At 39.0% G+C, this 72,089-nt stretch overlaps 1 protein-coding gene across 1 annotated transcript; it reads left to right on the top strand.

The window, feature by feature from the left end:
• Nucleotides 1-47,996: 47,996 nt before the first annotated feature.
• Nucleotides 47,997-55,914, top strand: SLITRK3 (SLIT and NTRK like family member 3). The gene is made up of 2 exons (XM_036447154.2): nt 47,997-48,059; nt 52,857-55,914. The coding sequence occupies exon 2, from the start codon at nt 52,878-52,880 to the stop codon at nt 55,908-55,910; it is 3,033 nt and encodes a 1,010-aa protein (XP_036303047.1). The 5' UTR covers nt 47,997-48,059; nt 52,857-52,877; the 3' UTR covers nt 55,911-55,914.
• Nucleotides 55,915-72,089: the final 16,175 nt, after the last annotated feature.

Here is a 72,089-nt window from a genome sequence, read left to right as displayed (position 1 = left end):
TAGTAACATCTCTGATTGCCTGAAATGCAATTCAAAATCCAAATCTGTATATTATCATGAAGTAATAAACCTCTCTCAGCAAGGGAGGCAAATCACAGGTCATATTTCTATTTTGTTATTAGCAAAACCTAATAGATTGTTCTGTGAAGGCTTCTGAACTTGATGTTTTTAAAGTCACAGGTAACCTAGATACCCATAATAAATCACAATCACAAGATTCACAGAGCTTAATATACTAGATTGAATTGAAAAGCAGTTTGCAAGGTTCTCTTGGTCTAAATTAGAATGGTGTAATAATATTTCAAAAGCATTACCAGAGTTTGGAAAAAGTGCTGTTAGTTTACTAAAATTGTGGTTAATATTTCTGTTTTCATCAATCAATTTATCATGACCACATTTAGAGCTTTCTTTCTAAAAAGTAAGATTTAATACTGTGCGATGCATAATATAAAATTCTTTGACATTATCCTATTTTGTACAATATAAACCTAGACAGACTTCATTGTTTGCCTTTAAAATTTTTAACTAAACCATAATTTTTTCTTGAATATCTTAATTTTCCCACCCTAGACTATAATAATTATAAAAGCATATTATGTAAATTAAGATGAAATAGTAATTTTAATAACTAAACAAAATTAACACTATATGAGTAAAATTATACTAATAATATTTTCAAATAACTAAGTAATCAAAAGTTATAAAGGTCAGAATTATAATACATGAGGAAAGGTGGGTAAGGCATAAGAGATTAACCAAAGGACTTGTATGCATGCATATGAGCATAACCAATGGACGCAGCCAGGGCCAGGGGTGGGTGGTGGGGAGGGCATGTGCTGGGGTTGGGGACAGCCTGGGAGAGGTCAATGGGGGGGAAAAGTAGACTTATATAATACATTAAACAATAAAGAATTTGAATTTCAAAAAAAGTTACAAGGTAGAATTTATGAATTTATTAACCATATAACTTTAAATTTAGAATATTTTTCAATATAAATCTGTTTTTGAAACAATGTTTTTCAGTTTAATTTGGTATACCAAACAGCTTAACTCTAAGCAAGGGTGGTTGGAGAAAATGTATATGGAAAATAAAAAGGCCTAGAAGTTGAAACTTATAATTTTAAATTAAAAAGTGAAGTCCAATGAGATTAAACAATTTAATACAAAAAAAAAACAACACCACACTGTACAAAATCACATAGTACAAAATCATACTTCTGGAAAGAAAGAAGCCAGCTCTAGGATCTAGGGTCTCCTGACTATAAGTCTGTTTTTTTCTCCATTCTTTTGTGCTATCATTTTCAATTAAATATTAACTATTAACTATTAAAAATGTACCTGGTTGGATAAATAGAAGCAAACAATTGAATATCTTATAAAGTAAGCTATGTTTATCATTGTTAATAATTTCATAAATATTCAGTAAAGAAAATTTTTATAAATTAAGGGTAGCAGATAATCTGAACTGTATCATAAATCATATCATATCACAGAAAAGCATTTTTTTAAATCTATCTTTATTATTTCCAGAGAGGAAGAGAGATAGAAATATCAAAGATGAGAGAGAACCATTGATTGGCTGTCTCCTGCTTGCCCCCACTGGGGATTAAGCCCACAACCTGGGCTTGTGCTCTGACTGGGAATCAGTCTGGTTCATAGGTTGATGTTCAACCAGTGAGCCATGCTGGCCAGACATAGAAAAGCATTGCAAGGTAAAATATAGCAAAACTTGAAACTTGAGCTTAAAGGTAAATTTCATATAATGCAAGTCTCACATTTTTAATTTTTATCAGCCATAATTAAATATTCATTTTTATTCACACACCTGATGGTCTTTGGGTTAGTAGCATTATTCATCGGTCCCAAAATACTACCTTTTGTTTAATCAACTTTAAATCTACTTAATCTGTTAAAATGAATGCTTACATGTGGCACTCCAAAGAAAAGGTGACCCTAAACTATAGATAAATATTCACAAAGACAGAAAGACTGTTTTTCACTTTTCTTTTTAAAGATAATTCATACCTTACACGAGTTAGGACTAAGCACCTCAAACTCACTCAATAAGGAACTATTACAGTCAGCACATAGCATTTCTCTATCCCATTTTACAGGTCATCTCTTTTCAAGCCCAGTTCCTACCAAACTTGTACTTCGTCACAAGGGCCTACTGCAGATACAGTCCTTTCAGACATTCGTATGAGGAGATTTTACTCTCCAAATTCAAGCAAGTGAGCAGTTCAGCTCAGTGAAAATGCTGACTCAGAGCAATAAACGTTTTAGCATGAGCTCTCCACTAGCAAAGAAAAGTGTGCTTATGTATGTTGTGTACTAAAAAGGTCAGTGATTCTCAAGTAAATAGCTCCCTCCACTGGCCCAACCATCATTTTATACTCTGAAGTCTAAAGTCACCTGAGTCCTCCTCCTACCAAGTCTGCCTACAGACCACAGAAAGCTCGAGTTGCTTGAGAATTCAGAAATACTCTATTCAAAGCTGAGTCAGCCAGCAGATAGGAGGTGGTAACCCTTTTAGAATACTAAGAATTCAATGGAACTTTAATGAGAGGCAGAAACACTTATTAATACCTACAAATGCCAGAACTTTCAGGAAGAGCAAGACTGGAGGTTGAAGAAAACACACTCTAAAAAGCATTTGATAGTTCTGTGAGGGCATGATGGTAACAAAGGGAGGAGCAATGATCATTAAAGTACGTGGATCTGGCTGGGGTTTTGTTTTACTGATTCAATATTAACGTTTAAAGATTGAATTGGATCAGAGTAGATATTGACTATTCTGCTTTACTTCTTTGACTTTTTCTCATAAAATTTGATTCTTTCCCCATCCCTCCCCCCCCAAAAAAATTCAATTTGAGCAGATGTTCATTATCAGCCTATATAGTTTGCCTATATTCCTTTGTCATAGATACCATGCAGTCCAAACTCTGCTTTACTATAATAAGAAGTAGGTTCAAAAAGACAAAACTGTTTACTCAGAATGTCCGTACCTGAGCACTGGGCAGATCGCTGAAGCTGGTATTCCTTCCAGGAGAACAGTGGTCTCACAAGGTGTGTGTAGTTCCTCTCCCACCACGGCCATCACATGGCACTTGTTAAAAATGCAAACATTGGGCTCCCCCTGTAAATTAGAAATAAGGATGAAGGACAGCCAACTGTGTCTTCACAAGCCCTCCAGTGGATTATGACATACACTAAAGTTTGAAAGCTTTGCTCTGATAAGTTTAATCGAAATGTTAAAGTTAATTTTAATCACCATTAATAAAAACAAGATATCTCAACAATTTTTATGAACTATATTTTAGTGTGTAAAATCAACTTTTTTTTTCAACTTCCAGCATCATTTATTTTTCCTATAATTTAGATACAATTTATTGGAGTAATTCCATGCTCAATACAATGAAGCCCCACTTTAGGTTCTAAAACTAACTCAGGATTTGTAAATGGGAACTCACTTTCCAGTAAAACTGAGAAACTAAAATTTGACATACCAATACATTTACTCAATATTGATGTCACTACAGCATTTTATATATAACACGAGGACTTTGCAGAATTTGGCCTTTGGAAACTAGCTTACAACACATGAACAAAGTTACTCTTTGCTTACCTGTCCTAACCGATTTAGTGTCACACCAACAGACCCCCTTCCTGTAGCTTTTACCATGAAGAAACAGGTGATTCCTCCCTTTAAGACAAAGTGGGGGGGAAAAAACAAACAAACAAAAAAAAAAACCAAAGTGTCCACCCAAAGAAAAATGTTAACAGAACAATCCAATTGTAAAGTGCCAACATATATAAAACTAGAAATAAGTCATGGGAAACTTTGAAGTCTTTTACTTAAGTAACATAACAGAAAGTTACAGTGTTGACCGGAAGAACACACAGGTTTCTCATTAAAAATCACACACACACATACACGAACCAAGTAGTCCACATCCACAAAGCATTCCCCCCCCCCTTTTTTTTTGAAGGATTTCCGATACTTTGTAATCATTAACCAGGTCTTTTACCATTAAACTTAAGTGGCCAATTGAGACACACATTTCTGACACATTCTTCCACCACCAATTCGGACTGGGTGTCAGGTGTTGGGAATAACATCCATTTAGCTTTCTGAGCTTCCTGGGCAGACTTGGTGACTGCCAGCTCCAGCTGCCTTCTTTTCCACTGCTTTGATGACACCTACAGCAACTGTCTTACGTCACAAGAGCGAAAAGGCCCAGAGGAGGGTAGTCAGAGAAGCTCTCTCTTGAGTTACGTTCAAGTTGATTGTTTTCAGTTGATCAAAGGTACACAAATTGTCCTCACCCATGGTGATTGTATCCCTCCCAATATCCCATTCCATTTTGGCCCCAAATACTAGTAACTACCGTATTCATTGTTCAGCTTCACTCAAGGGACAATTCCTGTGCAATTTTTTTCCTACTAGAAGTTAACTAAGTTCCAAATCAAACTGGCTTTTCCACATTACTATAGGTATTTTTCTTTTTAAAAATATTTATATTGATTTCAGAGAAGAAAGGAGGGAGGGAGGGAAGGATGGAGGGAGAGAGAGAGAGAGAGAGAGAGAGAGAGAGAGAGAGAGAGAGAGAGATCAATGATGAGAATCATTGATGGACTATCTCCTGCACGCCCCCTATTGGGGATAGAGTCCATAACCCAGGCATGAACCCTGGACTGGAATTGAACTTGAACCCGTCAGTCCACAGGCTGATGCTCTATCCACTGAGCAAAACTAGCTATAGGCATATTTCTAAGAAAGCAATTTCAAAACTTCTCTTACTCATTTATAACTGACTTTCATTAATAGATTGTATATGTTTTAGGGCCCAAAAATATTCATTAATCTTTGCATATTCACATAAACAAAGTATTATCTAGTATAGAGTTCGCATTTACTACAAGGCTCAACGATTCTCTCTTGTTATTGATGTTTCTATCTCTCCTTCCACTTTCCTCTCCAAAATCAATAAAAAACATATTTAAAAACATAAAAAATAAATAAGATGTAAATTCTGACTATTTTTAAAATGAAAACTGTAATGTTTGGCCAAACTGGGCAACGACCCTTCCTGACATGTGAGAAGAAAGCCAGAAGCTGTATCTCCAAAGCTTCCTCTTTACATGTCTCACACCCTCAGTTTCCCCATGAAGTCTTCCTGATTCATTTATTAATGGTCCGGCTCTGTTCACTCTATGCTTAGGTGAGTCTCAGGTTTCAATGATGAGGCTATAAATGCTAAGAGAAAAGGTGGGTAAAGTAGATTTAAAGTTAAATTCTATGGGGAGGTTGAGAAAGAAATATCTCCCTGTTGAGTGAATCTGATGACTTTACCTTTGTTAAAACCAGCTCTACAAAATGATCAGAGTTTACTTTTAGAAATTGTACCCAATCCAAGTATTTTAGAAAATAACTAAGGACAACGTGACTGGGAGGGGAGAAAAAAGAATAAAATTTCAAAAATAAATCTGTGGAGAAAGGAAATTTTAATTTAGAAAAAAAATTGCCTGGGTATAGAGGTGGTTTATGAATTTCAACTGTCAACATGTCTTATAAATTATAATTTAGAAGAAACAAAATAAATCAGTTTATACATATGCATGTACACACGAAGTAGAAACTATTTCCTCATAGTGTCATATTTTCTCTTCATTCTTGCTTAAATTTCACATTATTGATACCTACCACTGGCTCTATTTTGTTTTTGCCAATGCTCCGATGTGGGTGACTACAACTTTTTAAATATTTTTCTTGATACAATTAAAAATATATCAAATATAGGAATATAGCTATTATATTTTGTTTTGAACTGCCTCCAACTTCTTTGACTACATTTCCTTGACTGTCTTTCTTTGATCTCTTCCTGTGGTAATCATTTACTATGCCCCCCACTTCTAGTCCAGTTGAAATGTTCTCTTCATGTGATTACATGTCTATGCATATGAAATTAATTTGAAGAAAAAAACTCTCTCCCAAATATGCCAAGAGAAAAAAATTTCTGAGAAACATTTTAATGACATAACTTTCGAAAATCTTTATTTTTCATTGCTTCTCTCCATACTAACCCAAGTCAAAGGCTCAAACATAATAATGTTCTAGAACTTTAGCATTTAACTTTGTACTGTGTCATCTATAGTGTATCATCATTTTTTTGTGGTATTTTGGACTGGGGATCTATTATCAGAATGAAAGTTATTTTTTTGTCTATTCTATGTAGAACTAGAGAATATTCACTCCGTTCAAGAAAATTGCCAACCAATATTGTAGCATTCTCAGAGAAGGCAATAATAGATTGTCATAGCTTTATAGGGACAGAATTTCCAAATTTCCGGACAATCACTAATACACATACTGATATATATATTATCTAGATATGTACTCATATATTTGCTCTCTCCATATATAAACTTATTTAGTCTAGGGACCCATAACTTCAATTCTATTTACATTTGGGACAATTAATTCTATATTTTAAGGGACTGTTCTGTAGCCTGGAAAGTGTGGAGTATCCTCCACCCACTAGATGCCAGTAGCACCCCAAGTCTTGTAGTCAAAATCAAGAATGATTCCAGCTATTGACAAATGTCCCTTGTAGAGTAAAATTACCCCCTGTTGAGTACCATTGATTGAGTCCTTTCTAAATGGATATGGCTACTCATTTCAAAGAAATAGATTTACATATGAGCATTAAATAAAACTTAAATGACTATTAAGATCTAGGAATATTACTTGTGCTACATTGTAAATCATTATAGTCTTCATTAGTAAATAGTTATGGAGCACCATAACTATTAATATGACCCAATATGAGATACAGGATCAACCTTACAATCACTTAATCAGATATGGCATGATTTCAGGTAGATAGAAAATTAATTTTGAACTAAAAAACTGTTAGCTATACTAATTTCAAAAGACCAGACCACTCTTCACATGCATACCCTATATAATAAAAGCCTAATGTGCTAAGTGTCCATTATCTAGTCATTCATTCAACCAATCAAAGCATAATATGCTAATGATATGCTAAGGCCACTCAACCACTCACTATGATGTGCACTTACTACCTGGGGGCAGACACTCTGACCAGTAGGTTAGCTTGCTGCTAGGGTCTGGCTGATCAGGAATGAGCAAGATGGGCTGGACACACCCTGGAGCCTTCCCGCAATCCCTCCCAGTTGACCAACCTCCTGCGTACCTCCCTGGGCCTGATCATGCACCTTTGGGTCCCTCAGCCTAGCATGCGCCCTCTTGTAATCTGAGAGGATGTTTTTCCTGTACAGCCCTTCTAGTAATGTGTTAACTGTTGAATTTTCTTGTCTTTCTTACTTCTTTTTTTTAATACATTTTTTTATTAAATTATTATTTTTGTACATATACCAATGCCTCCCCCCTCCCATACATATCCTTCCTCCCCAGAGTTTTGTGTTCATTGGTTGTACTTATATGCATGTATACAAGTCCTTCGGTTGATCTCTTATCTCCCCCAGATCTCCCCAACCTCCCTGCTGTAATTTGACAGTCTGCTTGTTTCTTTACTGTCTCTATATCTATCTTTTGGTTCTTCAGTTTATAATGTTCTTTATCATCCATATATAAGTGAGGTGTCTTACTTCTTATATCCTGTGATTTTCTTCCATCATTAGAATAATTCAAAGTGGGTAAAATTATGCCTGAATTTCAATGAGTGTCACCATTTGTGTACCATATGAAGTTATTTCATAGCAGCCTTTTTATATGTTTCTTCACCTACAATGACCTCCTCTCCTATCAAAATCCTATGTGTACTAATACAGAACTAAACATGTCTTTCTCCTCTAGATGATGAATGTCCTGGGATCCGAGTCTGTATTGTATTCATTGTATCATGAACACTTTGGAAAACAACTGAAACACAGTTTGTGCTCAGTATATGTTTAGTTAAGTACCTGAACTGAAGAAAAATAACATAGCAGGAGAAGATTTACTCATTTCTTTATGTAACAAATAATCACGAAGGACTAGTTTCCATAGCAAACACTGTCTCAGGTTACAAGAGTCAGAGGTGAGCATGATATGCTCACAGTTTTTACCCACATTTCGTGATTTCACTTAATGATATGTACTTCGATGTAATATGAACTATGAAGTAATAAAGTAGATGTATAGAAAGTAAGTATCTGGTTTACATAAAAGACCAATCACAGAACATGGTAATTGAGCTGAGGCAGGATAAACAAAGGGCCAGTACATACACATAGAGAGGCAGGTGACAGTGTATTACATGCAGAGGTAAGAAGATAGAAAAAAATCTCAGAGATGAGAAAGAATTGGGTATTTTTCATCTGACAGAGAGGATGCCATAGTGGCTGGATGATGATAAACAATTAGAGGAGTAATATGAACTGAGAATGGAGAGATATTTCAGTTTTAAAACATCCCTGTTGTTATTCTATGGGAAAGGGTTGGTTGGGGATCAAATGAAAAAGCAGAAAAATCTATAATAATAAAAGGGTAATATGCTAATTAGGGAAAGTGGCCAGATGAAGCCAGGGCAGCGGGAAGCAGCCCGGATCCTGGGTGCCAGAGGGAACTGGTGCCGGCAGCTGGAAAAAGGAAGGCCTACTCTTGCGTGAATTGTGTGCATTGGGCCTCTAGCATGATAGGAAACAGATGCAAGCAATGGTAGACTTTATCTAATTTGAAACTTGCCTGAAACAGTAATGCTTAAAAGGATAAAACAACATTCCCCAAACAGAAGAAATTGACTGGACAGAGGTAGAAACAAGGAAAGTCATAAGAAAGTGCCTTATCTTAAATGTCCCCAGAGGAATCTTCTTTCTCAGAGACTAAGGATGAGGCCGTTAGATCAATGCTTCTCCCACTTTAATACACATGGGCATCAACTGGTGAACTTGTCCAAATGCAGATCCTAACTCAGGAAGGCTGACATAGAGCCACAAATTATCTATTTTAAACAAGCTAAACATGGTGGTCTGCAGACATATTTTGAATAGCAAGGTTTTAGATGGCCTACATAAAGATAAACCATGTCAAGAAAAGGAGCAAAGCAATTACAGTATTTTGAAAATAAAATATGACCACTACTGGTTTTAAGAATTCTCAGCTGCAGTTTCAAGTACGTAGGCACAAGGGCACAAATAAGCTTTATTCTGATTTACTTAGGCCACTGTTAGAGACTGGCCAATTTGTTTTTTCTATAATTGCTATGATTCCTTAAGTCTGAAAGCTTTAAAAGAGAGAGTTGCAAAACCATGTTGAATATCTACTGGAGGCTTGATAGCCTTGTTTGGTGAAATCACTTCATAAAATATTACTGTTGGGATTTCTTTTGACCTCTTGGATGGATCAAATACTCAGTGATTCTTTATGGAGCATGCAATGGTGGGGTTTGTGCATATGTGAGATCATTTCCTTTTTAAGAAAAACATTTTTTTTATTCCATGCTTCCATTTCTCTAGATCCACTCCATCCATCAGTTTATTTTGTTACTTAGATTCCAAATATGAGCGAGATCATATGATACTTGTTTTTCTCTGACTAACTTATTTCACTTAGCATGATATTCTCCAGGTCCCTCCATGCTGTCTCAAAGGGTAAGAGAGTCTCCTTTTTACTGCTGCATAGTATTCCCTGGCATAAATATAACACAGTTTTTTAACTAATTTTATTGTTGTTAGGACTTTGGCAGAATTAGGAAAATATGCTTCAATAAGTAAAGATAAACGCATTTACTACATTGTCCTTTTTAATATCATATATATATATATGTGTGTGTGTGTGTGTGTGTGTGTGTGTGTATGTATACTTTTATTTATTTCAGAGAAGAAAGGAGAGGGAAAGAGAAATAGAAACATAAATGATGAGAGAGAATCATTGATTGGCTGCCTCCTGCACTCCCCACACTAGGGGAACTCGCAACCCAGTCCTGATCAGGAATCTAACCATGACTTCCTGGTTCATAGGTCGACACTCAGCCACTGAGGTACACTGCCAGGCTATCCTTTTTAGAAAAAAAGTTTTACTTCACATATTTTTGGAATGAGTAAAATGACGAAATGAGCCTCAGAAAAAATAAAGATTGATATTCTGACTTTATCATTTAATTTGCTAATTTGGAACTAAATCAGGCATCTCAGTATTAAACTATGGACAGTCAGGTAAAGGAATTAGTCACATTTAATTTTTTTTTAGTCACATTTAATTTTAACATTTACTTTCTATTAATTGAAGATAATGGTTTATTAAATTATTATATTTTTAATTTTTTTATGGTGTTTGAGTTTTATAATATACATTTCAAAGGTCATTCTAAAATAGATGTAATTTGTATGATTAATATGTTCATGCTAAGAATATTATTTGGAAGTTTTAGACATTATACACTTGTGGGCTTCTCTGGATAAAAGTTTCAAAATAGTACATTCGAGACACACAGATTAATAGATTTTCTATGTCTTTCTAGCACATTTCAGAAAGAACTCATTTAAAAATAACAAACCTCTATTTTGAGTATCACCCAGGCATACTATTAGAGAGATTTAAATTCTGAACAAATTGCAATAAATACCATAATGATTTAGAGATTTGCAAGTCCAACAAAAGCAAAACATGATTTCTTTTGTCTTTAGAAAATTAATAGGCAATTTTAATATCTTGCATTTCACACACTTCATCTTCATCTAATTTTATAAAAACTCTCAAAATATTTGTTTGACAAAATTATAACTCATTGCCTTTGGAAGTTTTAATATTTCTATACTATTTATTGTTGTTTTATTTTTTTTAAAATACTTTCAAATGCTTCCCATTTTCATGTCTTTATATAAAATCCAGTTTTTTCACTTTCATTCATACTAATAATGTGCACAAAGCTTAGTAAGCTAAATTTCAACTCAGGAATTTCTTTCAATTTAATATGTAGGTCAACCAAAATGACCTCAGTGCATCTGGAAACTTTTCAGAGACGATGTAACATATAAACCCACACCTGAAACTTATCTGATCATATTAACCAATGTCACCCCAATAAATTTAATTAAAAATAAAAACAAACAAAAATATTATAAGGCAGCTGACATATCCATGTTTTAAGATAAAAGGAAGATACAAATTTTTAAAGAGGTTAAAATGCATAACTTTCATATCTGTTAACTATTACTGCTTTTCTTTTTTCTTTTTTTTTTAATATATTTTATTGATTTTCTTACAGAGAGGAAGGGAGAGAGATAGAGAGCTAGAAACATCGATGAGAGAGAAACATCGATGAGCTGCCTCCTGCACACCCCCTACTGGGGATGTGTCCACAACCAAGGTACATGCCTTTGACCAGAATCGAACCTGGGACTTTTCAGTCCGCAGACCGATGCTCTACCACTGAGCCAAACCAGTTTCGGCTATTACTACTTTTCTATCATTTTCATCAATTAAAGGTTTTTTATTGTTTCCTGTAGTCATTCTTTCCACAATTTTCTCACATTCTTTTATAATTTCTGAAAGCCCAAACAATACGCTATGAAGTTTGTTGCCAACCTAAGAAATTTAACTTACATCTGTTTTCCATGACATTTCTTTTGTTCCAATAGTACAACCAGAATATTTTTTATCAAAGTAAATACAACCCATGATCTCCTAGCTTTCTGTACTGCTCTGCACTTTAAACATAATGATATACTTTCCCATTTTAGCTGAACTAAAGATGCTGTAATTACTGAGGCATAAGCTGATAAAGGAAACTAGAGGATGAGTCAAAGGAGAAAGAATGGATGCTGAGAGACAAAGTAGTTTTAAGTGAGGAGAACAAATGTAAAATAAAAATAAAAATGTTAGATTGAAACAGAGTAATTTACTATTATAGGTTTGTCCAGAATGTCTAACAAAATAAGCACTTGATATATAGCAGGAGTCCTGCCCTACCAAACCATTAGGGGTGAGTTATTTAAATGTTTGGCCAAATATAGCAGGCTAAAACTTAAAATTAGCACCCTAAATTTTTTTAATTGATAATTTTGCATAACATGTGAATGTAAACATCCAAATGGCTCTTGGCAGAAAAAAAAGCCATCTTTGTACAGAGTAATACTTTAAGACAATTCAAAAGCAGCGTCTGAGTCGCTCAGGGAAAGTTGATTGGCAGCTGAGGGACAGCGGAAATCTAAAGGAAGGTAAGGAAAGGTCCTCTGGACAGGATTTCCTGACCAACCGGCCAGCACTGCGGCTGCCGTGGCGGCTCTCCCGGAGCTCCGGGCTTGGAGGGAAGGCTGCGCCATCTTACCAGGAAAGGAGGAGCTTCTCTGAGGCCTGGAAAAACCCACAGCGGGGAGGTCCATCGAGTAGCTGAGGCTGCCCAATCTGCACAAACACTTGGTTTCAAGGGAGTTCTTCAGTCACCCACGGAAAGTGTTGGTTTGTACCTTTAAATCAACGCAGGAGAAGAAACACCACATAACCAGACATCCTGAAAAGAGAGGCCATGGGGAGACAAAGAAATAGCCCGCACATGAAAGAAAAGCAGGCATCACCAGAAAAGGAAGTAAAGGAGTCAGAGGCAAGCAGCCTACCAGAGCAAGAATTCAGAATAATGATCATAGGATGGCTAAAATAATGGAAGAGAAATTTGACAATAACCAAGAAGAAATGAGGAAGAACCATGAGGAATTGAAGAAGAACCAAGAGTAATTGAAGAAGAACCAAGAGAAACTGAAGAAGAACCAAGAAGAAATGAAAAATTACATCACTACCATGAAGAACTCAATAGAAAGCATCAAGAGTAGACTAGATGAAGCAGAGAACCGCATCAGTGAGCTGGAAGACAAGATAAGACAATTCAAACACATTAGAAAAGAAGTATAAAGGGACATGTTTCAGTTATGTTAAAATATATTGTCCTTGCATATAGATGTTACAGATATTGTCTAGCACCATAGCATTGACAGTTACTGACATTTGTATCTAAGACTGAAGTTACTTTCATATATTATCATATATCAAGAGAGGCAGTCGATAGACAGATTAACGTGGACCTTACTAGGTGCCAGCCACTTCACTAATTGACATAAAGTACAATCATTTAGTCCCCACAAACTATCTACAAAGTAACATCATCTCCATTTATAGACAATGACAGTGAGACTCAGAAAAATCGAGCCACTTTCCCTAGGTGACATAATAAATGGAATCACAAGAGATTTAAACTCATACTTGTCACTACTGAAGAGATATTTAAGTTCAGGGCGCAAACAAAGGAAAAAAACATACTAGAGAATTGTTTAAAATTCCAATTCAGGACACTTAACAATGTGAGAAATAGAAATCATGAGCAATAATAGAAACCTGATGACAAAAGTTCAAATAACAGTAATTTAGAAGAAAAAAGATCCATTAAATAAAACAAGGCCTCCTTTGTTAATTTATGTCTGTTACCCACATCAGATTGCTACAATCTCCTGGTTCTCTAAGTTTAGCTATGTCACAATCACCAGGAGGGCTGATAAGAGTTGCTAGACGTCTCCCTTAGGGGTTCAGATACAGTGTCTCTGTGGAAGGAGCCTGAGAAATTTCAATTTCAAACAAGAGCTCCAGTGATGCTCATCTGCTGGTTCCTCATACTTTGAGGAACCAAGATGTAAGCTCTTTACTCTGCAATGTCCAGCTAACATAGGGTATTTGAAAGCTCCATGATATCACTTAAAGGAGTAATTACTTTATAAAATAATTCATTTAAAAAGCAAGTTAAAATAACCTGTACTAATAAAGGGGTAATATGCTAATTAGACAGGACATCTTCCAGACATCCTTCCGGACAAAGTCAAAGTGGTGGGGGCCAAGGCAGAGGCAGGTAGGGATGACCAGGTCAGCAGGGAAGAGCAGTTAGTTAGGGGTGACCAGGCCAGCAGGGGAGAGCAGTTAGGGGTGACCAGGTAGACAGGCAGAGTGGTTGGGGGCGAGCAGGCAGGCAGGCAGGGCAGCAGTTAAGTCCAGATTGTGAGAGGCAGTCAGATATCCCCCAAGAGGTCCCAGAATGGAAAGGGTGCAGGCCGGGCTGAGGGACTGCCCCCCTCTTGCCCCCCATGCATGAATTTCATGCACTGAGCCTCTAGTAAAAATTATAGAGGATTAAAAAAATAATGAAATGGTTTGAAACTTATATTTTATATCAATTCAGTATTCCTCAGAAAGCATTTCTATAACATATTTTAAGTTGAAATACCAAGCAGGAAAAAAAAGAATGTGGGATCATATTGTAGATTTTTTTTTACATTTAATTAACTTAAGTACAGTAGACTCAGGAAATAATGAAGAATGGTGTTCATTGATTATAGGAATTTGAGAAAAATAATTTACTGTCATTCATTGGAGCCCAGTGGGAGTATGCTTTTGTATACAAAGTTAGATTATACTGTTTGAAATACCTTCATATAATCATCTAAATTATAAAACTCCTGTTTTAATGCCTGACTACTCAAGGCCAACCTTAAAAGAAAGAGAGCCTCATCAAATTTAAAAGAAGAGAAAACATACAACATAGGGTCTCAAACCACAATGAAGTTAAACTAATAATATAAAAACACCTAGGAAATCCCAAAACTTATGCAGATTCAACATACTTCTAAATAACACATGGATCAAAAAAGAATCATCTCCTTTTTACCCTACTTATCCCTGCTCTGTGGCTCAGCCCATTCATCTGATATTTGTCAATGAAGGAGATAGTTAATAGTCTCCACTACAGAAGTCTGATCCTGTTCTGCCATTTGTCTCTCAATACTTCAGCTATATTAAAATAAAATAAAATTAATAAATGATAAATAAATGACCTCTGCTTTGGGTTAATTTAAATTTGTTGACTTTCACAAATGATCTTTGGGATAACAAATACAACTGAATCACTGAGGCTTCCCTTCAACCCTTATCCACACACAGAACACAGAGAAAGTCCTTGGGTGCCAACTTCATGTCAAGGTTACAAAAATTCTTATGTACTCTGACTAGAGTTTTCTGTTTGTTTCAAACCAGAGATTGATTCTTCCAAAGAAATGGTGTCAAGGAGAATGAGACTATTAGTTGGAGTGACTTTAAATCTACATAGTTTTTTTTAATATGCAAATTACTCCTTGAAGGGTTTACAGCTACCAGGCATCTTCAAACTACGGCCCGCGGGCCACATGCGGCCTGCAGAGGAGTCTGATCCGGCCCGCCAGGTTTTTTGGGCAGTGAGCCCAGCCGAGGTGTTACAGTAGGAATTAGTAGTTCATATAGTCCGGCCCTCCAGCTCTCTGAGGGACCGTGATCTGGCCCCCACTTTAAAAAGTTAGAGGGCCCCTGAAACCATTCTCAACTCACATCTTGATGGGGATTAGTTCTTGAAAAGCAGGAGAGTAGTATAAAGGATTGATGGGATAGTGTAAGAAATAGTAATTATTTTAAAACTAGAACTCTGTATCTCAGATACTGGTTGCACAACTTGAGAAAATTGAGACTAGGGCACTGGATGGCTAGAATATCATAGACCAAAATCGCTGATTCCTAGAATCTTATTTTTTCACTAATTATAGTAAAAGTCTAGAAAAGCCCCAAAGACAACTTCAAAATGGAATTCTTAAAATCGTCTTCCAAAGTAATATCTGCATTGGGTAAACATTATAAAACAACTTTTCATTTGCACTATAATTAGCACTATCTCTCTCATTTCCCAAATTATAAAGAAAATGTTTTGGTAATTTTCCACTTACTTTTTTTTAAAGAAGAAAATATACTTTTACATTTAATGTACAATTCACCCTACTTTTTTCTTTAAAATAATTAGAAATGCATAGGTAAATGATTTAATAGTGTTAGCACTTTGGATTTTAAATATAGTAATTTGGATCCAAATATTAATCTTTAAATTTATTTGAAGGTCTTCAGGCTTCTTTACAAAACAAAACAAACAAACAAACAAACAAAAAACAAAAGCAAAATGTCTTTTTTGTCTCTTTTGTCAACATTTTCTTTGGAGACAATAAAAAAAAAACTTTTAAATTAAGAAGCTACTTTTTCTCCTTTAAGTATGATTTGTGGCAAGTGACATGAAGTTAATGGCTTTGAATCAACTACAAAACCTGCTCACCTGCTGCTTTATAACCTTCTTTACAACTTGGCATTAAGTCTTCTCATTTCATTTAGACTAGCTAAGTCTTCTTCAATAATCAACATGCCCCTGACTCACCATTTCTGGCTATGGAGCTATCCAATACTGCTTTCTCTGAATGATATCACTCATTTATGGAATATAATGAACATAAACTGATGAACAAAAACAGATTCAGAGACAGAGAAACATCAATCAGACCATCAAACCTCAGAGGGAATATAGGGGAGGGTGGGGGTAAGGGCAGAGATCAACCAAGGGACTTGTGTGCATGCAGATAGGCCTAACCAATGGACACATACACCGGGGGGGGGGGGGGGGGTGGGGGCATGGGTGGGGGTTGGGGAGTAATGGGGGATAAGGACACATATGTAATCATTAAAGAATTTTTTAAAAATCTTTAAAAAAAGACTTCTTGATTTCATTAAATATTTCTTACTTTATATTTCATATTTCCTTTAAATGACAGTCAAGTAAGGGTAGTAAGAAGGTAAAATATATGTAAGGTAGACTCAATTGTCTTTCCTAATTACCATCCAGAACAGGACCACATAAAAAATCCAAGGTGTGCAGCCATCTGACACCATTAAAAAGAGAAGCTGCTATTACTTGAATGTTAATGATAAGTTACCTTTTCTTTCTACACTGGTGGGTGTGGGTCTTCCATTCTGTGCCCAAGGATTTGAAAGCCCTATCCAACTCCTCTCATCTGAATGCCTGCTTCATTATTTCAGTGGTTATAATACTCAAGGTGTATTATATGGAAAAGAAAGTCAAACGTCAATTTTGGGTAGAACCCCAGAGCTATGATATGAGACACACTACAAGGCTAAATAAAGCTTAGAAATCTTGGAGAACTAAGTTATTTCCCCCAAGTCTATTCTTCTCAAATTATATTAATGGGACATTAATTGTATAATTGAAATTCATAGGTAAAGGGGTAGTCACTAAAGGTTTTAAACTAAGAAGTAATGAAATTTGTTATTCTGATTTGACAGCTACCAGAGAGTATTGTGATGGTCAAATTATTGATCATGAAGGCCTGAACTTGGTTTTAGAACTAAATAAGAAAAAAAATGAAAAACATAATCTAAATATATCATCAGAGATTAAAACTTTAAGAATTAAAAACTTTTTGTTATGGTGGGGATAAAGGATAGAGAAAGAGGGCCAGGCAGAAAACAAAAACAACAAAGAAAACACACCTAAAAGAGTGGCTGTTTTATTTATATATTTGCATGCTGGGTGCTCAGTGCAGGGCTGTGGGAGTGGTTAGGCTTTATAAATGCTGAACTTGAGTATTGAAGATAGCCAGAAGAGATGGTTAGCAAAGAGTCAAGAAATCTAGTACTGAAAAAGTCAAGACTAATTTAAAAGTCATCAAAACAGAGAAGATACTTTAGACCACATGAATGGATAAAATAAAACAAAGAATGAGATCAAGTATAAAAATCTCAGTAAGTGCCTAAATTTAGGAAGCAGAAAGAGGAGAAAATCTAATACTGTTTACCACTCAGCAATAATATGAGAAGATCATCTGCTTCACCAAGATACAGAAGAGCAGTGTTAGTACTTGATAATTTATAATAATACTATTCAATATTCCATTTATCTGAATAAAAGTCATTACTACTTTGCAAACATAGACAGCAATGAGATTCATTCACTATCTGTGCATAATACATTTACTCATAAGTATAAGGTAATGTGTGAAGTGTTGGAAGATACATATTCTAATATGACATGCAACTTGTCCTGCAGAGTGGTCAAGCAGTCCTACTATCTATAACAATAAAAGTGTAATATGCTAATTAGACCTGACATCTTTCTGGACATCCTTTTGGATGACCGGATGAAGCCGGGGGTGTGAGGGCTGAGGCAGCTGCCATGGCAGGCAGGGGCCAAGTGCCTTGCATGAATTTTGTGGATCGGGCCTATAGTCCTATATAATAAAAGGCAACTATACAAATTAACCGAATGGAGGAATGACTGGTTGCTATGATGTGCACTGATCACTAGGGGGCAGATGCTCAATGCAGGAGCTACCCCTGGTGGTCAGTGCACACTCACAGGGGGAGCATCGCTCAGCCACAAGCTGGGCTCAGGGCTGGCAAGTGCAGTGGAGGTGATGACAGCCTTTCCTGCCCCTGTGGCAGCACGAAGGATGTTCTACTGTGGCTTAGGCGTCAGTGGGGACATCCCCCGAGGGTTCCCAGACTGCTAAAGTGCACAGGCCAGGCTAAGTAATTTCCCCTCACCCCAAATTCACAAATGTCATGCACCAGGACTCTAGAATAATTATAAAACACAATGCTTTTTCAAATTATAATAACTATAACTTAAACTCCTTCCTTCAACAATTTATCCTTGAATAGGACTTATGTACACATTTTCACATTTGTCATTTCATTTGATCTTTATAACAATCTTGTTAAAATAGGTAGGCCGGCCCTAACCAGTTTGGCTCAGTGGATAGAGCAACTGAAGGGTCTCAGGTTCAATTCCAGTCAAGGGCGTGTACCTTGGCTGTGGGCATATCCCCAGTAGGGGGTGTGCAAGAGGCAGGTAATTCATGTTTCTCTCTCATTGATGTTTCTAACTCTCTATGCCTCTCCTTTCTTTTCTGTAAAAATCAATAAAATATATTTTTAAAAAATAGATAGGCAGGAATCTTTTTACACCTGACTGATAGCTTGTTCTGGCCTATCTAACCACATATGTCTTCTCTTAAGATATCTGTAAGCAGAGGCAGAGTGTTGATGATGGGAAATCTGGTACAACTCCAGCTTCCCTCCTTAGGGAATACTAAAACCTGTGGCTTCCTTAGAAAGATTTATCCTATCATTAGAGGTCAGGCCTTTTGGTCATCAGGGACAGGAACATTCCCCCAGATTCTATTTTTAATTTTGTTGATTCAGACTTATATAATACAGAAGTATATTTTAATATCTATTTTTCATATAAAGGTGATGAATTCATTATGTAGTATTTAAGACTAGAAAACAGTAATAAAAACCTCAATCATAATGATCTCTTTAGAGGCAACTATCATTAAGATTCTAGTGTTCTCTATGGATATATCTAAAGGTATGTCTATATATATATATAGACTATATATATATAAGATTGCATCATGTGATCTTTCATATACAAATTTATATCCTGCTTTTATCACTTAATAAAATAATTTGTCCATGTAACAATATAGTAGAACATAATTTACCTTACCATTTGGCATATGAAAGTTTTGTTTGGGAGAGGTTGAACATAATGTTTATTCATATGATTCTCATGTCTGCAGTACTCCATAAAAGTAAAAAGCCCTTTTAAGTAAAATATAGCTGGAAGAGCACTGATAAGAAAATCCATAGCACAATGTAATCCCATTAACTCTGGGCTTATCCTACTCATTTTTTATTAATGACTTAAATGAATGTGTCTGATCAACTGTGTAGATGGCATAAAACTGGGATAAATAATAAACATGTTGGATGATAAAATCATAATCCAAATGGATCAGGAAGGTTGAAATCATGGGCTAAATGAAAGAAGAATGCACATTTTAGAGGATGAAAATAGATTTCCACACTTGAGTTAGAAACAAAGCATCTCTAGCAGATGATATGGAATGTGATTTAACAGCAAGTTCATGTAAAATAAAAATAACAAAAAGATGACGATGCAATGTGGTTTAAAAAAAAAAGCTCATAAAAACCCAGGAACCTGCAGGTTTTTCTTCTAAACTGAACAGGTCAAACATGGATATTTCAAATGGTTGCCATCTAACGGAGAGTGCCCATGTGACAAAAAGCCTCAGTGTATAACACATAAAGGAAAGTTAGAAATATTAAGGATATTATCCAGGAGACAATACTAGTAAATTTTATAAATAAATTCAATAACTGTATTAAAATATGTAGAAGGATTTAGGAAAAATAATTTGACTTATACTAATAGACATATTTTGTGTCCCATGAAAGCAAAATTAGTACCTACATAGGTTCTGGTATCAATTCCAATGTTGGGGAGGGGAAGTTACCACAAATAAGCAATTTTTGGGATACCATCTGGGTGTCCTACAATTCAACTGACTTCTGACACTACCAATCCAGAGACCATCAGGGTAAGGGCTAACTCCCACAAGACCATCATTCACTTCAGATGCCAATCACAAGCCCCGGGTACCTGTGCTTTTGACCTTATCACTGAGATTCCAATGATCCCCTCCAACTCAGGATCCAATACAAGTTCATATCATTGCCTGAACTTCTAACAGACTACCTATAAATCAGAGGTCCCTATAACCTCCACCTCCACCTTAGGTTTGATTAATGTACTAGAACAGCTCACAGAACTAAAAAAACAAACAAAACAAAAAACACACACACACACACACACAATTTGTTTACTCACAAATTACCAATTTAATACAAAGTATGTTAAAGGCTATAAATCAACAGCAAGGTAAAGAGATACACAGTTGGAGGACTCAAACAAAGGAGCTTCCCTTCCTCATGGAGCGTGGAGCCCAGCACCATGGCAAGTGGAAGCATTCTGGTTCCTCAATGGGATCTCTGCAAACTCTCCTTTTGTGTCTTTGTGGAGGTTTCATTCCATAGGCATGACTGATTAACTCATTGGTGATTGATTCAACCTCTAGCCTCTCTCCTCTTCTTTGAAAATCACTGGGTGGAACTGAAAGCTCCAACTCTCTATTCATGGTTGGTCCCCCTTAGGCACCTTGCAGAAGTTATTTTCATTAACATAAACTAAGTTTGGTGGTAAAGGCTTGTGACAAATAAGACATCCATTTCACCTTGAGGCTCTGAAGCACTTTCAGAAACTAAGGACAAGAAACCAAATCTATATTTAAAAACAAACAAACAAACAAACAAAAAAAAAAAATGACTAAGAGACCATCCAACCATCCAACTGTCCGGTAGGTATGACGTGCACTGACCACCAAGGGGCAGGCGCTCAACTCAGGAGCTGCTGAGCTGCAATGACTTGGCAGCATTGATAATCGGGTGATGCATCTGGATCCAGTGAGGAGGGAGCCCTATTCCGGGGTGCATCACCAGAGAATCGCCCTCTTGCAATCTGGGACCCTTCAGGCACCTTGGAGAGCGGGTTTCAGCCCCATCCCAGCCGAGGAACGCCACCTGCTGGAGAGACACCCCCTCACTCCTCAGACAACCTTCTGGCCACTGTGCCTCCCCAGGTGTGGCTAGCCAGGAAGGGACTTCAAAGAGTTGGCTCAAAAGATGTGTCTGCCCATCTCGCCCAGTCCTGCCCCCCGGCCACCTTTAAATTAATTTCCTTTCAATGTGCACAAATCCGTGCACCAGGGCACTAGTATTACATAAACGATGCTCCCATTGCTCTTACCACTCAGAAAATTCTAATATGTTGAGAATTGTGAGCCAGGAACTATGGGAGAAGAACAAATACACATGAGAAATATATTTTCATCCTGTGAGTGACCAGATATATATATATTCCTTTTAAATCACAATACCACAGGACCAAAGTAAAGAATTACAGAAAGGTTAATTTAACTCAATACAAGGAATTTGGCTAAGTGTAACAACATAGAACAATAACAATAAAACAATCAAAAGCATCCAAAAATAAAATAAGCTGCCTCAGTTTACCTCATGAGTTTAGGAATTTTTCAGTCCCTGGAGCTTTCAAGCAAAAGTTACTGTACAGTTGACCCTTGACACAGGAGTTAGGGATGCTGATCCCCATAAAGTCGAAACTGTGTATAAGTTTGACTCCCCAAAACTTAGTTGTTCCAGGGCACCTGTAAAAGATTTGTTCCAGAATCCTCCCTCCTGCCCCCCGCCATAGATGCCAAAATCATGGATGCTCAGGTTCCCCATATAAAATGGTCAGCCCTCCATATCTATGGGCTCAGGAATACAGGTATCAAACAGTGGAGGTACTGATTGGAAAAAAAAAAATCCATGCGTAAGTGCAAAAGTGTAGTTCAAACCCATGTTGTTCAAGGGTCAATTATATAATCATCTACATTCTTCCCAAGCACAATTTCACCTACTCACATTGTTTAAATTACCAATATTGATAAATATTGATTCCATGTCTCACCTGTATCCGAAATTCTTATCACGTTATTGCACCACTCTGCTTTTTATCTCTGTATCGGTGGTTCCCAAAGGAAGGTGATTTTGTCCCTGCCTCAGTGTATACTTGCAACAGTTGGGAGTGGATATACCTGAGAGGGCTGTTACTTGCATCTAGTGGTAGAGGCAGAAGATATTGCTTAACATTCTACAATGTAAAAGGCAGTTCCCCACAACAAAGAATTATCCAGCCCCAAATGCCAATAGTACTAAAGTTCAGAAACATATGCCCAACATGTAATGAACAAAGCATGGCCAACTACAAACTCAATATCTCCACTCCTCTATCCTGCTTTCCCCTTAAAATCCAGTTTCCTTTCAGTAAAGATTAGTGGTTACCCTGTATTATGATTAATGGCATCACTAGCTACCCAATCATGTGACCTAGAACTCTTGGAGTCATCCTTAACTCTGCACTTTCCATTGTCTATTGATCTGCATCTAAAATACCTTTCTGAAGCTTCCCCTTGGTTCTGTCACTATTGCTACTGACCTAGTTCAGTCTCACATTTTCTCCCAACAAGATTTTCTTTCCTAATACATCTTTCACATTGTTGCTAGATTTATCTTTCTGAAACACAAAAGCAATAGTCCTATTATCCTATTGGAAACCATAGGTAAGCCTCCTGCGAATAAAAGTTTAGTGAGTAAAAGTTCAATGAATAAAAGTTAAAACTTTGAAATTAGCATAGAAGATGCTCAAGTATATGGGCCCAAGTTCTCTCAGCAGTTTCATCCAATACCATTACCTCCTCCCCTTGGATGCTAGATTGTAAAACAGTACTTTTAACCTCTTTTTAAAGACTGAGAGTCCATAGCTCTAATATGTTTTCACTTATGGATCAAGGAGGCAAGTGTTCACATTACATATGTCCCATTAGAGATCTATCTTTATATAAACATCTATAATCTTGTTTAGGTTGAGGTTTCAATTTTGTCTAGACATTCCTAGAGAGAATATATAATCAAGAACAGAAAGTGTAAAAAGGTCTCTTCCCTACCATAGAGATTATAGCTATTTAATCTGTTTGTAGCCAAATGAAAGACACTAGTTATTTATGGTTGGCTTTATAATATTTTTAAATTTTAAAATATATTTTTATTGATTTTAGAGAGGACGGTAAAGGGAGGGAGGGAGAGAGAGAGAGAGAGAGAGAGAGAGAGAGAGAGAGAGAGAGAGAGAGAGAAGGAATTATTGATTGGCTGCCTCCTCCAGGACCCATACAGGGGATCAAGGTCACAACCTGGCATGTGCCCTGCCCAGGAGTTGAACTGTAACCTCCTGATTCACAAGTCGACAATCAACCACTGAACCAGATAGCTGGGCAACTTTGTGATATTTAAAAATATTTAAATTTGCCTTAGCTAGTTTGGCTTAGTGAATAGAGCGTCAACTTGGGGACTGAAGGGACCCAGGTTCGATTCCGCTCAAGGGCACATGCCCGGGTTGCACTGTGAGCTCGATAACCAGTAGGGGTGTGCAGGAGGCAGCCAATCAATGATTCTCTTTCATCATTGCTATATATATATATATCTTCCTCTCTGAAATCAATAAAAAATTGTATATTCAAAACAATACTTGGATTTTATAAATAAATACTTCTAAAGATCAGAATTCAAAATGCTGTCACATGCTGTATTCTCCCACTGGAGGAATGAGAGGATCATTTGTTATGTTACATTTTCTTTGTTTGAAGCATTAAAACTTCTCCAAGGAAGGTTACAAACCTAATAGTCCTCTGAGGGTAGCACTGAAAGGAAAGCAAATATTTGACTATCTAATGCATGTAACCAGGGTGAAATACTTGGACATACAGATGCTTAAATGTTAAGAATGAAACTAAGGGAGACCTCATGAAATACATTTGAGTGTGCCCTGCCCTGAAATATATTAATGGTACACAAATCTCAAAATCCCTTTTAAAAAGGTGGAAACAGAGGCATACTGTTGGGTGCACAAACAGGGCACCCACATCCTCTAGATTTGCCTCTGGAAATCGGACTCACTTAGACTGCCACGTATAGGCACTCACACACTGTCCCCTGCCATGCTGAAATGAATTCTTGCTAAGGAGACCACGCTGCTGGCAGCCAAGAACCAAGTTAGGTGTTCCAGGGAAGCCAGTCTGGGGCTACAGCCAAATCTCCATCAAGTGGAGAGTTCTCTAAATAATAAGGAGTTGACTGTGATGGGAAAAGCCTTCTTGCAGGTGCAGACGAATGCATTCGGGAATGCAAATACACCTTCCCAGCTGCCTGCCCTGTCTCACCACCACAACCTTGTTTTCAGGGTCATAATCCTAATGGAGTTCTTCACTCAGGGATCTCTTTACCCCACAGGGTTCCAGATGTGGGATGCGGCAGATGAGGAAGAACAGAAGAGAGTATGTTGTATAGAAATAAAAAATAAGTCAAAACCAGTTTGGCTCAGTGGGTATAGCATCAGCCTGCGGACTGAAGGGTCCCAGGTTCGATTCTGGTCAAGGGCATGTACCTTGGTTGTGGGCACATCCCCAGTAGGGGGTGTGCAGGAGGCAGCTGGTCAATGTTTCTAACTCTCTATCCATCTCTCTTCCTCTCTGTAAAATATATATATATATATTTTTTTAAAGAAATAAAATAAAATAAAATAAAAATGGGTCTGGAATAAAAGTATTTCTGCTATTTCCCAGGCCTTATTCTTGCCTTTGGCAATATAATTTGATGCATTCTATTCAGACTGAATACCTGGAAATGAGCCTTCCTACACACATTGCTGATATTCTGAGTAGTTATTAATAGACTACTCTATCAAAAATGAAGCCGCAGACATCAATTAAGATATCTGTGTCATCACTGCAGCTTTTGAAAGAAAGCATATTTCCTGGAGTTTTATTGGCTGGAATTCTTTTATTTCTATCAGTCTCCTGCATTTTACATTTATCTTTGTAACAAATTAGGTCTGGCATAATTTAATTTGCTATCAGATCCTAAGAAACCATTTCACAACAACGATTTTGGAGCATTTCATTCCCTACAGGAAATTTCCATGCAGAGAATTTCTCTCTCAACAATGCTTTTTATAATAAAATCCAAATCAGTAATCGATCTGCTTAAGTAGAGTTTTAGGCAAAATTAAACAGAGCAATTTCTTAAGCTCTGCGGTTTGTTTATCAGCAGTAAATTAAAGTTAAAAATATAACAGAGCAATTTGCAAAGCATCATTTTCTGATACCTAGCCCAGTAATTATAAAAAGCTAGATTTTTTTTCATATACTTCTCAATGCAGTATTATGTGGATCATCAAATCAGACAGAATTTTTTTTCCTTATTGATGAAGTTTTTCATGTTTCACTAAAATATTCAATACATTATTTCTCTGGCTTTTTGTAATTTGCCTACTTTCACAGTCCTTCCAGGGGTAGGGTGACTCTCCACTTTTCTTTTCTGGAATAGTGAAGAAACAAGTGAAAAACAGACCTGTGGAATTGTATTTTCAGAATACCTGTAAAAAATGTATTCTTCACAAATATAATGGTGGACCTGAATAGGGTCTGTGAAATTGACTTATGAAATCATAAGCATATAGCAGAATAATTTAGTACATGGATTAAAACCAACTTTAATAAATGGGTACAAATTTGACAAAGCCAGCCTGCAGTAAATCTAATTTCCTGTATGTGAGATATCCATTTGACATTGGCCAGAAGATTCTGTGTAAAAAGTGACAATCAATGAAACCCAAGCAACATTACCTAATTGAAAAGGCCATAAATATATCAGAATAGAAGGTACCTTATAAAAAGAAAATAAGGAAAAAAAACATGAATATATTGGTAACTAGAACTGCAGAGTAGGAAACCATGATGAAATTGCTATAGATAACCTATTAAAGGAACAGCAATATTAAGGTTATATTTTTAAGCTAAAGGGTAGAAGAGGTCTTTATCTTGAGAAACAATAATTACTCAGGAGCTAGTTGAAATGATCAGCCATGGTCATTTAGTTAGATGATACCCTGTTTTTTTTTTTGTTTCTCACACTCTATTCATAATATTATCGGTCATCAGGATTGTTATTGGGATTCAATACACTGCAAGTGGGTGGTGATGCTATTGTCACTGTTACATACATGCATACCCCAAGGGCAAACGTATTCTTCTGCATTATTGATAGACCCACTTAATATTTTGCACAAATCTCTGCATGTGAATACTACAAGCCCAAGGGACAGTGATGATAGGTGTCTTTGGGATTTACATACAAAATCATTAATGTATGAAATCATACTGTGAAGTGCTTTTTTAAGGATTCAGCTGCCAAGTCTTCCATTTTTGATTGGGGCTGGTCAAGAGGGGAAGTGGGAACGTCAAAAAATGAGAGCTAAAAGTTTTGTTTTGTTTTGTTTTGTTTTAAACATACTTTATTGATTTTATACAGAGAGGAAGGGAGAAGGATAGAGAGTTAGAAACATCGATGAGAGAGAAATATCGACCAGCTGCCTCCTACACACCCCCCACTGGGGATGTGCCCGCAACCAAGGTACATGCCCTTGACCGGAATCAAAACTGGTACCCTTCAATCCGCAGACTGGGGCTCTATCCACTGAGCCGAACCGGTTAGGGCAAGAGCTAAAAGTTTTTAGATAACATGAAAGCCAGGGAAAATGATTTTAAAAGACAGGAATAGAGCCGAAACCGATTTGGCTCAGTGGATAGAGCTTCGGCCTGGGGATTGAAAGGTCCCAGGTTCGATTCCGATCAAAGGCATATACCTTGATTGTGGGCACATCCCCAGTAGAGGGTGTGCAAGAGGCAGTTCATCGATGTTTCTCTCTCATCGATGTTTCTAACTCTCTATCCCTCTCTCTTCCTCTCTGTAAAAAATCAATAAAATATATTTTTTAAAAATAAATAAAATAAAAGACAGGAATAGGAAGGTAAAAAAGCCTGGGAAGCCCCTCTTTGCTGCTACCTGAATGTCAATCATGGAACACTCTGCTCCAGACCCTTTACGGAATGAATCATCAGGAAAACACAGGCTACACAAGTAACTTGTCTGCAGTATTTGCAGGGGAAGATTTCTATCATAAATCCTAACATGTAAGTGACATATATTAAAAGGACTATGACTAGTTTATCTCAATCTCCACTAAATCATGCAAGAAGCTCATACAGTAGCAGGAGGGATTTAGAAAAGGGTTTAAGAACTTCACAACAATGCAGGTAACAGCACATCAGGGTGGATTAGCAAAGGAAGTTGTGATCTACCTTAATTGAAAATGTTTTGAAAAATTAGAAGCCGCATCTCATGCTGAAAATCACTTCTCAAACTCTTGCTTAGTCCTCTAAGATTTTAAGACTGTGTGTCAGGGGTCAAATAAAAACCCAACTATGTAAAATTTATGTTATATTTAATAAGAAAAAGATCTATTCATAAACTAAGAATGACATTTTTCTATCAGTAAAATATCTAGCTTTCATTGATTCTATTATTCATTCATCGATCCATAAAATTAATTGGTACAACAGAAAATTTTCTGTTGTTGACTGTACAGCAAGGAATTTAATACCTTTAATAATAATTTTAAAGAAATCAATACAAGGCAGCTTACTAATTCCTGAGGAAAAAAATCCATAGTTTTAGAAAACATTGGTGTTAGATATGAGAAATGTTTTCTTTGGAAAGTCACATCTAAGACCCACGATATGTCCTAAAACCTTTGGTATTATTACTTTTTTTTTTTTTAATAGTAACACATGTTCCTAGTAGATGACTTTTTAAAAAGTACAAAGTGTTTCTGTCACATATTAAAAATAATTAAAATATGGTTGAAAACTAATTCACTTTAAAACTCTCTTGGGAGCACTGTTTGTTTGTTTTTTAATATATTTTATTTATTTCAGAGAGGAAGAGAGAAATAAAAACATCAATGATGAGAGGGAATCATTGATTGGTTGCCTCCTGCACATTGGACCTTGGACCGAGCCCACAATCCATGTGCCCTTGGCCAGAATCAAACCTTCAGACCACAGGCCAATGCTCTATCCACTGAACCAACCAGCTAGGGTGGGAGCCCTGTTTGAATGAGGCAGCATCCCTGTCCTCTAGGAGTGCCTTATGTAGTAGCTGAGATCAATTTCATTAACAACTACCCAGTATGAAAGGCTGGGGGGGAAAATCCAATGGAAATGCAAAGAAAGTAGGAACTACTCCTAATATACCACACTTAAAAAACAGAAAGAAAAAAAAAAACACACACAAGTCAAATAAAAAAAAAAAGTCAAAACAAGACTCCGATCAGCTTTCTTGAGATGGTGTACTTATAATTACTGTCTGTGTGCAGGCATCAAAGATCCAGTCTATTCGCTTTCATAACCCACCGACTTTAAAGCACATCCTTCGTACCTCAGTCCACCTTTACTCTCTGCCATTTACTATTTGATTTTGAGAGAGAGCGAGAGAGACAGAGAGCAGGAGAGAGAAACATCAAGGTGGGGGCAAAACATTGATCTGCTGCCTCCTGCATGCCCCTACCAGGGACAGAACCCACAACCTGGGCATGTGCCCTGATCAGGAAGGAAGGTGTACAATTTCCCCAGACAGTAGATGAAGACACTGAGACTAAGTGTGTAATTACTTTTCATCTCATATGTGACATTAACAGTCCATCAGGCTGTTACTGGCATCGAAGCCCATGCGTTATCATTTAACTATTACGCAACAAACAATATTCACAAATATGCACACACCTATGGTAAACCAGAAACGGACACTGGGAACTACTGGACAAGACTCAGCTCCTGCTTTTAGTCTAGTGAGGAGGGCAGGCAGGTCTTCACCTGCTAAAAGGGATAGCAAGGATGAGACCATGAGTCTCTAAGAGCAGGACGAAGGTGCTAAAGGGTATTCTTCAGAGGTGGGGCAAACCTCCCTGGAGGAAGCAGCACTTCAGCAGAGAGCTGAGCAGTGAGTCCGAGTCAGCCCGCAAGCTGGTGAGAAACAACAATCAGCTGGCATTTTCTTGCTGCTGTTCCCTGTTGGAACTCCAGAGCTGCCAGCACTCACTCCATGCCAGGTGACAAAGGACCTGAGTGCCCACAGCTGCCGCTCCCGCTACATACTCCCTCCCTCCCATCCCCATCCTCGGTGAGCCTAAGACCAGACAAGAAGGCATCTTAGGAACCATTGGTGTTACTCAGCCTTTGGAACAGAAATAGAAGAGTCCTTCACTCTGTTAGCAATCCAGTCACAAATCCTTTGTTCTAGCACTTGCTGAAATAGAAGTTTGCTGCTACAAACTCTCATGTTTATACATTTTGGTGGCAGGGTCTTGTATGCTTAGAAATATATTCATTATCTTAAAAAAAAAAAATACATAATTCTCCCTGCCACTCCCACCCTCTCCACGAGCAGCTCTAAAGCATGCCAATACCCCTAATGTTTCCTAAGGTTAATTCTTGCTGCTAGGATTTCTACTAATTTGCCCTAAGTTTCAGCAGTTCTGACTTCTCAATATTCTGCCTGCAGTTACTCAACACCCCAGGGATGTAGGTATGCCAGAAGTTGTCTATTCCAGATGGAAATAGCTTTACTGAGTAAAGGCAAGCTTTATGCCTTCATGGAGACCTCCCTATTTTAAATATTATTTTAAAAAGATGTCCCATTTTAAACAGTTGATTGGAGGAGACGTCACTGTCTTCCTACCATGGAGTGCCAAGTGTAATATCCTCAGTAAATGGAATTTCTCTAAAGGCTTCCATTTTGCCCTTTAGAAGTTACTGCTATATGTCTAGATCTACTTATTTGAATTTGTGTGAAAAAATAAGAATGTAATCTTATTTCATTGTCAAAAACAAACAAACTTTATTGCTGTTTGTGGCTGGCAGTGCCTTTAGTATAATAGATTCAAAGGAAGCACAGAACTGATTTCCTCCCTTTAGGGTTATCCAGTATGGCTGAAAGGCTAAATCATGTTAAACCGATGTTGTGACATTGATTAATGACAATAAGACACCAAAGGAAGAAGAAAACCTTTCTCTACACTGAGAAAGAAGAGCAAAATATGGGACCCAGTGGTGGACATTTGCGATTATCTGTGTATATTTTATATTTGCATATTTTTGAATGCCAAGCCTTCCAAAGAATAAAGGAAAGTACCCAGTATGTTTCCCAAGACACTGTATTTGTAGCTTTCAAAAGGACCATTTAAAACAAAATTATACACTCTCTGGAAACAGGTTTTTATACATATAAGTTAGAGCATCTTGACCAAACTAGCTCCAGTGTGTGAAAAAACAACTCTATTTTCATGGTAGAAACAACACAACAGCTTGAAGTCAACCACTAGGAAGGAAACCTGCAGTGCACATTGCAGTATATCTCTCTGAAACTAAATATTCAGCTTTATTGGGACAAGATATGCTCTCCCTAATCCATGAGGCTCCTAATCCATCACTCTCCACCTGGAGTATGGCTGGGAGTTCAACCAAGGGGCTGCTGAACAACTGCCCACAGCCCCTCCCCCTGGCAGGCCACGCCCCCGGGACTCAGCACAGGTGCAAGTCTTATGTCATTGTATCTTTACTCCCTCCTTTCTCATGGGCTACCAATAAAGTACTAATGGCGGGTCCAGCAGAATAGAGACCAGGACTGTTGTACATATTTGTCACTGACGCTGAGGTGAGAAAAGCCAGACTCTTTGCAGATGAACTCAAAGTGAAACAAGTTGTGTCCTCGGTTTTCCTGACACATAGGAACCCCACCAGTAAATATCTTTGGACTGAGCAAATCCACCCTTGTATCTTTTTAGACGAATCATAGAAATAAGTTCATTAATTAAGATATATAAATCATCGTCACAGAAGAATGGTTCTCTTGGGCAAAAGGAGAAAGTCCCTTTTGCCCGAGGGACTTTATATTTTTAACGTTGTTGGTTCAATGACATAGCTTACTTGACCTTTTATTTGTACAACAATGTACATGCGTTTATAACCTAGTTGACTGATATTCCTATTAAAATGTCTGTTTACTTGTATTTAGTGTCAACCTTCCAATTGAAAAATATTTCTTCTTCACTATTTTTTTTTTATGCATGCCTGTCATTGTCCATACAAGGTAGTATTACTCAGGGACAGAGAAAAGGACTACTTATGTATATTCAGCTGGGACCACAAACATGCTACTTTCATGCCGCCCCCAAACTGTGAAAGTGATCACTTTGCACTCTAAAATTATAAAGAGACTCTAGAGAGTTTGAACTAAGTTGGAGACTACCAACTATTTGGAGCATTAATGTAGGAATGTATATTAAAAGGCTAATATGCAAATTGTCCTATTGACCAAGAGTTTAGCTGGTAGTTCAACCAGGGGTCAAAGCTGACCAATTGCCCACAGCCCCTCCCCCTAGCTGGCCAGACACCCCACCTGTGCACAAATTCATGCACCAGGCCCCTAGTGTGTGTATGTACACACACTAGGGGCCTGGTGCATATATTTATATATGAATATATTTTTATGATATATATATATATTGCAGAATACAAAGCATTTCTCAAACTCTTCAACTCTTTCTCTGAATTCATTTGCTTAACATATGTTATATCTCCATTATATGTCTACTGCACAGATACAAGATGAGCTAGTGAATTCTGCCTGAGTTCTGCCTGAGTAGTCATGTAGTGTGTAATTATCTTAATAACCCTTTTAAAAATGGGAAGGCAAGACTATTAATGTAAGAGGTTAAAACAGAGTAAGATTAAACATCAATAGTGACTATTCTAGCACTCTTCTTTGCATTACCTGAGCCATGAAGGAGCTGGCTGGAACAACAACTTCGAAGACTTGGTGAATTTTGCGCATGTTAATCACTGATGACTATTAGAAAAACTAAATGTAAATAACACAGAATCCTGCCCTTACCCTCATCTACCATTCATTCACTCATTCCTACGGCAGATAAATAGTTTCCAAGACATTCCTAGATTCTATGGGTAAAACATTATAAAATACTTTATGTTGGAGCCTGTATTATAAAATGATAGATAATAAACTATAAAATTATTGTAACACTTAATACTGGCTCTCACATTCATAGCACTGTGAATGAACTAATGATGAAATCCAAAATTTTCAGCCTGATGTTCAAGGCCATCTCCAATACTGACATATTTATATGCTGGAAACTGATCAGTGTCAACAACCTTCATTGCTGTGAAAGGTCAGAGCTACAATAGTTCATGAAACATTGTTAGCTGAAGCAGCCTCCACCTCTGTTTGTCTTAAGTAAATTTCTGTTATTGAAGACTCCTGCTTACAGGCTATGTGTGTATCCCATAGTCTCAATAAAAGGGATAGCAAGGCCAGAGCAGAGAAGTCCTCCCACTAGAGGTGCCCAATTGCCTGGCCCCCCATATAGCCAAATTATTATGTTTTCTAGTCTCTTTTCATTTGTGTGGGGCCTTCTCCAGAACCCGAACCCTAAACCGGAACCCTGAACAACGTGGGACGTGAAAGGGGTTCCCACACTTATATAATGTTATCTATTCCTGTTCAGCTGAGACCGATGAAGAAGGTAGTACCCAACACAAACTAAATATCTCAGTGGCCATTATCATCTTCACCCACCAAAATTCTTTCCACTCATCCCCTGAGAGGATGCCTCACTAAAATCCCTAAGTTAGATTTCTCCACCCATCTAAGTGCTATACATCTTGGACATGTCCCTTTATAGCAGCATTTATTTTATTTTGATTTGTATTTTACTATACAATCATACTCATGAATATGTCCATTCCACTCATTTGACTAACAACTTCTTGAGGGCAAGGACTGTTTCTAAGTTTTCTTGGTATCTCAGGCTGTGGTGAGCATATTGTCTTACGTAGCTCCCAATTCATACTTATGTTAAATTGTGTTATCTTTGCTTTTATGAAATGGCAAGACATAAAATTTAGTGTCCGCCTTATGTATACATTTGTTACAAAAGAATGCATACAAGTTGATATGCCATCTAACATTAATTATAGAGTAATGATACTGCATAAAGCCTCAGCCTCTGCTATTGCCAATGTAGTTCTGAGCTTTTGAATCTTTCACTTTTCTGGCTAGTTTCTATGTAACTCCCTTCCAGGACGCTATAGCTTTCGGAGCTCTTGTGGATTGCAGTTAGAGTAATCTCAAGTCCAGGGAATCTATAATTGTATATCTAAAAGTCCTATTTTTATAAATTCCCTTCAGCCAGCATTTTATGTTTATATATATATATATATATATATATATATATATATATATATATATATATATAATCTTTCCCTCAAAATTTAAAAGCACAGAAAGCTAAGTACTGAATGAACCTGTAGAAATTTAATATATATATGAGTGAAAGTACATTCTTTAAATTCAGATTTTTTTTCTGGCAATAGATGATCTTCATACTAAGCTATCTGGTACTAGAAATATTATATATGGAGGCACAAAAGTCCAGCATATACAACACAATCCCTTTTATAGCTGTGCAATGATTCTAAGTCACATATACATATTATTGCTTGCACGTACACAACCCACATTCACATGGCATATTATACCATACAAAATGCACATACATTAAGATATGCATTTTTCATCATAATGTTTAAATAAGCTATACAATCTTCTTCCTAGCACACAGATGTAAAAAGAATTCATATTTTACAGATGTGTTTATATCTGTACCCATAGTTAAAATGATTTAATATGAAGTCCCCAGTTGTGTATATATATATATATACATACACATATATATGTATGTATATATATGTGTATATATATAATTTTAAAAGTCACATCTGATAAAAGTACATGGTAATATGGTTTAGGTTGACTTTATTTACTTATTTTCTCTAACAAAGAAACATTTTAAAAAGTATTTTGGTGCCATTATTACGTGTTTCTTTGGACCATAACTCAGGTCATATCTCTACCAATAAACAATGAACTGTACAGCCTTTATTATATCATGTTGGAAAAAATGAAAGGTTGCCTTCGTAAGCCCCCATGATCTAGGTGAAAATGAAATGAGTGTATGCCCATGGGCACGATTCAGGACACAGAACGGTTGGTACAGAACGAATGATCACACGGGTGCCTAAACAGCACAATTCCATTCAGTAGTTTCGCACGTACCGGCTCAGTTGCCCGTGATCCATGCTGCTTTAAAATACTACAAAGCAATTTACACTCCAACTGCCGCCCGCTTACGTTCTTCCTTTTGCGCTCAAACATGAACACACTTGGAGAAGGAGCGATGCCCTGTTGCAGCTGCCTCTCCGAGTCCTTCAGCAGCCACCTCTCCGCTGCGCCCGGCTAAGCCTGCCGCTCGGAGCTCATTCTCCCTGGGAGCTGGCAACTGGTCCGCCACTGGGCGGAGAGAACGGGCTCTGGGGCGCCATCTGGAGGCGCCTAGAGGCAGCTACAGCAAACTTGGAGCAGGCAGGTGGAACAAGAATGTCAGCACATTCTTTGTTAAATAAGCATACCGTTTTTATTTCCACTTTCCTGCGCACGTGAAACAAACAAACGCAAAAAAAAAAAATCCTCCTTTGTTGCCTATGAGTGTTCTATTCCTTTCGTGCTTCACCTTGAAGTAATTGCATGTACGTGATTTCATGTATGTACAGACAAGAGATGGCAAATAATTAATCATCGACTGCTGGACTCATCTCAAAGGAAAAGAACTAACGCCGGATTCTATCAGAAGTTTCCGGGATTTTGGTATTGAACTCGAGAGCAGCTTTCCAAAGGGAAATCAATGCTTCTAAACGAACGCAGCGTGGGTGTTAAACATGCTCTCTACTTTAAAAAAAATTACAAACCTTACCTCTGGAAATGTTAGTGTGTTCCTCGTCAATACATCTAACGGACTTGAGTATAACGAGGAGAAGGAGTTTCTATTATAGCTCTTGTGATAGGATGTCCATATGGCTTTAATATTTAAACCAAAGCTCCTTGAATTAATTTCTCTCTAAGCATCTCCCTAAGCTTCTTTCCCTTAAAGAGGATAATTTATATACCTGAATAAAGTATAAGTTTAATTAATTAAATAGAGCATTTAGAGAATTATCTGCTGTGATATGCATTTAAAAATGTGATTATTGGATGTTTTCTTACTCCCTACAGATCAACATGAAAATGAATTGCTGTCCCTATTTCCCACTCTTATTCTTACTTCTGCCAGGCATCCAGATTTGGGATTTCACTTTTCCTTTAAAATTAAAATTCAACATTGAAGCTATTGAATGAGAGACTCATCTCCAGGGATGGTATGTATTTCCAGGCAAATGAGAATCAGAGTTTGGTTACATACTCTGTGGAACCCCTTTGGGACATAGAAATTCTTTTTAAGATTTGTTTTGTTTGTAATATGTTTTTTAAATTAATTTTGAGAGAGAGAGAAAGAGAGAGGGATAGAAATAGAAACATCGATGAGAAAGAAACATCACCAATCAGCCGCCTCCTGCACACTCCATACTGGGCACTGAGCCTGCAACCCAAACATGTGCACTGCTCAGGAATCAAACCAGAGAGTTCTTGGTTCATAGGTGGATGCTCAGCCCCTGAGCCACACCAGCTGGGCAGAAAATAGAAATTCTTAATAACTACAATTTTAAACCAGTGTTTGGGAATTTCTGACAGGAAAAACATAGAAAAATTTTGTTTCTTAAATATTTTATTGCCATTGTTTATTTCCATGTGAATGATAAATGAACATATTGGTTTTTTATACAGATAGCATTAAAATATTCTAAAGTAAAATAAGATTTTTATTTTAAATAAAGAGCGCATGTACCAAATATTTAAGCCACGATTTCTGTGACTTAATAAAGTCTCTGAAAATTTATGTGCTGGTGGGATTAAAAAGACTGTCAACTCTTCATGTCTCTATATCCTCATCACCTAGCACTGTGAAATATAAAAATATATGAGTTAACTAACTGACTACTAAATTGTAAGATATATATTATGCACTATGATTAGTGTTGCATAGAAATTCTTATAAAGGCAAGACATTCAAATACTGAAGATTGTAAGCAGGACAAAGTAATAATAAAGTAATAAATACTGACTCAACACAGAAATGTTCAACTTTCCCCAAGTAAATTTTAATGTATGGACATTTTGATACATAAGTTATGAGATAAAATTTTCCATCATAAATTTTTAATGATTTTGGAAGTCCAAAATCTCCCCGGAATTTCAAGGATGAATTTATCAAAAAATAAAGTAAATATTCACATGCATAAACAGATAAAAATATTAGACATTACTGACAGGAGTAGACATTTAACTTCATAGCCAAGGACATTGTGCCCATCCCTTTTATATAATGTCAACTGCTAATATTTTGATCATCAGAAACAGAAGATCAAAATATTAGCAGTTGATGCTACATGCAAAGGGGATGATTATGTGACTAAGGGTGGAAGAAAGTGTTATGGTCATGTATTATTCCCTGAAAGAGGGTCTAAGCTTAATCTTAAGACACTGAGACAACAGAAAATATAGGAAAATAGTAACTCCCGAAAGAGAAGTATACTAAGGAAGTGAAGTAAACTATTTATTTTTCTACAATTTAGCATGCAAAGCTCAAAGGAAACAAAAAAATGGCCCAAGTCAAAGTAAAAAAGTGGGGTCTAAAGAACTAAAATAACATGGGGGCTTGAAATAAGTCTTTTGCATAAAGTAGGATAAGGAATATGTGCTCATGTTCTACTGCTACATAACAAAATACCATAAACTTAGTGGGTTAAAACAAACCACATTTATTATATCACAGTTTCAATAGGTTAACAGTCTATGCATGGCTTAGACCAGTGATTGGAAAACTCATTAGTCAATAGATCCAAATATCAACAGTACAATGATTGGAATTTCTTTTGAGAGCCCAATTTTTTAAACTTAAACTTCTTCTAATGCCACTTCTTCAAAATAGACTCTCCCAGGACATGATATTTTGTGGAAGAGCCACATTCAAGGGGCCAAAGAGCCTCATGTGGCTCAAGAGCCGCATTTTGCTGACCACGGGCTTAGATGAATCTTCTGCCCCAAGTTTTACCAGTTGTAATCTAGGCATTAATTGGGCTGTGTCTTTATCTGTAGACTTGTTTAGGGAAGAACGTGTTTCTAAATTCAATCAGGTTCTTGGCAGAATGTATTTCCTTAGTTTCTTCAAGGCCACCAGGAAACATGTGTCTTCCTGTCATGGAGAGCATTGGTTTCTTTTTAAAGGACTTTTAACGGATTAAATTAGGCTGACCCAGAATAATCTCCCTTTTGATTAATGCAAAATCAACTCATTTAGAAATCTGATTATATCTGCAAATTCCTTCACCTTTGCCATTTTTCTATTGGGTAGAAGCAAGTCACAGGTTCCTCGCACACTAAACTAAAGAAGAGGGGATTATGCAGAGGTGTGACACACTGGGGCTCACCTTAGGGTGTCTCCACAACTGGATCTCTGAAAAAAGACATGGAACTTATTTGTTGCCATTCAAAAGCACAAGTGGAACAGCCTGGGGAAAATGGCATTGCATGGACATTTGGTTGCCTTTAGGATCAAGGCAGAGACATAGATACATTTATCAGAGGATTTTTTGTAGATGCATAGTTATATCTAATAAAGAAACAAAAGAAAGAAAAGGTAGAGAAGTCATTTGATGGAAAGGCTGAAGGCAGATACGTTGCATTGAGGAGTGATGTCATACTCATGAGCAGGACTTGGGAAAAAATAAAGAACATCGGTGTCAAGGTGGCTGTGATGGCTTTGTGGACTAGACCTGTTTGTGATGTCTGGCTTCCTGCCCAGAGCTCTTCACACCTCATCATCCATGCAGTGAAGTGGCTCTGCCTTATCAGACCAGGAGACTGTTCCCGACCAAAGAGAATACATCCAGAAACTAGCCAGAAATGTATGGTTTTTTGTGGCCCTACTGGAAAAATAAGCCTGTCCACATTGATTTTCAGGAAATCTGACCTAAAGTAAAAGAGAGAAGTCACCAGCTGGTGGAGAATATACTGCAGCTGAAAGGCCACATAGCAATTCTGAGCTGTATGCGAGCCGATGCAGAGAAAGCAGCTGAGCAGAAAGAAATATTGTAAAAACGGTGCAGACTCAAAGAGAAGTAGAGTTTAGAGAGGACATTGTCTCCTTTAGTTCCTTCAGTAGGTTTGTATGAAGTTCCTGTTATGTATTGGCCACTGTTCTAGGTGCCAGAGATATCACCATGAATAAGGCCAAGTCCCTGCTTTCATGAAGCTAATTCTTGTATGGGAGATGGACAGTAAATATGCAGAGTGTACAAACTGTAATTCATTAAGTGTAGGAATAAAACCATAGCAGTGACGAAATTTAAAAGTAATGGGGGAGCAGAAACCGGTTTGGCTCAGTGGTTAGAGCATGGGCCTATGGACTGAAAGGTCCCAGGTTAGAATCCGGTCAAGGGCGTGTACCTTGCTTGCGGACACATCCCCAGAAGGGGTGTGCAAGAGGCAACTGATCGATGATTCTCTCTCATTGATGTTTCTAACTCTCCCTCTCTCTTCCTCTCTGTAAAAAAATCAATAATATATATTATTTATTTATTTTTTAAAGGTAATGGGGGAAGTGTTACAAGGGTAGCATAGTCAGGGAAGCCTCTGTGATCATGTATTCTTCTAATAGAAACCTGAATGTAGGGAAGACACCCACCATGCTGGTATCTGTAGAAAGGATGTTCAGGGCAACGTGCATAGTAGTTGCAAAGGAGCTGTGATAGGTGTGTCTGGTGAGTTAAAGGTAGCAAGGTGGAGGGATGCGCCTGGGATAGTGGGATCAAGAGAGCAAGCGACAGGGAAAGAAATTAGATATAGAATAAGCCGGAAGATCACATAGGGCTTGTGAACCTGTGTCAGAAGACTAGCTTTTACCTAGAGCTGTGGGAAACCACTAGAGGAATACGATGAGATAACATCAGACTTATGTTTTTAAGAACCATTCTTGCAGCTGAAGAGAACAGATGGGAAGTGAGTGAGGTGACCGGGGACCATGTGGACCCTGAGAAACTCAAAGTGTGGTCTAATTTCCAATAATGTTTCCCAGGAAGTCTGGCTGTACTTGTCTCAGTCCTTGAATTTCCATGTGATAGCAAGGTAAATCTTTTTTCTTTTTTTTTATCTCCCTTTTCTTAAACTAGATGGCCTAAGATGCTAAGGAATATTGAAAGTATTCAAGAATTTGATATTTTGTATCTTTATATATTTTGATTTAAGAGCTACAATTAGTATTTTAAAAAGTGTTAACTTTGTGAAATGATAGAAAGTGCTTGCACATGGGGAGTTGATGCCAGCCTATTAACTTATTTACCAGAATTGTTTTTCTGGTAAATTAAATTTGGTATTTAATTCTAAGCCCAAAGAAAAATGTCAGTTTCTAATGACTATCTGATCCTTTGTGAAATTAGTGTTCCAAAAGTATTTAACTCAATAACCATTATCACCCAATATCAATAAAAGGATATTTACAATATGTAAATCAATTCTAATATCTTATGAATAACTATTTTGTTACACTATAGAACCTTTGAAACTAGGTATGTCTACCTTTTTAGAGCCAAAGCAATTTCAGACAACACATCATAAGATTTTATAAGGAATTCATTAATTTCTAATTTTCTTTCCTCCTAACCCACACACATACAAAGACACACATGTCTCATTTGTTTATATGAAGGCATATTGGGGCTACGTTTTATGGCATTTCAAATGAAATATTATAAAATCAATCATGAAGTGTTTCAAAATGGGAGTCAGGGGAAGTTAGCAAACACTCTGTCACTATCTAAATCTCATGAAACATTTCACCCTTTCAATGAAAATATACAACTAAAACAAAAAATAAGATTTATTTTAGGTCACATTATTCTTTGAAAAATTGAAGGGTACAACATTAAAAAAAAACCACACATCTGAAAAATATACAAATATCTTTATCTTTTATTTACATTTTTGGTGAAGCTTTCTAGAAAGGGATAAATTTATAATGATATAAGCTCTACCTTACTTGATAATTTTTACATTAAAAAAAGTGAATGGTATCTTAGCTATGCCATAGATTTATTATTATTTTTTCTTCTTTTATGTAAAATATTTGGTAAAATTAACATTTGTAATAAGTGTTCCCATTCACCAAAATTTTAAAAACACTACCATCAAAGGAAAGAAAAATTAGGTTATTCATTTGTGAACTGTGTATTTTGTTGGATACAATGAGAAAAATTTGGAACCCATGGAATCATAAATTTGCCTTTAGATAGCCAATATGAAAAAGAAAACCCACAAAACACTAATTTCAGCACTCAAAAGACAAGCTTGCAGATATTGGAATCACTAAACATTAATTGTTGAACATAGAAATGCAGAGAGCAATTTAGAGTGAATGTAAAATCTAAAATAATGTATATGCTTTAGTATCTCAGTATAGTGTTATAGGAAATGCAGGCAAAGTCAAGGAAACTTTGCTTTTTTGTATTTAAGTCACTCTGGGCATTGCTAACTTTCCGATATTCATTTTGTGTATCATAATATCCTCGTTCTATCCTTAAAATGCATGGTTGTACATAAGATTTTCATTATCTATAAATTCCTGCACACAATCATATTAAAACCTTTTATCTTCTCCCATACTTGCTGGGGATTTTTTTTTTTTTCATTAGGCTTTACATCAGCCTCATTTTAAAATATTCACTTCATATTCATGTTCTCAAGTAGCTTTCAAAAATGCAGAGAGCAGGAGAAGAAGTTTGATTTGACTTACAAATATCGACATGTATTGTTTAAGCTTTCTGGGTTCTTTAGCTGATGCCAATAAACTATTCTTCTATGAATAGTTGTAGTTGATTTTAACGTAGTAGAGTAAGAGGACATTCATAGAACTTTCCATGTGGCTCCGAAGGGACTTCCATGAAAAACAGGTAAAATATTTTTAATATTTCAATAATAACGTTCAAGCATTTTAATACCGTCAAACCTTTTGTCACTTTCGTAGTTACCACAAATTAAGAGTTTCATGGCTTCAGGTATCAATTTAAGTGACTTCTTGGCATTTCTATGTTCAACAATTAATGTTTAGTGATTCCAATATCTGCAAGCTTGTCTTTTGAGTACTGAAATTAGTGTTTTGTGGGTTTTCTTGAAGATTGATTCTGCTTTTCTACCTGCCAAGCGAGTTTCTATGCATGAATATAAACCTAACTCAAGTAAGTAGGAAGTTTATTACCTTATATTTGAAAACAAATCTTCAAGGGGTAACTAAAACACATTAATAGAAAGTAAAAGTTTACTTAATTTCTTTCTCTCTTAGTTAGACTGTCCCAAAATAGAATGAGCTGCCCCGAAATGTACTAAGCTCCACATCACCAGCAATTAAAGCTTAGACTGGATAACAACTTGGCGAGGGATTGTGAAGTTGGGATTTGAATATCACATAATTGGTCAGACTAGATAACCTTTCAAGTTCCTCCTGATGCGGAAATCCTCTGATGTTATAAAATAATTTTCATTCCCTTCTCTCATTATATACTTTAAAACTACCTTCACTGCTAAAACATGTGATTTACAGCTTCCCACTACATTTTCACCTTTCATTTATTTCCTGATGTATTATTCAACTGTTCAATCCATTTAAACAAATACATATTTTAAAAATTTCTCCATGTCTTTGTCATTTTAAGACTCTCTTTTTGCCTTCCTCAGAAGTTTTAATCCTAACGTTTACAACCTATGAATTCCAAATGATTTTATAAAATCTTCTATAAAAGAAGCAATAACTTTCTATGCTTAATAATCCAGATGAAAACATTGTTCATATTGAATAGATTAACGTTGGCAGTCCTAAAATAGTTCACTTAACTTTTGAGATTAAAGCACATATTTACTTCAAAAATAAACTATGGTATCACTAAGCAGATGCCTACAATGTGCTCCTAATTATTTTAGTGAAACAGGATAGAAAAGACCAATATCTAATGGAATACTTTATAATTTTATCATATTTACCAACCAGAGATCTAATGTTGGTTCATTACATTTTATGAAACTTTTGGAAAAACAAAGTTTTATCAATTGCCTTGGAATTTTTACAAGACATAAAATGTTTCAAACATGTTTCTTACATGGAGTTATAGGAACATCCCCCATAAACATTCATATATATACTAGAGGCCCAGTGCACGAATTTATGCATAGGTGGGGTCTGGCTGGCCCGGCCCTAATTGGAGTGGATCAGGGCTGGGCCAGCTGGGGGAAGGGGCCCAAGGTGATTGGCCAGGGGGCCCCACCCCTGATTGAGGTATGGGGGGCTATCAGGGGTCAGTGGCCAGAGGAGGGGCAGGAGGAAGGTTGGTGTGTGGGGGCTGATCAGGGGCAGAGCTGGCTGGGGGGAGGGGCTGCAGGCTGATAAGGGTGGTGGGGCTGATCAGGGGTGGGGCTACCATGAGGAGAGCCTGTGGGTGGTGGGCCAGCCAGCCACACCCACAAATGAGGTGGAGGGGCCATTCAAGGCCCAGCAGCCTTGGGGAGGGGCAATGGGTGATTGGCCAGCCAGCCCTGGCCCTGATTGGGGGTGGCTGATCTGGGATGGGGCCGTGTGTGGGGAGGGGCTGGAGGAGGTTGGCTGGCTGGCCCCACCCCCAATTGGGATAGGAGGGACATTCAGGGAACAGGCCACAGGAGGTTGGCCAGTCAGCCACACCTCCTGTTCAGGCGGGTTCACTGGCCCCAGTGGGCGTCATAAGTGAACAGTCATTCAGGTCATTATTGCGCTCTGGTTGCTGACTTTTTATAAAGATAGATAGATGTATACTGAGTTTGAACTGTTCAATTCTTTGAATTCTTTCAAAAAAATACTAGCAATCTCCAAAACTGAGAAAAGCTAAAAAAAAAACAAAATGTTTTTTTTGTTTTATCATATTTTTTAATTTTTTTACAGACAAAATCCCCATTTATATAAAGGTAGTAGCTATATTTACAATTGTTTTAATAGTGGCATCAAAAGTAAATCAAATAAGGATACAGTTTGTTTTTCATAATTACCAAGCACATAGTTTATTGGCTTAAAAAATTATTTGGAGCAGACAAAAAAAGAAAAAGGTAGGCTTCATGAATGCTTGCATAATAGTTAAAAACAGATGAATACAAAAAATAGATAACTTAGGCATGCTGTATATCATCATAAATGGCTACAGAATTTGGAAATTTCTTGGGTAAATGCTCCATTGTTCATCAAATTCTCTAATACCACTTAAATCTGCATTAAATCTTTCAGAAGATACATTTATTTATTTTACTTAAATCAGATGGGTAAAATATATGCTAGACACATACACACATTATATATATATTAAAGCAAATATATATATATATATATATATATTTGCTTTAATACCATTGTCTCTGTCTGGAAAATGAGAGGTCATTTTTAAAAAAAGTTGTGAAATACTATAATGTAGTTGTAATATCAGCAATATAAACATATTTTTATTGAACTAAAAAGTACATTCTGTATGTTATTGCTCTGTATTCATTTTATCCACTATGCATCATCAGTAAAGAACAGTTTTTGTCCTGCTGGTATAGCTAAGTGATTGAGCATTGACCCAGGAACCAAGATGTTACTGTTTGATTCCCAGTCAGGCCACACACCTGAGTTGTGGGCTCCATCCCCAGTAGGGGGTGCACAGGAGGCAACTGATTGATAATGTTGCTCTCTCTCTATCCCTCTCCTCTCCTCTCTCTCTAAAAATTGACAAAGAAACATTAAAAATTTTTTTTATGAGAGTTCTTCTTTTGCACAATGTAAATTACATTTGCTTAAATTAAAATGATGGTCATGTAAGTAAATACCTTTGCTGAATGCACTAAAAAGAAGTCACAACATGGAATCACTAAAAGGTCCATCCCAATCACTTACCCCACAGCATTTGTATCTGGCTTGGATGATTTGTTTTGGCAGAACTCACTTTCAACATTAACGGCCCATCTTAGTTAATCTTCTGTAGCTCCCCAGGCCTGCCAGGTCACACCAACATCTGCTCAGAGTAAAACTATTAACATGTGCAGAGTTCTCTCATCCACAAATAACCTTGAGAATCAAATCAAATCAAAATAGCCCCCCCCCCCCCCGCCCCAACGTTGAAGAGATTCAGCTATTTGGGGAATGAGGTTGCCTGATTTCTTTAAGGTTTACTCAATAGCATCTAACCTCGAGGTTCAAGGGCTTGTGTATGATTTCACACTTGCCAGCACAGAATATGGCGTACTCAGGAGTGATTCTCCTCCAATGAAGCTACTACCTGAAAAGGCCAGAAACATCCCCATGACTCATCAGCCACGGATGGAGTTCGGTTCCCCTAAGTCAGACTGATTTGTTATAGGGATGGGTCTCTTTTGCAACTTTTTCCTGAACACACCTCTTTAAAACGCAACCCGCAGACAGACCCAAGAAAATCACCTTTTTCATGTACATGTCTTCATCCATGTAAAATTCACCTGGAGGCATTTATTCACAAGAAAATACTGAAGAGGGGTTTGGAGTTCATGCCACGAGATTGTAAAATCTTATTTTTTTTAAAAATAGATTTTGTTATCATGGTGCTTTTATAACTTTCTTGGTCCCTGTAGAAACCTTGATAATCTAAATAATCTTAAAGAACACCAAATATTTTGGAATAAAAAATGGAAACAGTATGAACATGTTATTTAAAAAAAAAAAATCTAAACTCTATACAATACTCATACTTTAGGCATAACAACATAGCTGCCATACTGAATTTGGTACACACACACACACACATTCCCCCAAATTCCACACTCCCTTGGTTTTAAATGATCAGTCCTATCCTTTCCACTCCTTTTAATAAAGATAATACGGCCACTACACTTGTGGCATTTTATGTGTATAACACCAAGTAACAATATAGTATAACATGGTTGTACTATATTATAACAATATATTGTAGTATAACATTCAATAAGTGCTAACCTTATACCACCAGGCCTATTCCTACAAGGTTTTCATCTATACATGAGCAGAGAGCACTGTTCCTTTGCAAAAGCTGAGTTAGAGTTCCTTTGAAAGCTTTTTAAAAATAAGGTCGAGTTCTTTTTATGTCTACAATTACGATAACTACAGGGCTCCGCTTGTCTTGGGCAATTGATTGCATTCACTTCAGGGAGGAACAGCAAGAGATGCAGAGACAGCTCCCCAGACTGCCTCCTCTTCAGTTTGGGGAGTTCGTGGGAGAAGAGGGCCCTTTCCCCAGCCCAGTGGCTGATGGAAGGGATGTATTGAAGGGAGCTGCGTTGGTTCACACTGCAGATTGAGTGGAGCATTCAATAACCGCGCGAGGATGGCTGCAGTGGGGGCAATGGTCGCCTCCGCCGGGTATAGGATGCTGTAATAATACTAACACTTTCTTATCCTTGTCCCAGCGCCTTGACTTCATCCCCCAGCCTCTCCCCGGCCAATGCCCCAGACACCTCCCCTCACATCCTTGTCTCCCTTTCCTCTCTCTGAGCAAGTGTAAACAGAGGAGGAAAGGAGAAAGCGTGTGTCAAACTGTCACCCATGTGTCATGCAAGTGGGGGGGGGTGTTACTGCCAATCACTTGGAACCAGCTTCTGGGGGGGCGATCGGCGATGCTGCTGCTCCCCTACCGCTCCCCGGGGCTCTCCATCGGATGCCCCCCGCCCTCCCCTCCTCCTCGGGCCTCGGCTGTAATTTTCCAAACAACAGACATCTCTCCTTTGCAAATAAAGTTAAAAAAAAAAAAATCAACCCCACAGCTACAGGATAAACTGACTTCTTGTCGTTCAATTTTTGCAGGGCTCCTCTCTGTAGAGCTGCCAGCTTGTGACCGATGAGAGAGAGAGAGAGAGAGAGAGAGAGAGAGAGAGAGAGAGAGAGAGAGAGAGAGCATCACTTGCTTCCCTGCTTCCTAAGCAGGGATTTGCCTGTGATCCTCGGCGAGAGGACTGCGGCGGCGACTGATGTACCCAGTTGGCGCGGAGGAGGGGCCGGGGGTGCGAGTGCGGGGCGGGGAGGGAGGAGGGGGTGCGGGGGACAAGCTGGCGGAGGCTCCTCCGGCGACGGGCTGATCTGGGGATCTGGGGGGGCTCCCCAGCGCCTCCTCTCCCTCCGAGGCGCGCGGCTCGGGGGCGGCCGATGGCTTTGCATTGGGGCTCCCGCTCGGCGTTGGGCATCTCGCTCCCTCACCGCCCCCCGGCCCGGCGGCGGCGCTCCCGGTTGGGGCGCAGACGCGGGTAAGTAACGTGGGATCCGGGTGTCGTGATCGCCTAGGCCGTGAAAGTGGCACTTTTTTTTTTTTTTTTTTTTTTAAAGCGGGTCAGTCTGCAAAGAGGCTGCTGCTGCCGGCGCGAGCGAGCGAGTGTCTCCTTGGTCTCAGGTCCCCTTCTCCCTCCCCCCCTCTCCCCCAAAGGCTGGAGAGAAGTGAGGCTGTTTGAATGGGGAGCTGTCAGGGGGCTCGCTGTCTGCCAACAGCATCTCCGCACCTCCCTGCTTCGCCCGAGATCCTTCCCCCTCCCCCCTGCCGTCCCCCCCCCCCCCCCAATTCCAAGTGGCATGTGTGCGCACAGCCATACTGTGGTATTTGTATTCTCTCTCTCTCTCTCTCTCTCTCTCTCTCTCTCTCTCTCTCTCTCTCTCTCTCTCTCTCTCTCTCTCTCTCTCTCTCTCTCTCTCTCTCTCTCCTGCCTCCCCACCCCCCACCCCCCTCGCCGCCGTCTGGCCAATGCCGGGATCTGGGATCTGGTCGCCCCCTTCCTGCATCCTTCCTGCCCCTCCCACCCTCTCCTCTCCTCCCCTCTCCTCCCCTCCCCTCTCCCCAACCCGCCGCCGCCCGGACCCCACTCCCACGGCCCCAAAGAACCCAGAACCCAAAGAGCCCGGCGCCAAGGCACCGCGGGCGGAGGCGAGGAGGCCGCGGGCAGGAGGGGTTATTATTGCGCTGGGAGGGACCACCTTCCAAGGAAGCAGGAAAGAGAGAGAGGAGAGAGAGAGAGAGGAGCCGGGGCTCTCCTCCGGGGCCCGCGAAGCTCCCCCGCGGAATCCAGAGCTCTCGGAGGTTCCCGGGTCCAAAGGAACCCCCAGTTCTGGGACGGACGCTCCCTCCGCCCGCCGGCGCCCCGCCGCCCGCGCCGCTAGGTGAGCGCCCCGCTCCCCATCGGCACGCAGCGCCCATTCCCCGCGGCGGCCGCGCTTAGGATTCCCGGCGTGATTCGGGGGCCTTTCGGAAAGTTGGTGGCCCGAGGAGGAGGAGGAGGAGGAGGAGGAGGAGGAGGAGGAGGAGGAGGAGGAGGAGGAGGAGCAGAGGCTGCAAAGGCTCGGGCGCCGCGATGGATGCAGCTGAGCCTCCCGGAGAGTTTGCAGCTCCCGCGGGCCGGTCCCCCGGAGCCCGGCCCGGCGCGCGGGGCGCGGGCGCTCTGCACCGCTAGGCGCCGGCCGCCGGCCTCGCCCCCTTCCCCGGATTGAACCCGGGCTTCTCTCCTCGGATGTGGGATGTGCTCGGCGGAGCACACGGGGAGAGTTTGGCCGCGGTGGTGGCGCCGGCGGTGGCCTCGGCTCGCTCACAGGTGCTAGGGGTCCGGCGCCTTCGGGGAAGCGGATCGTTTTGAGCGGTGAGGACGGCGGGAGGAGGAGAGGAGAGGTCCCGGGGACCCACGGAACCGCGGACCCCCTTTTCGGGAGGAGGAAATCGTGAGTAACTCCATCAAATAGGGCAGGTGGAGGAGCGGAGCGCCCCTCCCCCCCAGCGGATCGCTGCTCGCTCTGGTGGAGAGAGAGAGAGAGAGAGAGAGAGAGGGGGGGGGGGAGAGAGAGAGAGAGAGGAGGAAAAGGCTCGGGCTTTTCATCATTTTCCATTTCTAAACAGACCTATTGTGTCTTCCGCCTGGGCGACCGCCGAGGAGACACGGGTGTGTGCAAGGCTCGGCGCTCTTGAGAAAAATGAATGATGCAGCATTTTAATTATGTTCCAGGGGGGTGGGGGAGAGTTTTGCTTCCATATTGGAATAGTTAATGTTGCATGTGTGCAAGGGAGTGGGCTGGGGTGGGACCAGGCAAAGGGGAGGGGGAGCGGGAGGAGAAGGGTCCGCTGGGGGAGAAAGGGCTTCTTGTCCTCCCCGTGGACAAATGACGCCGGGCGGGCGCTCCCAGCAGGAAGCAGCGGACTAACCCAAAGATCCCCCCTCCCCCTTCATCCCAACTTTTGGAGCTCTTCCTATCGCCCAGACACGCTGTACTGAGATCAAGGAAAGGACATGGGTGAGATGTCCTTTAGGATGGGGCCCAGATCAAGAACCTGGAGTGGTAGGAGGGGGGGGTGGGGGTGGTTGGTTGGTTACAGTTCAAGATCAAATGATTGCAGAGGGGCCTTGACTATCTCCGGGATGGGATACTTATGCTGATGGAAGTCTCCCATCCATTCCATAGCATCATGGGCTGCCTTAGCACCCGTGAGACAGTTACCGCCCCTGCACATTACATCGGGTACAAAAGGTGGTGTGTGTGTGTGTGTGTCTGTGCGCGCCTGCTTGGGAGGGGGAGGTTGGCAGCTGGTGATGGAGATGGGTTGCTCTGGTTCTGAGCTCAGGCTGCTGGGGCTGGCCTGAGAGGCTCTCAGAGAAATAGGGTGGGTCTGGAATATTGAGGACGTGGTATATATAGCAGAATCCTGCCCACCTGCTTAGTTGGTCTCTGATGGCTGCTTCCAGTCTTAGCTACCACGGAGCCATGGGTACTTGGCCTTTTTAAATGCACAATCTCAGGCAAGTGGGCTGTGACTGACATGAAAGGGCCATGTTGTTGACTTAGGGGATTTGCATATAGATTTTAGGATGTAAGACATGGACACATGCACTGTGTTTTTCTTTAGTCTGGTGTTTTTTTTTGTAAAAAGAACTTGAAGGGAAAGCCACCTCTACTGCCTAACTTTGAGCCCTCGGGCAATTGAGGTTCAGTCCTTCCGTTGAGGATTTTAGCCACCAGAGTCTCTCCTTTCCCCCTGAGTTGGTGACAGGATTGGTGTGTGTGTGTTGAGGGCCGGGTGTGTGTGTGTGTGTTGAGGGCGGGGGTGGGGGGGGGGGAGGCAGAAGGTGTGCATCCATGATGGATGCCCAGTTTCCACTAGCTAAGTGGACTGACTTGCTGCACACTTGCCCCTATCCAGTTTCTCCATGAAGAGGCATTTTGTTCTCCAGCAGAGAGGACTGTAGAGCTGTCAGCTGAGCTTTATAAAAAAATTTCCTCATTCCAGGGCTCCTGGGAACTGTAATCTGGTAGCCCCTCAGTCCTGCAGGTCCTTTTGAGCATCATATCCACATCTCATAACTCTCTACCATCCACTCTTCCAAAATAGTTGGGCCAAATAGGTATTCTATTCCCCTACCACCCACCCCCCATCCCTGCGAGGTCTTCCCCAGTGGAAGCAAGTGAAACGGGTCCTTGTTACCCAAGTGTTCTCTGTCTCCTTCCAGAACGTGGGTTTCTCTCTGTCAGTAAAAAGGTAACAGGAAGCACATGGTTGCTGAGCTCAGGGGCAATCCGAGGCTTTGAGCTGCAGCACAATAGAAGGATTCCTGGTGCAAAGAGATATCGAAGCAAAATGCAGGATAAACTCTGTCCAAGTCGCTCGCGTGCTTGAGCTCTGATTCCGGACACTCAAGCAGAATTAGCTAGCTTCAGCCCTTCTGTTTCCGAGACCTGGGTTTTCCTTCATCCCTGTCTCTGCAGAGAAGTGCCTGTGCTGTGGAAAGGATAATTCTGAAAGGTAGTCATAGTTTTGAACCTGTCTCCACCAGAGAAAGGAGCTTTGGGAACTGGCGGAGCAAACCACTGAGGCAATAGTTTCCTTGAGAGTTAAGGAAAGAAAAAGAAAAAGAAAAAATGTCTACAGCTCTCTCCCCTAGCATTTCCACCTTTTCCCACCAAAGGAATGTTTCCTGGTAGGTTGGTCCTTCTTCCTTCTGTTTCTTATTTTGACCATTTATCTTCATTCCCTCCACTTATTTTCTCTCTGCTTTTACACACACACACACACACACACACTTTAGTCCAGGCTTCCTAGTGCTCATGCTTGGCCACATGCTAAGTTCATTCCCCTTCCTGTTGGAGCCCCTTTTTCATGACGTGGGAAGCCATGGAAAGTTGGTTCCAGGGTTACAGCACATATTGGGCCAGGGGAAAGCCAAGGAGAGAGAAGTCTGAGGTTCAGCCCTGTGACCGAGCCTGTCTTCCTCCCTGCCTTCCTCCCAGTGTCCAACTCCGTGAGGAGCGGCTGGTACCCACAGAAAGCAGCCTCTGCAGCGGCAGCAGCAGCGGCAGCAGCTACAGCGAGGCTGGGAGCCTGCTGCAGCCCCTTCTCCTTCCTCCTCGCTGAGTGTGCCAAGTGGCAGTTCTGCATCCAAAAGGAGCCCATTGAAAGGCCCATTGCATTCCCAGCACGTCTCCAGCTGGCTGCCTTTGCCTTTTTTATTTATTTATTTTTTATCTTAGTCTATCCCCCCACCCCATCTCCCATCTATACCCCTTTGCTTCAGCTTCAGCAGAAGGAAAGGAGGGAGAAGGAGAGAAAGAATCCTTAAACTCAAGCCTTTCTTTCTCCCCCAATGCCCCCCAATGCTCCCCACAATGTCCAAAGACTGACTTACATATATATGTGTGTATATATATATATATATATATCCTGCAAAATAGGTAAGTCAAAGACATCTGAAGTCTTGTTTACCTAAATCACAGGAACCTCAAAAATAAAATAAAACACTTAAAATTAAAAAATGGGGAAGAAAGAGCTTAAGTAGATTTTAATATTTTATAAGGGAGACTAACGGATACTGCAATGGAGCCTCATCTGCCTTCTCTCTCCACCCCCCTCTTTTTCGTTTAATTGTTTCTAAAAATTGAGTATTGAATTGCCTGAGGCAGATTCCTCTTTGCTTTCTCACTGGTTCTCCTCTCCTTACAGCTGTGTACATACTGTGCAAGTTGGCTGTGAAGATTTATCCTTTTCATTCTCCCTATAAATTATAACATTATGCTTTAACTTAGAAGGTTGCCTGAATTATTTCCTTAATGCATGTATCCAAGTATGGAGGGGAAATATATGTGAAAAAAACAAACAAACAAACAAAAAAAACCCAAACACACCCAGTTTATTTTTATTGATTAAAAACAACCCTTCCATTTCAATGGACAGGTCAGTGACTCCTAAAGGGCAATGTAATAAAGCTGCATTATTATAATTTATGTATGTATGCATTTTCATACACCGATGACATTAGGCAAGGGGGAAATGCCATGGGGAGGCTCTGTATTTATGATTAGCTCGGTGAATTGTATTTGTTTCTTCAGTTTAAAAAAAAAAAAAAAAGAATGACATGTTTCCTTGAAATGTATCTCATATCTCATGTGATGGATCATTTATCAGCAGGTATGTGTCAAGGTTCCCCCCACTTTCGTGCCTTTAACTACTCTAAACAGCCACCTGCCGTTGTGTTGTTCCAGTTCCAGCTTTTGACAGGGTTCTTGAGATGATCAGGAAGGCACAGATGAGCTGTTAATACAGACACTCCCAGGTCCAGCACCCTTCCCCTGTCATTCTCTTTAGCTCTGACAAGTGCGTGGACTTGCTCTTTAGAAAGGCTAATCACCGCTGAAAGGTGTAGTCAAATGATGCATATGTATGGAAAATATTTAATTAGAGGACACATCAATAATCTGTGTTTGGGCAAAGGGAGTGGAGGTACAGTTTGTTACTGAGCAGACATGATAAGCATGATGTAGTAATTTCTTAGGAGAAATCTTACATTTTCCTGAGCTATCAATTATCTTATGCATCCCAACATCGGATAGTTGGGCAATGAGCTCATACTCTCTCATACTCTTTAATCAAATAACTTTTATTTTAATCGTGCATTTTCATGAGAAGAAACCTATAATTTAGAGAACATTTTTTCCCCCCATCAGAGTTTCAATCAGATGGGGCAGTGAGCTCATACTTCCTCACACTCTTTAATAACATGTCTTTTCATGAGTAGAAAATTATAATTTAAAGAACTTTTTTTTGTTTTTCTCATCCGAGTTCCAATCAGTTCTAAAATGGGCACCTCTGATGCCAATGCGAGTTTTAACAGGCGAGCCGGTGTAATGGCCAAACGATTGCCATTACTACTGAATTTGCCTATATTTAAATGCATTGCTTACCAATTCCCTTGCTTGCTGTAAGCTTGTAACAAAGGCTTACCACGAAGGCTTCTTTTATTGGTTTGACTTGCCCTTTCCCAGGTATGCTGGGTAATGTCCTCACATGATGCAATAGTTCTGTTTCCTAGGTTTAAAATATAGGGCTATGTAGGCATGTTGATGGGTCCTTTGGAATGTCAGTTCAACAACTGCTAAGCTTTTGACTTCCCTCTTGAAAAGCCCCAATGTAGGAGTCAATGAGAATAGTGCGTCTGACTAACAGCTAAAAAACCTGCGTCTTTATTTCTGTTGCAGTTTTGTAATCAACCACGAAGGATGAAACCTTCCATAGCCGAGCTGCTTCGCCGAGGGAGGATGCTGTGGATTATTCTTCTAAGCACAATTGCTCTGGGATGGACTACCCCGATCCCCCTGATCGAGGACTCGGAGGAAATAGATGAGCCCTGTTTTGATCCCTGCTACTGTGAAGTCAAAGAAAGCCTCTTTCATATCCATTGTGACAGCAAAGGATTTACAAATATCAGCCAGATCACTGAGTTCTGGTCCAGACCTTTCAAACTGTATCTGCAGAGGAATTCGATGAGGAAATTGTACACCAACAGTTTTCTTCATCTGAACAACGCCGTGTCAATCAACCTTGGGAACAATGCCTTGCAGGACATCCAAACGGGTGCTTTCAATGGTCTCAAGATTTTAAAGAGGCTGTATCTCCACGAGAACAAACTAGACGTCTTCAGAAATGACACTTTCCTGGGCTTGGAGAGCCTCGAGTATCTGCAGGCAGATTACAACGTCATTAAACGCATCGAGAGCGGTGCATTCAGGAACCTGAGCAAACTGAGAGTCCTGATCTTAAATGACAATCTCATCCCCGTGCTTCCCACCAACTTGTTCAAGGCCGTCTCCTTAACGCACCTGGACCTGCGTGGAAACAGGCTGAAGGTCCTTTTCTACCGAGGGATGCTGGACCACATCGGCAGGAGCCTGATGGAGCTCCAGCTGGAGGAAAACCCCTGGAACTGCACGTGCGAGATTGTGCAGCTCAAGAGCTGGCTGGAGCGCATTCCTTACACGGCCCTGGTGGGAGACATCACCTGCGAGACTCCCTTCCACTTCCACGGGAAGGACCTGCGAGAGATCCGGAAGGCAGAACTCTGCCCCTTGTTGTCCGACTCGGAGGTGGAGGCCAGCCTGGGGATCCCCCACCTGTCCTCCAACAAGGAGCACGCGTGGCCCACCAAGCCTTCCTCCATGTTGTCCTCTGTCCACTTCACCGCTTCTTCGGTCGAATACAAGGCCTCCAATAAGCAGCCCAAGCCCACTAAGCAGCCCCGGACGCCGAGGCCGCCCTCCACCTCCCAAGCTTTCTATCCTGGTCCCAACCAACCTCCCATCGCCCCCTACCAGACCAGGCCGCCCATCCCCATCATATGCCCCACGGGGTGTACGTGTAACCTGCACATCAATGACCTTGGCTTGACGGTCAACTGCAAAGAGCGGGGATTTAACAACATCTCCGAGCTTCTCCCGAGGCCGCTGAACGCCAAGAAGCTCTACCTGAGCAGCAACCTGATCCAGAAGATATACCGCTCGGACTTCTGGAATTTCTCCTCCTTGGATCTCTTGCACCTGGGGAACAACCGCATTTCGTACGTCCAGGACGGGGCCTTCATCAACCTGCCCAACCTGAAGAGCCTCTTCCTCAACGGCAACGACATCGAGAAGCTGACCCCGGGCATGTTCCGGGGCCTGCAGAGCTTGCACTACCTGTACTTCGAGTTCAACGTCATCCGGGAGATCCAGCCCGCCGCCTTCAGCCTCATGCCCAACCTGAAGCTGCTCTTCCTCAACAACAACCTGCTGCGGACGCTGCCCACGGACGCCTTCGCGGGCACCTCCCTGGCGCGGCTCAACCTGAGGAAGAACTACTTCCTCTACCTGCCCGTGGCCGGGGTCCTGGAGCACCTCAACGCCATCGTGCAGATCGACCTCAACGAGAACCCCTGGGACTGCACCTGCGACCTGGTCCCCTTCAAGCAGTGGATCGACACCATCAGCTCGGTGAGCGTGGTGGGGGAGGTGCTGTGCCGGAGCCCCGAGAACCTCACCCACCGGGACGTGCGCACAGTGGAGCTGGAGGTGCTCTGTCCGGAGATGATGCACACAGCCCCGGCGGCCGGAGCATCTCCCGCGAACCCCGGGGATCCTCGCCTCCAGGGGGCGCCCACGAGCCCCTCGCCCTATGAGTTCTCGCCCCCGGGGGGCCCGGTGCCCCTCTCCGTGCTCATCCTCAGCCTGCTGGTCCTGTTCTTCTCCGCCGTCTTCGTGGCCGCGGGCCTTTTTGCCTACGTGCTCCGCAGGCGCAGGAAGAAGCTGCCCTTCCGAAGCAAGAGGCAGGAAGGCGGCGTGGACCTCACGGGCATCCAGATGCAATGCCACCGGCTCTTCGAGGACGGGGGAGGCGGCGGCGGGGGCGGCGGGGGAGGAGGAGGGGGTGGAGGAGGTCGGCCCACCCTCTCCTCCCCAGAGAAGGCCCCTCCAGGGGGCCACGTGTACGAGTACATCCCCCACCCCGTGACCCAGATGTGCAACAACCCCATCTACAAGCCCCGCGAGGAGGAGGAGGCGGAGGCAGCAGCATCAGTGTCCTCAGGGCCGGAGGCGTTGGCGGCGGCTGGGAGCTCAGAACGCGGGGGGCCCGGCCCCCAGCCCCCGCCCCCCGCCCTGGGCGAGGCGCTCCTGGGGGGCGAGCAGCAGCCGTTCGGGGAGCCCCCCAAGGAGAACCACCACAGCCACTACCGGACCTTGCTGGAGAAGGAGAAGGAGTGGGCCCTGGCCGTGTCCAGCTCCCAGCTCAACACCATCGTGACCGGGAGTCACCACCACCCGCACCCCCTGCACCACCGCCCGGCGGCCGCGGGGGCAGCTGCAGGTGCAGGAGCAGGGGGGGTGGTGGTGGCCGGGGTGGTGCCGGGACCTGGGGCAGACCTGGCCGGGTTCCGCCACCACGAGAAGAACGGCGGGGTGGTGCTGTTCCCCCCCGGGGGCGGGGGCAGCCTGCTGCTGGACCACCGGGAGCGGCCGCCGCCCGCGCCCTGCGGCGTGGGCTTCGTGGACTGCCTGTACGGCACGGTGCCCAAGTTGAAGGAGCTGCACCTGCACGCCCCGGGCATGCAGTACCCAGACTTGCAGCAGGACGCCAGGCTGAAGGAAACCCTCCTCTTCTCGGCCGGCAAGGGCTTCCCGGACCACCAACCCCCCAAAAACGATTACCTCGAGTTAAGGGCCAAACTCCAAACCAAGCCGGATTACCTCGAAGTCCTGGAGAAGACAGCCTATAGGTTCTAACAGAGAGAGAGAGAGAAAAAAAAAATACACATATATGACGACTGGGGTTTTTGTTTGTTTCCGTTTGGTTTGTTTGGTTTCTTCAAAAGCAAAGGAACCTGGAAGAGAGATAATAGATCCCCTGTCCCCTTTGACACGGCCCCCCCCTCAAGAAGAAGTCCATTCTCACCAACGTTCCTGCCCTTGAACGGAACCCACACGCCGCATGGAAACTAGGAAATACAAGACAGTGTGCGCTCTCCCCCTCTCCTCCGATGTGATCCGGAGAGGGGGAAGGGCCACGCTGAGATCATTAATCAATGAAGTGCCTTCGCAGACTTTTGCCAGCAAATGTTACCATTATTTTTTTTATACTGAAACTTGAGACTCTGACTGTGCCATGTATAAGGTATATTGGGGATCGTTGTATTGATCCTGATTAAGTAAAAATTCAATGTATCCTTTTTATTTTCAGTAACTTTTCTCTTCCTTCTTCTCCCCCCCCCCCCCCCCAATTGAGTTCTGTTCAACAGGGAGCGGAGAACACAAATTGACATCCGTGGCCCTCTTTCCTCTTCCCACCATGGCACAGATCCTGTACATGTATTACCAATGCAGTTTGCTGCATGCCTGGAAACTGCAAGACTGGGGAGGGAGGGGGCGGGTCTTGCTCGAATGTTCTCACCCACTCTTTTTTCTCTCCCACGCGTACCCACAGGCAAGTCACAAACCCCTGCCCACAGGTCCCTGAACCTGCAGCCTGAACCCTCTTGCTTCTGGTGCAGGTACACGTCTGTGTGTACACACACACACGCACACACACACACGCACACACGATACCCCTCCCACTAAAATCAATGTAATTATTTCGGGTTTGATCCATTTGTCTCCTCCCCATAGCTTCGCCTTCCCTTCCACCCTAGTGGATAGCTCACAACATCTCTCCTGCCATCCGGAAAAGTCCCTGTGCGAGGCTGGAGCCCACGGCAGTGGGAGGCCTGATGGTGGTTTCCCAGCCTGAGGCCCAAACCTAGGGAGGATCCTCCTCTTTGTGACACTTCATCCTGATGCCAAGATATTTTGGAGAACATCTTCACTTTCTTATATAAATATATAATATTAAAAAAAAAACAACACCACAAAAACAAGCAAAAAAAAAAGCAACTGGTATATATCACTAACAGCTTTGTAGGAAGCAACTTTTAATGTTTTCTCTCACACACAGATTCGAAAGAAATGTGCATATATTTATTCTGTAATTTCAGTTATAAATTGTAAAGGTAATGTTTAATCATTGTATAGTGATTATGCGTCCGGTATAGCTTTCCTAATAAAACGTTTTTGAAAAAAAAAACACAAACATAATACATTATATATAGAGGATACAGAGCTTGAACCTTAAATTCCAGCTATGCCATGCCTTTCACGGTCACATTAAAAAAGAATCTTTCTTTTCCTTGTTATACAGAAAGCTAGTTTGTTAACAAGTTTGATGCACTGTGATGTTGATAAATCTTATCCCCTCCCCACCATCCCATCTCATACCAGGATACAATTGGGACTTTAAAAAAATCTGATTTATTCCATTTACTTCTTGTCTCTTGGATTATGTATTTCGAACATAGTACCCCAACGATGCACCACCTTTCCTAGGCAGGATGTAATTGGGGGAAAAATAAGGTAACCATATTGCTAAGACGTATAGAATTAATTAAGAGGAGGCAGTCAAGGATCCAGGCATCTTAAGAGAGTGAATGACAAAAAAGGAAAAGAAAAATTGCACTAAAGTTACACACACTTGCACACACCCAGATAAAAAAATCAAAGGCCTCGGAGCCCATTGCAATTATCAGAATCCTGTTATCTGTGAAAGTTGTCACATACTTAGCTACTGGTTTTGCCGACCACATACTGCAACTGGCCCTAGTCATGCTTGAACTAAGACAGAGGGTGTTGGATGGATTTTTCGTCCTTTGTGACACAAAAAAATGATGTTTCTAAATGAATCTGACAGTAATCCAAGTTATGATCCATTTACATGTGAGCGAAACCAAAGAAAATCGGATTTTTAAGGTGCCAGTATCTTCCTTATGAAAGAATACCACACAGAGCTGGGAGGCGCTTATCTCATCGTGCCATTAGAGGGCAGCAGAGCTCCAGAGAGTCCCAGACCCTGAGCTGCAGAATTGTGCATTGACCCCCAGTGTTCTCGGCTAGTGTTTTCTCCAGCTGCCCTTAGTAGAAATTATCATTATGTGTTGAATGTAACTCACAAGTCACTGATGCCTTACATCCCATTTTTCCCCTTACAAAAGAAGACCAGCAGCTTCTAAAGCTGTGTAACAGAAATACAATAAAACTAAGGCATTGTACTTAAAAAAAAAAAAAAAAAAAAAAAAGCCCCATAAATGTCTATGATATATTTATATATTTCTCAATTAGTTATCCATGGATATCAACATAGGTATGCATAAAATAAAAACAGACACACAAAAGTAGATCAATATAAAAAGCAAATTTTCAGGGCTACTTTGCATTTGGCACATTGTACCTAAACCTTTTGTCCTCCATTAGTTGAGGTATATTTTGGAATTGGTTCAGATGAAGAAAAGCCCACAAGCAGGATTCACTATTTCTCTACATACAATATTGAAATGCAGCGCATCTTATGCAAGAGAATCAGACCCACTGTTCAATAGGTGTTATTGTTCTTTTAAATTTTTTTCATTTTCCCATAGGTCATCTTTTCATAGTTATTGCGCTATCCTCATTCCTCATTCTTTTTTAAACTCTTCTTCTTTCTTAAAGTCTTTTCCTAAGGCACAGAAAGTCAGTACTAAACTTTGTTTTCAAACCTGATCTATAGAGTCCCTCCAAATTAGTGATTTATTATGTCCCCATTCCTCTTAATTAAATATTTTAGTGGATAGTAGAAAGCATGTGCATAACAAAAAACTCAAAGTGCAAGGCTAGATACTTCTGACAATATTCAACATTTTATTTATAACTGTACACATTCATAACATGGCAAATTATACAAATCAGGTTAAAGTGCAATCCCTAATGATCCTGGTGCTTTTGACATTTGAGAAATGAGTATCCATAAATCATAGTAAATTATAATATACCTTGATAATTACAATGTTTATATTTTATTTATTAAATACAGAAAGTAAGACTGTCTTAAATATAGGTAATAATTTTACCCTAGAGTGAGAAATAAATTTATTTAGTGAAAATAAATTTATATGAGAATGAAATTTTGTATTAAAGAAAATATTTTTTTTTTTGCATCCATGGAGTTTTCTACCCCGTGACTAAGTCGCTTATTTTTGCTGTGTATTAGAATTACTTAAGTTAATTTTAGTTTATAATACCAGATATGTTTTCTTAAAGTACCATGGGTATTATTATGGTACTATGACTAGGACTTATTTCATGTTTTTTGTTTTTGTTTTTCGTTTTTTGGTTTTTTTTGCTCTAGTAAAGTGCTTATTTTTGAGAAAATTGCACATTGCTATTCACTTCATAGTGATGGTGAATTTGAATAAGCAGACCTAAATCTAGTGGATATTTGTTAGTACTTCAATTGCTATTTTATTATAAATTTTAGTAATACTATTTAAAATAAAATGTATTGTAATGTCCCTGTAATTATGAGATGGTGAGTGGAATATGATTGAAAGTGAAATATTGGTCTGATTCAGTCATAGGTTTGACATTTTACCATATACAGCTTTATTTATGTGGATGCTTATATATTTTTATTTTAAAAGCAGTATTATTTCTCTAATTGCAAAATACTAAAATATGATGATGATGACAACCAAATTTTAAATAAAAGTTTAGAGAGAAATCATAAGAAAAAGTTTAATGACTGAATTTAAAAAGTTTTTGTTTTTGTTTTTTTTACCTAGAAATGTTAGTTGTACACTCTTAATATCTGAAAATAATATTTGTGCTTAGCATTATGAACATTGATAATGCAATTGCAGAAGATAAGGATTTTAACTACTGAAATACATTATTTTGATTAGTTTTAGTGCAAATTCATTGCTCATACAGTCCTATCCTTTGGCAGTTATGTTGTATAAGCCAATAAATGTTGCATTTTTGTAAGATGGCCATGACAAAGAACACACTACTGAGAAGCTTCATAGTATGTGACACATGACTGTAAGGAGTCAAGATAATATGAGAGGAAATGGTAATAAAAGAATACTCAGTCTTAGGTTATTTGAGCTATAACTTATATTTAGCTCAAAATCCTTAACTATGATGAAACTTCAGGTGAACAGAGCATAAATAGTTATCACTAATTTCCACCATATAAATATCCTGTTTAATATACTATAGGCCTTTTAAAAGCAATAGGAGCAATAACAATCATGTATGTGTGTGCGTGTGTGTGTGCATATACATATATATTGTACTATTATATATGTATATACGCTGTATATGCATGTATATAGTTTATATATGCTGGATTATACTTACATGTAAATTAGGCATTTTTCTCACATGTATAGACAATTTCAGTTTTATGCATTTATTTTCCTTGTTTCTGTCTAGCTATTGTCCAACTGAAGCTGGATGAAATTATGAGTCTTCACTTTAGAAATAGTCACATGTAAAAAGTAACATTGTAATTAATATTTCTGAATTTAAGATCTATTTTACTTTTCAATTTTCTTCATTTTGTTATTTAAATCATAGAGGAGAAATTTCAGTCAAATTGTGATTTATTTTAAGTCTTGATAGTAAAGAAATTAATCTCTTATAAATATGCAACATAAGTCAAATGGAAAACAAGTGCTCCTTTTTCATTTTTCTATTTCTAGAATAAATTTTATAGGTGAAACAATTTCAGTAGATTTATTTGATAAGACCTTTGCCATTCATCTAGGTATCTAGAAAAAGTGAAGTCTTGAAGGTCAATGTAAGAGAAGTAAAGAAACTATTTAATACATTCATCACCTTATTTTACTTGTTTTAAGATCACCCTTCATTTAAAATGTATAGTAGTATGAGTAATAATAAAAATACAGATGCTTATTTTCAGTATGCTTTTACAAAATCTAAATTGAAGGGGAAATTTTTTCAGATCAAGGAAAAGGTGTACACCATGTGTTGCTCATTGTGAAGAGGCGATTTTGTTGGGGTAGCTTCTTTTTAAAATGTTGTATTCTTATGTTTTCTTTTTTTAAAAGTTTTATTGTTTAAAGTATTACTTATGTTCCTCCTCTTCTTTTATTGACCCCTTCTAGTCCATCCCCCCTAATCCAGCCCTTCAACATCCTATTGTCAGTGTCCATGGGTTATGAATATATGCATACAATTTTTTTGGTTGATATCTTCCCACTCACCTACCCCCGCCTTCCCTCTGAGATTGGACAGTTGGGTAGCTTATTTTATTTTAATAATATTTGCTTATGAAATTAACGCACACATTTTTTAGAATACGGTTGTTTCTTCTTTATTGTATTGATACAGATAACTTTCCATTTCTTCTTAAAATTCTAACAGAAAATAATGCTTGTGCTGAACCTTCAATGACACATAGCCAAAGAGGCCGTATCATAAATTCGTGGTTGATCCTATTCTTACATTTTCTTTAAACATTAAAACACAAGTGAACATTAGTAAAAAGAAGGCCTTGCTCCTTACCTCCCAGTAACAAAAAAGGCCCAACATGTCCAATTAAGTATGTGTGTTTTTAGTATATTTAACCCATCCACTTGTTTTTGAGTAGTACAATGAATTGATAGAGGCAGCACTACCCAACATTGTATCAAAATCAAACAGCTTTATCATAAAGGATGTGCTGATGACTAGTAAAACAAACAAACAAACAAAAACTGAATCCTTTCATTGAACTGTAATAATTAGCAGGTTGTTCTGATGGTGAAAGGTACCACCTTAGAATACCTTATGTAAATATAGGGCTTTTGTGCTTTTGACAACATTTTACCATAAACGTTTACATTTACAGTTTGCTTGAATAATGGAGGAATATATAATTATTTTTGGTAGCATTTAAAACAAGAGTATATCTTTCTTAACCTGGGAGTGGCAAAGTTCACTTTGAAAAAAGATGCTAAAACAAAAGTATCATCTGATCCTGTGGGGAGACTTTCTTCTCCTCCTGGCTCTTTGCTTTCACTGTTCCTGACAGCCCTGCTTCTCCTGTTTCTGACTCAGTCCCAGATATTCTTGTGACTGAGGACACATTCACTGAGCTCAAAGTAAGTGCCAAGGCGAGATCAGGGATTGATGAGAGTCCTTGTACCCAGTGATAAAAATGTCCAATTCACTTATCTTTGTCCCTAGACTGAGAAAATAATTCAACATATCTCCCTTCATTGTAAAGTAATTTATAAGAATGGTGGGGGAAAAAAGTCAGAACCTACAAAAATAAAGCTAGAACTATTTCTGGAAATCAATAGAAAATCAGCAAATGCTTTAAAAATGTGGAGCCTTTCTTTAAAATCTCCAAGCCTTGCTCTTCCTGCCCTGAAATGCCCTTTGTCTTTATTGTGGCATCCAAAATATTGGTATAATTAAAATTAAAATACAAATAAAACGTAATTGTGTTCAGACCACCTCCTCTTCCTGGAATCCATACATTCTCAGTAATTTTTCCTTATTTTACAGCGTAAACTTTCTGAGTATTCAGCTATTACATCCTTGCTTGAAATTCTAATTTGTTTGTCCCCCGCAAGAATTTAGGTAAAACAATTTATTAAAATACCTTTTGGGGTTTTGGGAGGCCTGTGGTAACTAACTTTATAACAAAAAGGTCTGTCAATATGTAAACTACTAATCATATGTTGTAATTAGATAAAGAAAAGAAACTCTAAATTCTATCTAAATTGGATATTTTTTATGTACTAAATTGAGTTTTGTTTTTTCCCCCCTACTTGTGCTCTTCTTCACCAGATTTGAATTTCAAAAGTGAAATCTGTTCTTCTATTTCTAATTAGCAGTTTGTTATGTGCTTTACTTTTCTAGCTGCCAATATAAGGAAGGTGAATTAGAAAATGTTAACAGGCATACGATATCTGTCTGTGGAATGACTGGATCCAGGAACCTCTCAATTTTCCTTCAGGAAAGCTTCCTCAGCAAGGACAATGGAAAGAGAAGGAGAAAAATGAAAATGCTCTCCCTTTCTGAAAACCATTTGATGAAGGTTTAATGCAGAAAGTTTGAACTACACTTTCATTTTAGCTTTTTGGTATTCTAGCTTTGGAAGAGTTTAAATTCTATATTGGTTGACTATATCTTTCAACATGATTTTAAGCCAGTTCAATGACCATCTATTAACATAGCCATTGGACATGAAATAAAAACTTAATAGTAGCTAAAACAACTATATTTAAAGCAAATTCTAATGTAAAATAAATCACAAGGGTAAACTGAGGTAATAATTCATATTAAAACATTTATTTTAATTCATGGTATACATGTGTAAAACAGATTATGAAGTCTTTTTCATTTTTTTTAATTAGTAATATTTCCTGTACAAATATGAATGCTTTCTTATCACTTACTTCATTTTTTGGCCATGTTATCCTAAGCCACATACCAGAATTCATTTAAGAAATGTAAACCAATTAATACTTAAGAATACTTTATTGTTTATCAAAAATTGATAATAATCTATCGGGTGTCATATCCCAGAGATACAACTATTCCAGAGCCAAATATATGTAACTTAAAACATTTTTATTACTCACAATATTATTTTCTTCTATTTATATTTTTTATTTTAATTTTACCAGTGTAAATGATATTGAAATAGCTTCTTAATTTAGATAATATACTTTTTTTTTTCTTTATAAATGTGGATAACTGTTAGCTAAACATTGCTCAAATGAATTCTGGATATCTATTTTATTTACTAACATCTTTATCAAATAAGTAACAGTTTACATAATGCATGATTGCACAGATGTAATTTTTTAAAAAAGGTTTTAATTTAAGGCTCAAAATGGAGTAAGATATATAGTATGGAATCCTGAACAACATACAAAATCTAGCTGCTAGTATTTTATTTGTTAAAGAAACGAGGCTTTACTTTGATAATAAGTCACCTCATCTCATGTTCATTCAAACATGAATACCCAATTTTGAGATACCACATTCACTACTCCCACTTCATTATAAACAACAACAAAAAGGTAACATTTCTATAAACCATTTGTCTTAAATGGAGGTAGAGATAGTGATTTGGGGGGGACTTTTTTGCAAACTACTCTCTGCCTATCCTAAGAGCAACATACCGAATTCACCCATTTCGACTGCAAGGAGGCATCACAGAATAATGGAAAATCAAGCTGCAAACAGAAAATGAAGATAGAGAAAAGCAATAGGTAGTCAGTTGGTAATTCTGATATGCCCACTCTGTGGGAACTACTGTTCTCAGCAAATACCTGTAATAGAAACCAAGCAAATACTTTGTCTTTCAGTCTGTGCAGCCTGCTGATTTGTATGTTTGCACAAATCACTGTTATTCTTTTATTTTCTGAAAATATACATCTCCTATGGGCATCAACATTTAGTTTCAAATTTTCTTCGTCCAGTAGGACTCTACTGATACATAATCAATAAATTTTGAATACTCTCTCAAATAGTTATGCACAATATATACTCTATGATGATTTGGGTATGTTAACATTTTTCAATTTAAGTGTCCTTCAGTCACTTTTTCTGTCTGTGCCAAGAATTCTGGCTTTTCAATTATATTATAAGCACTTGAGAACACAGACCGTCTTCAAGATGTTTTGTAGCCCAGTGTCTGGGGCTATATTTTGCACAGCTATCGGAAATGGATTCAGATAAAACATCTGAGTTCCATGGATCTTATCATGTTTCTTGAATAGCAATATTATTACCTTTCTTCCCATCATTTTTAAAACCCAAGCTTAACAATAAACACTAGATAAATATTTGTTGACTGAACGAATGAAGTTTTAAAATACGTGTGGCCTATGAGTTCTTGTAAAAATTGGTAGTTCTTTGGAATGCAATGAAGAGTGAAAGGGGACTTTAGAATGCAAGAAATGTGGTAAGTGTGATAGTGTTAGGAATATAATAAGTTCTTTTCTTGGATTTCTTTATTAGTTATATATACATGAATTTCAAGGAAATAAGATTGAAGAAATAGTAGTATGAGTATATCTCTGGGGAGGAACCAATGAAGGGAAGGAGGAAGAAAGGAATAAGGAAGGAAGGAAGGAAGGAAGGAAGGAAGGAAGGAAGGAAGGAAGGAAGGAAAGAAGGGAGGAAGAGAGGGAGGGAGGGAGGGAGGGAGGGAGGGAGGGAGGGAGGGAGGGAGGGAGGGAGAAAAAGAAGGGAAGAAGGGAAGGAAGGAAGGAAGAAAGGAAGGAAGGAAGGAAAGAAGGAAGGAAGGAAGGAAGGAAGGAAGGAAGGAAGGAAGGAAGGAAGGAAGGAAGGAAGGAAGGGAAGGAAGGAAGGAAGTTAGATTAAAGAAGAGGAAGAACTATTAACTCTGGTCTTATCCTCCTCATTAGTAGCCAAAGCAGAAAAAGGAGCATGCACAGTCGTATGCAGATCTGGTATTAGTGAAGCTTTGTTCAGTTGCTTAAATGTTTACAAATAAAAGCAATAATTTAGTAGGCTTTGTTAATATCATCTTGCTATAATAACTTAACTGAAGGTTCTACCATTTTGCTGATAATTTTACTGTAATGTTAATCCAGCCAAGAGTATTACTAGTAAATAAAGCAAGGCACACATATAAGTATTATACATACCACCCTCCTTTAGATAAATATTCAATTTAAAATACTTGTTAATACCATCCAAAAGTACAAGATTTCACACTTACAGTGAGAGGACATGGCTAGCTCTATCTATATTTCAGTCTCTGATCCTGTTGTGCACAAATTGGGGTAAAATTAGATGACAACTAAAGAATTGAGTGGATGATCTTGTTGATGAATATATGCAAGATATTACTACTTTTCAAGATCCAAGTTTTAATGTATAGCTAACCACATTTTTACTTTAGTAAAGTGAGACTTTAAAAAGAAAATAAAAGTATATGTGTTCTTATTAGAGTATGAATCTTGGAAATGATACTATCATCATATTCTCCTCTATCTTACCCAAAGCTATAAGAATTAGTGAAACTTTAATTGGCCATAAATTTAGTCTAATAAGAAACATTTAAGACAAATGCATATAGATTTTTTTAAAAATAAACCGCAAGCATTTATTTTATTTATTTTCATGAAAACTATAGCCATGTAGAAATTCAAAGTCCACTTGAAGCTTACCATGGTGATACTAGACCTTGGCTGTATTGGATGTTTGACTTTTTGTAAAATTGCATAATCCTGTTTATATTTGATATTATCCTTGAAGTATACTTGTGTTTGAATTCTAATTATATTAGAGAAAATATGACCCTAAACTGAATCATTTTTTGAATAAACATATTTTAGTGTATTTAGAGTATATAATTCAAATATTTTATAAGTTGTAAAAAGGATTGCAGAATTTCAAACTCTTGTCAAAGCAAATAAATTGCCAGGAGTAAAGCATGTTTTAGAAGATGTAACATAATCTACTGCCATATCTCACTGAATGTGCCCAATCTTTTCTGATCTCAGAAGCTAAGCAGGATCAGGCCTGATTAGTACGTGGATGGGAGAAGATATAACATAAGAGTGTCTTGATAGTCAATGGCAACAAGGATGTAGAGATAATAAATTCTTCAAACCTGAAGTAGGCTTATTCAAAATTAAGATCTAAAAATATTTTATGTTAGGACTATGTAATATATTGAGATTTTAAATGAAAATATTCATATGTATCTGACTATATTTATACCCATATCTCACATACTTTTTAAATGATTTTCATTAGTAAAAATTCAATGATGAAATATTACAAAGTTAATTCATACTTTACAAAAGCTATGAACATGAATTGTGTTTTATCTCTTGACTCACTATAAAGGTAGACTTACCATTTGACCCGATGATCCCACTTCTAGGCATATATTCTAAGAAGCCTGAAACAACAATCAGAAAGAAAATATGCATCCCTATGTTTGCAGCAGCATTATTTACAATAGCTAAGGTCTGGAAATAGCCCAAGTGCCCATCAGTAGATGAGTGGATAAAAAGCTGTGGTATATTCACACAATGGGATACTACTATGCAGTTATAAAAAAGCAAAACACACACACACACACACACACACACACACACACACACAAGAATTTCTTACCCTTTGAGACAACATGGAGGGACCTAAAGAAAATTATGAGAAGTAAAATGAGCCAGCAAGAGAAAGACAAATATCACATGATCTCCCTTGTATGTGGAATCTAATGAACAAAAGAAACTGACAAATGAAATAGATTCAGAGATACAGAAGCCAACGACAGACTGAGGAATTTCAGAGTGAAGGAGGCAGGCAGGAAGAAATTAACCAAAGAATTTATATACGAATATGCATAACCCATGGACACAGACATTGTATATATGAATATATAAAATATATTACTACCTTTCAAGATCCAAGTTTTAATGCATAGCTAACCACATTTTTGCAGTGACATTAGTGCAGTGAAGGGGACATGGAGAGAGGGGGGGGTCAATGGAGGAAGTAGGGGGTATCTTAATATTTTCAATAAAAACGATAAAGATAATTTTTTTTAAAAGTCAACAAGTTTTCAACTTGAATTTTTTTGAATAAACAGCTGTGTAAAATATGATGCTGTACAAGGGCAGATAGGGTAATAATAACTCCCAAAGAAAGCTTTCTCATGCCTTAAAAAATGCTCACAAAGTGCAAGTCCTATTGGAGCTTTATAGAGTGCTTATATCTAAGAAACAAAGCCTTTGGCACTGTCTATTAAAACATACTTTTTGTTTCATTATTTATAGTTCTGGAATTGTGATATAACCAAATTTGTTTTAAGTAGGTGAGGATCTCCTCTCACTGTATATGGAAATTCTGCTCTGAGTCAATGTTTCATTATGGATTATGCTCTTATCTTAAAAGGCTAGTGTCAAAAACAAAAGTATATATTTTTAAAAAACTGCAGCAACTACAAATATTTGCTAAATGAATACTATGGGCACTTACATTCCCTCTATCCCCTGCTATAACAAGTGAAGGGATGATTGTTTGGATAAGAAAAGACGATGCTGCTTGTAATCTCATACTTTTGTCCAAGTTTCTCTATATAAAGCTACTATGATTTAATAGAAAGTACTGTCTAAAGAGGATCTGACAGATAACCAGAGATAAAAGGTTTAACTGTTAAATGCTTTTGTCCCTATAAACAATGGACATGGGATGCTGGTACTCATTTTTGTCCTAATAATTAAATTATATAGCTTGAAAATTATTTTTAATTGAAATTATTTCTGGTTAAAGTATTAAATAAGTCTCCTTTCCCCCCATAGACCTCTCCCTGGCTGCCCATATCCTCCAGCACAGGCCCTCATCTCCTCACCCGTCTGTGTCCATTGGTTAAGCTCTTACGCATGCATACAAGTCCTTTGGTTGATCTCTTAGCTTAAAAATTATTGACATTTTTATGTAGTTTCAGTTCTCCACTATATTCTAGATTGTGGGATGAGGCCAAACTTTAAAAGGATGTAGTCATGATCCAGCTATTGTTTCATTCAAATGGAGAGAAAAAAAGCTTCATATTCAGAAATAGGGACCTCTGCTACAGGCATTCTACTGGTGTGTCTTTTATTTGTGCTTTCTATTTAAAAAAAAAATACAGTTTGCATTCAACATTATTTTGTTAGTTTTAGGTGTACCCATAGTGGTTAGACAATTGCTTACTTTATAAAGTGTTCCTCCCAATATCTCATGAACCCACCTGGCACTGTACATATTTATTACAATATTGTTGACTCTATTTCCTGAGCTTTCCATCCCTGTGATTATTTTGTAACTACAGATCAGTACTTTTAATCCCTTCATCTTTTTCACCCCAGATTCCAATCCCTCTCCACTGTGGCATCCATCAGTCTGTTCTCTGTGTTTATAAGTCTGTTTCTTTTGAATGCCTATACCTATAAGCCATCATATTGAAGGCAATTGTGACTGCTGCAATGACCTCATAGGAAGACCTTTTCTCAGACCTTGTAATATCTTCAGATCATGCATTATCTCAAACCTTTTATAATGAAAAGCATAAATGACTCTTTCTTACAATCCTGGCCTAATAGTTTATTTGGTATTCATAAGGAATTTTTAGAATGTTAAATCAGAACAAAGGTAAACTATGAATGGGATACATGTAAAATGGGGGACATCAAATGCTTCCTCATAAGTGTTGAATTTATAATATATAGAGAACCCAGTAGTATAATGCTTAAGAAACAATAAATCCTTCAGAGGTAGGTGATCCCTGTCCAGCCATTAATACCAACATAATCTTGGACAGGTAGTTTTAATCTTTCTGAGCTGCTTAAACATGTTACATGGTCAGGTTTATATTATTAAAAGATCAACTCTAGCTGTTGTGAAGGATGGATTGAAGGGACTAAAATGCCAGCTAAGAAAAGAGTTAGGTTTAAAAAACAATTTATTGTTTGCTGTCACGATGTACAGAAAAGTTGCGAAGATAGTAAAAAAAATGTCCTGTATATCCTTTCATCAGACTCCCTTAGTCTTCACATCTCACAGAATGGTGGTGCATTTGTCAAAAGTAATAAATTAACAAAAGAACAATACTATAAGCTAAAATACAGACTGTATTTAAATTTGGGCAATTTTTGCACAAATGTACTTTTTCTGTTCCAAAGTTCAACCAGGATGTCACATTGCATTTACTAGTGTCACTATTATTTTCTCCACACTCCAGCCTATAGATACTGGTGCCTTGGACTAGCTAGTAGCAGTGAAGATAGAAAGAAGTTGATGTGAAACATATGCTGAAACTATGAACAATGGAATATGTTACTAAATGAATGAGTTATGAGGCAAAGGAAAGAATCAAGGATGATTTCCAGTTTGGGTTTGAAGAACTGAATGTTATTAACACATCATGACTGGAGGATTAGGATGGGAGCATATTTAAAAGGGTAATCACCAGTTTCATTTTAGACTTGTTAAGACATATTAGCAATAATGTATGTAAAACATTTAAATCAATGGCTGCCACTTAGTAAGTGTTCAATAAATAATGATCACTATGAAATGTCTACCATCATCATCATTATCATCTACATCATTATCTTCAGGAAATAATTTCAATATCGCTTCGGGTTGCAGAGAGACTTTCTATGGAGGTAACAATGAGAGAGGCATTCTTTCTGGTTCTACACTTTTTTCCCTGGGAAGTTTTCCAGAGACATATCCAATGGGAGTATAAACTTAGGAAATCCAGGGCTTATTTTGGGCAGCAGTAAAGTATGCATATAACGTTCCCATTCTTGTCTATCCTGAATTGGCTTCTAAATAGAGACCATCTACTGTAAGATGCCAAGTTGAGAGGGTACATATTACACAATTCTGACAAAACGGGGTATAAATGACAATAAAGATTTAAAAAATGGGAGAGGTTTAATGTGTTGGAGGGAATAAAGATGAGATTAGTAAGGCAAATTAGGACCATAGTGAGTAGGGCTTAAATACATACTAAGGAGTTTGAAAATCATCCCAGTAGAGGGAAGATTATACAATTTTTATAATATCAGTGAGAAAACTACATCAATATAATAATAAAATTCTAATGTAAAAAAGTTCTCATATAAGCAATGCAGTGTCCTATGTCCAGTCCATTCTTTTGTGTGTGTGTGTGTGTGTATGTGTGTGTGTGTGTGTATTCCAATAAGACTTTATTTATAAAACAGGCAGAAGAATGGGTTTGGCCATAGACTATCATTTGCCAACCCTTGATTTAGGCTTTAGTTTCTAGCACTGGACAAGGTTGACTGAACCTGGGCTCCTGCTAGGAAATACATATTCTGGTGCAGGGAACAGAGTCCAGGATCACACAGGAAGGAGGATGGGTAAGGGGGAACCTCCCCAGTGATTCTGATGCACATCCAAGTATGGGGACCATAAACCAGCAGGGGTACTTGGGATACTTTCTTCTGGTGGCCTATTTCATATGAAAATGCAGCCAGTCCATTCTTAATCATAGTGCTCTTCAGAATATTAAGAATAAATATCTTGAAGATGGGAATAGCAAATTTAGTAAAAAAAAAAAAAGTCATTTTTGTTTTCTACAAATATTTAATGGATTCATATGCTGGAAAAGGCTCAGGGATGCTGGAAAGATCCAATTATGATGCATGTTACCTCTATCCATCCATCTTAGACCATTCTCTTCAAGTCAGGGAGAGTGAGAAGAGTAATGTGCTGACAACAAGGAGTTATACTTAATTTCCTATGTAGGCTGGTAAAATATTTAAATCCTACCATAAGTTTTATTTAGGGTAAAATAATATAACTTGATTCTGGCTGAGCCAAAAATGTGAGGCATCTGCAGCTTAGGAAAGGGCAGTATCTATTCATGATGCTATGGGGCACTGTCTTCGTGCCGTACATAGCCAAATGACCCAGATTTTACAAATGTCAGCACGCATCTAGCTTCTATGCTAATTCTATATAATAAAAGGGTGATATGCAAATTGATCCTAAGAGCAGAACTACTGGGAAAGACCGGGTGCTATACCATGCACTGACCACCAGGGGGCAGATGCTTAATGCAGGAGCTTCCCCCTGGTGGTCAGTGCACTCCCACAAAGGAAGCTCCGCTCAGACAGAGGGTGGGCTGACGGTTGTGAGTGCAGCAATGGTGGCAAGCCTCTCCTGCCTCCACATCATCGCTAAGCATGTCCGACTGGGGCTTAGGCCCACTCCTGGGGAACGGGACTAAGCCATCAGTTGGACATCCCCCAAGGGCTCCTGGGCTGCCAGAAGAATGTCTGACTGCCAGCTTGGGCTTAAGTTGGGAACAGGCCTAAGCCAGCAGGTGGACATCTGGAGAGGGGTCAAGACTGTGAGAGGGCACTGGCCAGGCTGAGGGACCCCCTCAAGAGCACAAATTTTTGTGCAGTGGGCCTCTAGTGATAAGATATTCTGACTGGAACCATATAGTTTTTATTCAATCTTACGTTTGCTTTGTTCTACATGTGCCTTAAACATGGAGGAACCAAAAGGACAGCTTCAATATGCTGCTGAATGCAAAAA

Source organism: Pipistrellus kuhlii, unplaced genomic scaffold (assembly GCF_014108245.1).
Source record: "Pipistrellus kuhlii isolate mPipKuh1 unplaced genomic scaffold, mPipKuh1.p scaffold_m20_p_2, whole genome shotgun sequence".
Taxonomy (NCBI): Eukaryota; Metazoa; Chordata; class Mammalia; order Chiroptera; family Vespertilionidae; genus Pipistrellus; species Pipistrellus kuhlii.
The sequence above is the reverse complement of the archived record's forward strand: the minus strand, read 5'-3'. Positions and strand labels throughout refer to the sequence as shown.

Excerpts from the sequence above, each read along its gene's own strand:
- SLITRK3 (XM_036447154.2), top strand. The coding sequence starts at position 52,878 with ATGAAACCTTCCATAGCCGAGCTGCTTCGCCGAGGGAGGATGCTGTGG.